Source organism: Limanda limanda, chromosome 10 (genome assembly GCF_963576545.1).
Source record: "Limanda limanda chromosome 10, fLimLim1.1, whole genome shotgun sequence".
In the NCBI taxonomy this organism is placed as follows: Eukaryota; Metazoa; Chordata; class Actinopteri; order Pleuronectiformes; family Pleuronectidae; genus Limanda; species Limanda limanda.
In genome coordinates, this window is record NC_083645.1 from 3,676,977 (window position 1) to 3,749,065 (window position 72,089).

Genomic DNA, 72,089 nt, shown 5'->3' on the forward strand with positions numbered 1-72,089 from the left:
GATATTCCTGTTTTTTTTGGCAGTAATTACAACAAGACACAGCATTCTCAGATGTAACAGCAACATGTGTGATTGGTGGAGCTCACGGTTACCAAGTGACATTTTTTTACAATCGCAAAAATCCTGTCAACGACAATAAGATTGTTCAGCGTCGCTACAATAGGTTACTGTAATCCACATATGTATGGGGAAGAGGATATGTATATATTAAAATGATATTCATACAAGACGCAAGCCACAATATATTCCAACACTCTATGGACAAGGTTAACAAAAAGTGATTTTTGCACCAAACAAGAACATTTAGGAAACACTATTTGTGTTTTATATTGTTTCCTGTTATGATTACCTGGTAACGTTTTTATATTTAGTTTATTCTTATTCTCTGCTTGGAGCATCTGTACATAGTATCATATAATACCTATGTATGGCTTTTGAATTTTTTCTCATGGTGTCAGAATGTTCTGTCTTAGCAGAAAAGCTCAAATGATGTCATGCAGGTATAATGAGGAGGACAAGGATTATTCCCCCCTCATGGTGCATCGGTTCTCTGCCATGTCTCATTCATAATTTCCTGGAGTACACACAATGTGACTCATATGGTGACACTCTTGGCACACAGATTCAACGTCAGTTTAAGTCAGCCCAGCAGGCAGGTTTGCATGTGTCATCACTAGAGCTGTCAAACGATTAAAATATTTAATCGCGATTAATCGCATTTTGTCATAGTTAACTCGCGATTAATCGCAATTAATCGCAAATTTGTATCTATTCTGAATGTTCCTTCATTTATTATTTTTCCATAATTTTACTTTCGTTTTATTGCTCTTATCAACATGGAAAAGTGGATTGGCTTGCTTTATGCAAATGTTTTATATTATTGAAAAACAACATTGTTGTACAGGGCGGTACAAAATAAAATTATAAAGTGCACATTTCAGGTAAACAAGGACTCAGCCTATAGTGCAGTTAAACCATGGCTTAATATTTTCTTTTTTTCAAGTTTGCTGTGAACATAGCAGTCAGTCCTCTTATTTCAGAAACAATGAACCATAACAGTTAGGTTACCAATAAAAGGTAAGCGTACTACTTCTTTGCTTTAAGCTAGCTACTCAAACAGACAAGCAACAAATAACAAACAAACAAAATACACAGGCAGGTGTCGGCCTACTTTGAAATAAATGAAACACAGAAATTTGTAGGGCTATTTGAGTCCTCCCCTTATTTGTGGAAAATGTATGAAATAAGAAGTACCCTATTTTTAAATAAATAAAAACATATAGCTGCAGCCTAATAGTGTAACGGACTGGGTTTATGTTTATGTTTGGTTTTGACGTATGCTCAGTAAAACACTGTTGAAGGAGCGCTCTGATGTCTGACGGTCAGTGAAGGGGTCTGGGTGGGACATGTGACTGTTTGGACCAATAGCATGGGGGGATCGGGGATCAATGAGGAAGTGAAGTGTTGATGTCTGCGAGTGACGGAGTAAGAGCGAGAGGTGCATATGTTCGTGTAGAGGAAAATACCAGTTACTAAACCACAAAGAAGTTCCGTGTCCTGTGGGATGCTACAATAGCTTTAAAATATATATTTTAGGTGGCGAAATATTAAAACAAAAAGCGAGAGCAGGTCAGACTGGAGGCGAACACAGATACTGAAGCTGCAGCTGCAGCTCTGCTTTAACTCGAGTTAAAAAAATTGACGGCGTTAAAATGGGTTTGCGTTAACGCCGTTAATAACGCGTTAAACTGACAGCCCTAGTCATCACACTTCTTTCTGTGACTTTCTCATTTTTCTGAAACATAAATCTTTCACATGACCACCATAACGCTTTTTGCCAAAAAGTTGCAGCAATGTCACAGGATGTTTTTGTGTCACAGCACTATCATGAATAACAGGAATAATTATTAATAATGATGAATTAATAACAAAAACATTGGTAAAAAAGTTAATTTGATGATGTTTCACAAAACAGTTGATGTTTCTTTTATCTGATTTTAGCTTCACTTTTGCTAAATACAAACTGAAAGCATCATGTTTACTAGCTGTCTTGAAAAATTCAGCATGATCAGCGTTCTCCACTGAAACATATGCACCAAACGTCTTGTTTCAGAGGAGCTTAACAGACCGTATAATAGCTTTGTTTCTGTTGGCAAAAGACAGAGAAGCAGAGATTCATAATTTGCCTCTCCTGTTGTATGGGATTAGTGTTGTTTATAATATATGCACTGTGTCTTTTCATCAGCCCTTATTAGTCATCACACTGTGTTCGCTCCTGCTGGTTTTTGATCTGAGATTTGGTTGTTTAAATTATTATCATTGCTCCTTCGCTGCTTTTAACCTCTAGTCATATTCATATATTTTTATGCAAAGATCTTGGTATTAAAAATGACTAACTCAAATATTAATCTATGTGTTTGTTGTATCAAATCTTCAGCACAGCCCATGTTTCTGCTGAGATCACTTCAAACAGCAGAGCTATACCTGAGATGTATAACCATTGGCTTTGAGTGATTCATTCAATTTAAAGTATAATCGTGAGGTTATCTTACTCACTGGCTTTGCTGCGGAATAATATTCAAAACATCTGTAAAAAGAGAAAGAAACACACCCATGTTAGCATGATGTGTGCAGTCAGAAGTGATGAAATCTTTCTGTTGAAACTTAGCGTTTGAGCGTTTTCATCTACAGAAAACCAAACCCACTCAGTTCTACTGAGCAGTGTATATTCCTCATTCATTCCCCAGCCATTCACTTTTTGAATATTTCAAAAATAATGTTACTGAATATCAGAAACAAATATTTGTTGAGAGTTACTCTTGAGTCTTTTTAATTGATCTACTGTTCAGCTACACTAGTGAACTTGAAGGGCCTGATTTTGGCAGTTTAAGCTGATGATTATCACGGGAGATAATACATGCTCATGAAAGTGACAGTGAAAGAACAGGTTTTTGGGAATGGAGAAGGTGCCATTTAAGGTCAAACATTTGCATAATGTTACTTCCCTCAAGGCATTCTCAATTGTCTGAGCTTACAAATCGCCCTCATACTCACCTCTGTGTTAATACATCCTGAACTAGGCCTGTCCTGTGTCCGCTCTAATGTCTCACTTCGGTTCCCCTCCATTTCTCCCCCATCTTCATCCTGTCGTTCACCTCTCTAACCTCTCCTGCTCCGCTGCCCTTCTCCGTATTAAGATCAATGTGTCTCTACTGAGAGGGAACGTCTGCCTGGTCACTAGCTACTCTACCTTTACACACACACACACACACACACATCCATGCATAGTGTAGCAAAGCTGTTACGTACATATGGACACACATACACCAGTATTCAATTACATGTGCACATTTCAACATTCTGTGTGTGTGTGTGTGTTATTTAATCTCACACACACAAGCACACACTCACAAACTGAATCATAGAAGCAGACCGAAAGGTTACATTGATCTTAGTCATGGGTGAGATTGCAAAAGCCTTCATCCCTCATCTCTATCTCTCTCCGGCTCATTCTCTCTCTCTCCACCTGTATGTCCGTATCTCCCTCACCCCTGCTCCCCACCCTTCATTTTGTCCCCTTTCTTTCCTCTCCACCACCCTCCGTTACTCTCCTCCATCTTAAATCACCTCCTCCTCTCGCCGTCTCTATCCTTGCACTCCTTCTCTTTTATTTTCTTTCTCCCTCTCTCTCTTTCTCCTTCATCCTCCTCCTCCTCTCTGAGTGCTAGTAATATTCGCTATAAATCATGACCGGCCTGACACACACACACGCACACACACCACACAAACACACACACACTGCAAGACAGCCCGTTCAAACACTCTGCGACAAGCCAGCTGTGCATTGCAGCTCTTTTCATGCATTCTAGTGTGAGTGTGTGTGTGTGTGTGTTTGTGTGTGTGCCATATAGGTCCGAATGATTTAGCTCAGTAGCCAGATAGCAGCATTAGTCAGAACAAACAAGCCCCTCCCCCTAAAACAGTTAGATAATCATCACATCTTCTGAGGCAACACAGAAGTATAATAACTTGCCAGTATTCAACCGGACCACTGAGTTGGAAGCAGACAGATCTTTGTGATGAGATTTTCAGCTGCGGAGCGTGAGCGGAGTTCAGATTCCTCCCTCATTGTTGAAGGGAAAAATCCTTTTTATTTGTTTCTCCTCTTCTTTTGTTCAAATTGCCATTCAAAGTCAGGTTATGGTAATTCAATTATTTGATTTCATTGATTTGCAGGGAAGCAGTGATGTTTGTTTGGATTATTTCCCAAATTTCACATTTCCCCAATTTTATGTCTTATATCTCCTATCAGCATGTCTGGGATTCTGCCTTATAAGTGAATTCCCTAAACAAGATGAATTACAGGAACTGAATGCTTCTTCTTGCTCTGCAACAGAAGGAAAACATAGTAAAAAGCTTTGACTCAAGTGGAGGTGCTTCCACTACTACCTTGTTTAGTCTGGACATTCTGACTTTTCTGTTTAGCCTGTACCAAAAATAGTGTGAAAAATGTCTGGACTAACATAACAAAAAGATGTAAAAACACTTTTCTTATATAGTTTGAACTATCAGCAGGAAGTTGAGACAGCATTAAATATAAGAAGAAAAAGAAACAGAAGAGGCTGGCAGGAACGCTTGTAGTCTTCATCTTTGAGGATATAACGTTTGAGAAATTAGGACAGTTTTCTGGTTCTAGTATGGTGCTGTGCCTGAAGATGGGACTGCTTGTAGTATTTCCGTGATGATATAACTGCTGCAGCAAAATACAAAAAATAAACAGGTTCATTCTCTATTCAAACAGAAAGACAACACACCATTCAATGTCACAGTAGACAAAGCCCACATAGGTGACGACGATAGGACGTACGTATATGATGCAAAAGTCCTAAATTACAATGTCGAACCAAAACAAACCAGATCAAATGAAAACAAGACATGAACCTTGATCCCGAATTTCTCTAAAAACATCCTGAAACTACTCCGTTTGACAGTTTTCTGAGAGGAAGGTTCTGATATATTACATCTGACTTCTTATAGATTGCCATCATTACCCTCAGTTTCAGTAACTGCACTAGTGCACTGTTGAGATCTGGAAACACAGTGACAGGGCAACAATTCTAAAAGGGTAAGAAACCACCAGTCAGACATTCAGACAAACCGTAAACAAGCCCGATTTTCTAAAACCATTTCACCTGAAAAGATAGAGCTCTTGTGCCTCAGTAACAACCTCTCACTGCACAGGACAACTGTGTTATTATTACAAGAGTGTGATGGCTACAGAAAAGACCATTACCTTACATGGTGGGGATTTTGTCTCTTCCAGTTAACCCTTTTGGAATGTCCCAGCACCTGCATCCATTGTGTTACATAAAAGTTTTCACATTACATTGTCTTGACATGTGTCGTAACCTGAGGCAACAGTTTAATTCGCGGTCTGAAAGTGTTTACGTTTCCATATTTTCCTGATACTGATCCATGAAGATCAGTTCATCCTTTTTCTGTTTATACACCGTATGAGGTGCAACAGCTGGGGTGCATTTCCCATGAGACCTGAGGTGCATGAAATTGGAGATTCCCTTTTAACGCGTAACCCTTGCTGCACTGTAGTCACAAATAGCGATTACATGACACCTTTGGATTTCTCTTCATTTTCTCATTGTCATCATTAACTGAGTGCAAAGGGGCCACAAGCTAGCACAGGATTAGTAATATCAGCAGTGTCTACCTAACATTTTCTAACACCAGCTGACCTTATCACAAGAGAGCTTGTCTGCACCCTTTCACTTTTATATATTCCTCAATAAGTAAGGCAGAGATCCTTATGAAATCATATATGTACAGGTGAAACTTGGTGCAGCTCCGGAATGGGGCTATCTTTATTCAGATGAGCAGCTATGGAGGCACCACAGATTTTGCACCAATGTTGAAAAACCTGTTTTCTCACCTAAATCCCATAGAGTAGCACTGATCTGTTCAATTATTTGTAACCATTAATAAATTGTTCTATTCTATACTATATTAATAATAGTAATAATTATTCTATGTGGTACTGATGAGTATTTAATGCTCTGTTTTATAAGTATCCCTTGTCTTTGAATTGACCTTAATTAGATGTCTTGTCTGTACTTAGTATGTGTCTCTATAGAAATACCCCCTCATGTATGTTTGAGGAGCAGTGGCCTATTGAACAGCAATAATTCAGAAAAATGACCTGTTTGAGTGCAGGATAATTAGATTATGTCAGCGGCAGACAGTGATTAACCGGCAGTGTTAAAGGTGCTTGGTCATCATACATTAGAGAGAGGAGGGTACACAGCCACTGTAGCCAATCGGAATCCAGCTGTATCTATGGTCATTGCCCCAGAAATGACCTCCACGGCTATATGAAGGATTTTTTTCATGATTTTGCATCATAGCATGACCTTAATGTCTGTTTCAATCACATCACATAGCTTTCACAGTTACAGTAGCCAGAGCGCATCCAGCTGTGCATCAATACATGCGATGGTGCCTGCAGTCAGGGGATGAAATCACACATCACACACACTTGTCTTGCTGTAATTGCGAGGGCCTTGTGTCGACTACTTTCCTCGAGGCTAACTGTAACCCTCGCCTCCACTGAACGCTGCATTCCATATAAAGTCATAAGTCAGGAAACCCCAGCCACTCCGATGTTTTTACAGCCTCCTGTGTTCCAGTTTGGGGATAGCAGCCCGAGGGGAGAACACGGATGCCTGTGAGATTCACGCTGCTTTATCAACAGCTACAGTTATGATTAAATGTTTGACTTCACAGGAGCAGACAATGACACAGATTGCTTTCCTTTTGAATTATAACCTTGAAACATAGTTGCACTGTCAGTAATTTCTGTGAGTCCTTTTGTTTCCTAGTAAAAAAGAGTTGTATAGCTGTCACAGTCAAACCTTGCGTGCTCTGCAACATCTGAGGCTCAGCACATTGGCTGGAAGTGAAAAAGCCACTTTGTATTGCAGATTTAAAGGCACAGCTCCCATATTTGTCTGCTTCCAGGTATTAAACATTGATATAGGAATAGTAGCTCTACCTGTCAGGAACTGGTCACAGCATCACAACACACAACCTTTCACCAGCTTTTTTTTACATTCAGGTACAATTACAACATGTTTGACAAAATGCACACATTGAAAATATTTGCCCAATGACTGTATTAATCTACAAAATACTTGTACAAACACAATCAAGCTCACGTTCCACTGACTCGCAGCTTTTTCTGTGTCTACACAAACTGTGTGGTGTGATGACAACTGTGCCAGCCTCTATTTGCTGACAGAAACTGAGATGTGGTCGAAAGCTGACACTGAAATAAATTGATTGAACTAGAATGACACTCAGTGAGCGCATACCTCTGCCAAGGCTGATTGGCCACTCACCAAATTACATGCAGATGTATTGAGATCAGATCTATTCAAATTAATATATGGATCAGCACCAATTCGCATATCATAGGCATAAGTGTTCTGCACACGCATGAATCTTTGCCTTAATACTTCAGAAATCTACATAAATCGTGGGAAAGCACTGAATCTCGCAAATGTTAAAGAAAGTTTTTAAAATAATATTTTAGCCCTATTTGCTCTTTTTTGTATAAATAAGCTTGTTTCCGTATAAATAAGTATATTCGGGGCCAAAGAGAAAACGTCTGGTGCTGTAGCCCAAGCCTGGTTTCGCCCATGGCTCATACCCTACTCTCCTAAGTTGTAGGAAAGTGTTTTAGTGTAAGCGTCATCTTGCTAACAGACAAACAGCAATGAAAGCTTAACCTTGTTGATGAGGGTAAAGAGTTGGCACAACATCTTCCTCTCTACTGTTGATCCTTGTGTTTATTAAGAACATACCCTAATGCATGTTTATGTGTCCTACCACCACCTATTCACTCACAAGTCATGTAAGAAGTGTATTTAGTAGTTCAGTGGTGTTGGCCCATTTGATGTAATGTGTTCAGATGCTGGGTCATCACTGGAATCGATTGTAACTGTGGATACGATATAAAGCCTCTGGAGTTGAGAGTTTCAAATTGTCATCATCAGTCATTTAAATTGAGAACTTGACCTTCAGAAACAGCAGCTTTTAAAAAAAATAAAACACTGGCTCTTCATCAGCAGATGGATTCATTTGATTTTCATTTATTCCTGGGTGCCATCAGGGTTCTCTGCCATGCTGGACAATAAAATCAAATAAAAATCTTTGAACATTTACAATTACTTCACAATTGATCTGATCCTGATTATTACATATCATCACAGGCACCATAGATGTGGAACGTTGTAGCGAAATAGTTTTCTAAGTTATTCATTTAAAAATGTTGGTGTGATTCAACTCTGGTGCAGTTTATCCATTCCCCTGACCTCTGAACCTTTATCTACCCATGTTATGCAAACATCTCACCTCTCTGTATTGGTGATAATAAATGTTATAAGTGAACATGAATCACACGTTATATAAGAACTAGTGCAGTGCCCATTCTGTACATGCCAGTGAGACAAACTGAGTATTCTGGGATTATTAGACGGATGAGATGCTCTTGACAAACTTTGTTTCTTCTCAACAGTTTAATATACTGTCACATTTTATTGTTTGTGTGCTGGACGTTGCAGGGCGTGTTAAAAACAATCTATGTTGCAGAGTGCAGTTAACAAATCTTTACGTTTATCCTACCTGGTGTATCTACAATGAAGATCCTTTGCTTTATTTCTTTTCATGTGTGTGGCTTTTATTGAAGTTTCAATAATTGACTTCACTGGTGTCATCAGATGTGTTAAGCAATCCATTCAATCTTCAGACCCAAGATCACCTTCAGCAAAATGTAAAGCATTGCAGCAACAAAATGAACGTTGTGCTTTTCTTTTCGAGACTAATTGCTAAAGAGGAAGTGATTATTTGAATGTTGTTGCTAACATTCAGCACTTGTGTCTCCTGTGTATCAGTACGAAATAGGGAATGTAAAATGTTATGGTCATCAAAATTATCAGACGGTCACTTTGACCCATAGTTTTTCCCATTTACTGACCAGTGCTGTAGTTGTGTGGAGGTAGACGAAGACAAGTTCAACAAGGTCAGTAGACTGAAGGCCCACTGTTCCACCCCCACTGACTGCAAGGTGCTGTTTGCCTACTAACTTTATTTCCTTTTATATTAAAAGTATTGTGTGTCCAAATTGTACCAAATTCGACACTGCACTTCACTGGGCCACTAACAAAACACATCCCCAGTGTGAGGTCGATAAGATGCACAAAATTTGCATTCCACATACAGACTGTCAGGCAGGATTAGTAGATAGATAAACTCTTTAAGGTGTTGTGTATGTTGTGTAGTATTGTACGCACCATGGTTCCTCCTCAAATTGTAAAAATCTATACATTCCCAAAAATAAATTGGAAAAAATGAGAGCATGTCACCTCTTGAATGTGCCCAGTGGTAGCTACAGCCCTGGTGTCAACACAGATGGAAATAAAATGTTGTAACCATCTGCAACACAGGAGAAAAACTTTAAAACTCTCTCTCCTCTGCTCTTCTTCCACTGTGTTGAGCACCCTGACCCTCAACACAAATTACAGCCCAGTCACAAAGTGCAGCTGAGCTTCATGAAGGAGAACATACAGCTACACAACAGCAGGCTCCAGTGCACACAAGTAAAGTGGAGGGTGAAAATACAGGGATTTATAGAAAATCATTCAAGAGTGTTGTACACACACACACACACACAGACACACACCTTGTTAACCTCCATATATCACCTCGGACTGACAAAATCCCTCACTTACTGCGCCTCCTGTTTACACTTCCTGTCTTTGGCTGCGAGGAATTGTGGGTGTTGTATTGAAATATTGACTTGAAAAGTTCCCACAGGTCCAGCCTGCACCGACTCGTTGTCAAAAGTATTAAATGTCACAGACTTCAGCAGCCCACACATACCTAAACAAAGATACAACACACACACACACACACACACAAACACACAGACACACACACACCCAGTCATGTCGTGTCAAACAGATTTGCTGTCCGACACCCAGGAAGGAACAGAACTGCATCCAGGTACACTCATTCATCTATGGCTGCCACACTATTGCCTGTGTACACATAGACACTGACACACACTCATTAATGCAGGAAACACACACACAAAGAAATGGACTGGGTGCAATTGAGTGATTCTGAAATGAAGCAAACATCCCTGTTTATTACTCTGTGTGTGTTTGTGTGCGTCAGCATGCATGCTCCTGAATAAACATGAACTTTGCCGTGAGCATTTTTCCAAGAGGCCTTAACTCTTCTCTCCTTGGAGAGAGAAAGGGCCTTAACCAGCCCTATCTGATAACTGGCTATTGATTTATTCTCTCTCTCTCGCTCACTCATTCACTCACTCACAAATACTTCAGCACTGACTAGCCCTCCCCACACAATCTCACACTCCGAGTGCTGGCATGTCAACAGACTGCAGCAGCTCCACTGGGCAGCAGACGACACATCCCCCACCGATGTAAGGCAGCTAATTAGGGAGGAAATTAAATGGTGAGATGCGGTGATAGAATTCAAACAGAGTTCAGCTGAGCGGTACAGGAACAAAAATAAAAACGGTGATTGTGTCTCTGTGTGTGAGAAGATGCTCGACTCCCCCTACTCTCCTTCTCTCTCTCTGTTTTGTAAAGGGGAAATGAGATGGAAAGATGTTTTGATGAACAAAAAATAAGAGTTCCTTTGAAATGCTTGTGGCTGAAATGAGCTGAGAAACTCTCAGTTCCACTCAACCTGAATATAAACTATGGATTCCGGATCTGTGCGTAAACATGGTCACTTATCTGCAAAGTGTGGATGTCATTTGGGTCCATTCAGTAGTTTTGCAATGTGCAAATGAAAACGAGGCACATCAGCCTGCAGGCAGCTCAAGTCAGCAGGAAGGTAATGTAAAGGACAAAAACGAGGAAATGAAGTGCATATTTTTTGTTTCTGTAAATTTTCGGATAAGATCTGCCTTGTGCTTGCACACTGTGACATACCCTCCTTATTAATAAACTTTGAAGGAACCAAGGCGGCAGCTGGGACTCCACAGGTCAACAGGTCAGCAGCTTCGGGGTTCTGCCGCAGCTCAATTACTCTTACAGTTTCAGAAAGAAAGCTGCAACCAGCCTCACCACAGGTCAAGCAAACAGCCCATTCCAACAGGCAGGTGTAGAACTGGCAATGCCCTAGTTAATTTTAAAGGGTAAAGTGTGTGCGTGTGTGTAAAGGATGAGACAGTCTTATTTTGTAAACTATTCAAAGCCCATGTGAAGCCCACAGTGGTTTTGAGTGGTCAAAAAACACATGATTTAAGCACTTTTATATTAATGAGATGTATATTCTAAATATTTGTGCCTCCAAATATACCCCATTGTGATCTTAACACAATTTGGTTTGTTCCATTGATCCATTTTCAAGGTTTATTAGTAAAAAAAACAGGTATCTTGTCACTGCAATACTACTTGTCTCACAGGACTCCACAGAAATGAATAGGAAGAAAGAACTTGAATTAGAAACAGGGAGAAAGTCTAATCATAGGAACACTGCAAGGAAACGAGAGTGAATCAATGTGAAGCGGGAAAAAAAAGTTAAACAGAGCAGCCAAACAATCAATCAGCCAGTGAATGATCGCAGTTTGCTGCCTCCCAGAGGGCCGCTGTGTTATCTTGAGTGGGGAGAAACCGGGAGTGTTGAGCGGGAGAAGAAAACTCTCTCCACATTGTGCTGAGCCATGCAGAAAGGCGGCAGTCTATCGAAGCGGCAAACAGTCAACACTGAGCTCCGCTCCAGTCCCCGGCCCTCCTTTCACTCTTTCTATACAGCCTCTAACGATCAAATGACTATTGATCTGCTCTTCTACTCATGTGGCTGAAGGTGTGTGTGTACAGGAGAGATTAGTTTATCATTTTACAATGTTTTTATGTTGTGTGCTGTTATGATTTTATTGTGATGTTATAGTTATTATGAGCTTTAAAATGTGTTTTACTGTTAACATCTTCAAACCAGCTCTGACTACAAACTGTGGACGGTTGGGCAAACCAAGCCTTAGCTCTTCTTCTCTACCCATTTTTTTTCCATTCTGCTACTCATCATCATCACAAACTCATAGTTAATCTTCTACCAAAATACATGTCAGTCACGGTAAGAGCTGTGTAGAAGCTGTACAAGGGTTTAGTTTTGATATGGAAATCACAGTGACAACTCTTTTCTTTCTCTCGTTTAGCCTCAGGATTGAGTTACAATGACATTATTGGGATTTGAAGACGACAAAATCCACTCTTCTTCGTTCCTTCATGTACCTCCTTTTTTTTTCCTTCCGCTCTCTTCTGTCTTTTCTGTCTTTTTACATCTCTATTTCTTGAATATGAATATGAGTTGCTGCTGTACTATCCTTTTTTTCCCCTCCATAGTTTAATTTCTTCTTTGTTTTCTTCTCAGTAACGTATTAATTAGTCTGTTTTTGTCACCACTCATGAGTATCACATGCCTTCCTAAAATGAATATACAAAGCAGTATGTTAACGTTCCATCAAATTATACAAACAAATTCTACATACATGGTATGGGATCTTTTTTTTGTTGACATTATTAAAACCAAAGTTACTGATTGTCTCAATCAAGTTATTTCAATACACTAATTTATTGACAGTTATTCTCAGGGGCAATTGCAAAATACCCTCCAAAAATTAGCTATACAGCATGACACTGTTTCTATTTAAAAGTGCTACTCTTAACTGGGCAAGTAGCAGGTGCTGCTAAAGAGGGCCTAAAACCCAGGGGGTCTAATATTTAGAAGTAGTTTTGGCTAGTGTTGCATATAAGAAAATTCAACATTAATGCACAAATAATAGATAAATTATATTCTTCCTAATTTAGTCTTACATAGGGGACTCATTGATAAATAAACATTACAACAAGTCCATGTTCTCTTCCCTGGTACATGCTTGTCTTGTTCCATGTTGACCTGCTTCCCTAACACATGACATGGTAACCCATGTGACGTCCGTGTCTCATGTTTGCTGTTACACTCATGTCTGAGTTAGGCTGGTAGCATCAAGGACCTTGCCGAAGGGTCTTGTCCTGCCCTGACCTGACCTCATGTACCAAAACAGTGGTCTTATCCACTGAGCCACAGTGAAGTAAGGCTTAAGTGAAGAAAACAATGGGGCCAGTGGTAATCGGAGCATTTCGGCTTGAAACTCCCAAATATGGAATGGTGCTCCAGCAGATTCCTGGAAGAATATCTGACATATCTGTCCTAGGAACAGTTAAGATGCTGTGCAGAGCCTTCAGGCTTCTGGTAGAGGACCCAACTTCAACACAAGACCGCCCACATGGGGTAGGCGGGGTTAACTAATTTTGGTTTGTCCCGGAAAACATGCTCCTGTTCAGATGGGAGGGTTGTTAGATGAGATTCAGTCTTTTTTGGTTTGTCTGTAAATACAGGCCCAGTCAGCAGCCACTCAACAACCCAGGACTTAGTGTAGATCTGCATTGATTCTGGTGTGATTTAAAGTGAGCCAGCTCCATTAGAGGAAATGAATTCAGAATGACCCCACAGGCCCCAGGGCGGGATCTCTTCATTTTCATTCCCTTTTCTTTCTGTCTCTCTTTTTCATTGCGTCTTTACCTTGCTCGACCTTCTCTCTCTCTCTCTCTCTCTCTCTCTCTCTCTCTCTCTCTCTCTCTCTCTCTCTCTCTCTCTCTCTCTCTGTCTCTGTCTCTGTCTCTGTCTCTGTCTCTCTCTCTCTGTCATGGCGGAGTGAGCGTGGAGCTGAGAGCTGTGTGTGAGTGTGAAAGGTATTGTGGGTTTAAGACTTAACTTTACTGAGCTTTATCATTTAGGTGTATGTTTATCTGTTTTGTCTTTAGTTCTCTAGTTGTGTTTTTTTGTTTAGATTAGTTTTGCTGAGTGAGTGTGTGAGTGTGTGTGCGTGTGTGCTAACAGGCAGCATGCCTGTGGCAGCGGCAGTGGCAGCAGACTTTGAGAGTCTGACTCGCCGACATGCCATTAAGCTGATCCCCGCGGTGGAAAGCAGTGTGGCAGAAGCCGCGCGGGTGATAATATCCAATGCACCCCCCTTCATTAAAAACGATACTCTGGCCAAAGAATTGTCCCGGTACGGCCAAACTGAGGCACGTAGTGAGTCACCGGAGACAAGTTTACATGGTCCTCAAAGATAACACCAAGGAGATGAACATGTCTTTTTCGTTTAAAATTGAGGGGTTTAATTATGTGATTTTTGTGACATCTGAAAATATGAAGTGTTTTGAGTGCGGGCAGGAGGGGCACCTGGCCCGCTCCTGCCCGGGGAAGGGTGGAGCGCAGCGAGCTGCCGCGGCAGCTGCGGCGGAGGCCGCGGCAGCTCCGGCCCCGGCCCCGGCCCCGGCTGAGGCAGCGGAAACAGCGTCGGCAGCAGCCCCGGCCCCGGCCCCGGCTGTGGCAGCTCCGACTCGGGCCGTCACTACCGCTGCGGCAGCGGCCACTGCTGCCACTGGCGGGGAGCTTCCGCGAGCTGACAGAGCCTCCCGCTCCTCTGGTGGAGGGGGGGGGGGGGGGGGGGGGGGGGGGTGCTGGAGACGGAGGCAGCCTCCGAAGCCCCGGAGAGTCGAGGGGGGAACCCCCGCTGTGAACAGTGTTTCTGAGCAGGCAAGAAAAAAAACCGACAGCCAGCCAGAACCAATTGATATAGATGAAACTGAGATGGATGATGGCATGAGTGATGAAGAAATGTTTAAAATTACACAAAAACGGAAAAATTCAGGGTCAGGGCACAGCAGTGCAAAAGCATGCAAAGCAAGCCGTGGGCTGAGGTCCAGCCAGGGGAGTGTGACCCCCCCCTCTCAGGTAGACACCTGACTTCACTTAAGGATCATTTCCCTGACTTAAAACTATTTTTAAAGTCCGCTAAACCGCTCACCAGGAAAACAGGCAGCGATGGTTTTATAACAGACCAGGAGATTTACAGACTCCGGAAACTCATGTTGAGGGTTAACTGCGAAATAGTCACTGATGATGACGAGTGTTAGAAAGTCTTTTTACTCTTCTCTTTTACTGACCTGTTTTCTGACTGTTTTTCTTTATCTTTTATCCATGTGTGATTTTAAAATCAGCACTTTGAATGTAAATGGAGCCAGAGCTGATTTTAGAAGAGCGGCTGTTTTTAAACTTATGGACATTAACAGGATAGATGTTATGTTTTTACAAGAAACCCACAGTACCGAGGACATTGAGTGTGAATGGAAGAGGGCTTTTAATGGAGAAGCGATTTTAAGTCATAAGTCCAGCTGCAGTGGGGGGGTGGGGATTCTTTTTGCCAGGAGTTTTTTACCACTTTCTTTTATTGCAGAAGAGATTATTCCAGGTGTATTGTTAAAAGTAAAAGCTGAATATGAGAATATAAAGCTGGTGTTTTTAAATGTCTATGCACCCACCAATAGAGTGGACAGGATGGCACTTTTAAACATTTTAGATGAGACTGTCAAAAACTGTAGTGGTGATGATTTTATGTTTTTAGGAGGTGATTTTAACTGCACAGAAAATCCCACCTTGGACAGAAATCACTTAGAGCCACATCCCGCATCAGGTCTCAGGCTGAATCAGATAACCGAGGCACATGAACTATCTGATGTGTGGAGGGTTTTTAACAGTAATCACAGGCAATACACCTGGAGCCATGCAAGAGACAATGTTTTATCCCTGGCTAGATTGGATCGACTCTATTGTTTTAAACACCATTTAAATATTTTTAAAAGGTGTTTTATTCAGCCTGTGGGTTTTACTGATCATTGTTTAGTCTCTTGCTCCGTTTTTATTAGAAATGTTCGTTTAAAGAGCGCCTATTGGCATTTTAACACAGCTCTTTTAAATGACCAGGCTTTTAGAAATGCTTTTAAGTTGTTTTGGTTTTCCCACAGAGAGAGCAGGCCTGCCTTCAGTAGCATTCAGCAGTGGTGGGACATTGGAAAAGCTAAAATAAAACAACTTTGCCAGCAGTTCACTCGCAATGTCAGTAGAGATTTAACCCGGACAATGAGAGATCTGGAGAGACAAGTAGAAGAATTACAATCTTTAGTAGCTTCTACAGGAAATCGAGGGCATTTAGACTCCCTCAAGACCAAAAAGTCGGCTATAGCCAACCTGCTGGGCATTTCAGCACAGGGAGCTCTGGTCAGGTCCCGGTTTATGAACATCTCGCAGATGGATGCCCCCTCCCAGTTCTTCTTTGGTCTGGAGCAGAAAAATGGGCAAAGGAAGACCATTCACTGTTTACGAACGGGTAGCGGCTCTGAAGTCTCAGACGTGTCTGAGATCAGGAAGTGTGCTACAGGTTTCTATAGAGACCTCTTTAAGAGTGAGTGGTCAAGTAATCCAGATGTGCACAGCAGTTTTCTGAATGGTCTCCCTCAGGTAAGCAGGAGCAACAACACGGAGCTAGCCGCACAAATTACAAAGGAAGAGCTGCACAGAGCCACTATGAGCCTGCAGAGCGGCAAAGCTCCGGGGATAGACGGCCTTCCTGCTGATTTCTTTAAGTCATTCTGGGAAATCGTAGGACAAGATCTGCTAGAGGTAGTAAATGACAGTTTACAGAACGGAAGGCTACCTCTGAGCTGCAGGAGGGCCGTCATCACCCTGCTGCCGAAGAAGGGAGACCTACAAGAGCTTAAGAACTGGAGGCCGGTCTCTCTGTTGTGCACGGATTACAAAATCCTGTCCAAAGCTCTGGCCCTCAGACTAAGGGAGGTAATGGCGTCCGTCATCCACCCTGACCAGACTTACTGTGTGCCCGGCAGGCTCATAAGTGACAATGTCACTTTGATTCGAGATGTTTTGGACCTCTCCAGTTCATTGGCAATAGAGACTGGTCTTATTTCCATAGACCAGGAAAAGGCTTTTGACCGGGTTGAACACCAGTACTTATGGCAGACCTTGGCTGCTTTTGGGTTCAACCCAGGCTTTATAGCCATGATCCGGGTCTTCTATACAGACATTGCGAGTGTTCTTAAAATAAACAGGGGGCTGAGTGCTCCTTTTGACATTAACAGAGGGGTGAGGCAGGGCTGCTCTCTCTCTGGGATGTTGTACTCTCTGGCCATCGAGCCTCTGCTCCATAGGTTAAGGAAGGTTTTAAAAGGCGTGTGTTTCCCCCGGTGCAGTGTATCTTTTAAATTATCTGTGTATGCAGATGATCTTATTGTTCTTGTGAATACACAAAAAGACATTGATTTTTTATCTGATACTGTAAATGATTTTAATTTGATTTCTTCTGATGGTTGGAGAGAAGCTGGGGGATCGGCTCAGGTTGCCTGGAGGTCTGGCCTGGCAGAAAGGAGGACTCCAATACCTCGGAGTCTTCCTGGGAGATGAGACCCACATGAGGAAGAATTGGGACAATGTCCTACAAAAGGTTAATGGTAGATTAAAAAAATGGAAGTGGCTTTTGCCAAAAATGTCGTACAGAGGCCGGACATTAATTATAAATAACCTAGTTTCATCTACCCTGTGGCACCGGCTGGCCTGTGTTGATCCTCCACCTTCTCGCCTGGCAGAGGTACAACGGGTTTTAATAGATTTCTTTTGGGGCAGGATGCACTGGATCCCACAGAGTGTCCTTTTCCTTCCTACGGAGGAGGGGGGGCAGGGCCTGGTCCACCTGGCCAGCAGGGGTGCTACCTTCCGCCTTCAGTTTGTCCAAAGATTACTGACCGGGCCAAGGGACGCTCTGTGGAGACCTCTATCCCGGTGCATCCTGCAACATTTTAACAGCCTAGGTCTGGATTTTAGCCTGTTTTTAATGAGCAATAACAACACAGTCTCACCATCTCTTCCTGGTTTTTATAAGAGTGTGTTTAAAGTCTGGAACCTTTTAAAAAAAGAGCGAAGGTTACAGGGGGACTCCCTGCACTGGCTGCTGCAAGAGCCTGTCCTGTATGGGACCATTCTAGATCCCCCCTGCTGGGCACAAGGCACCCTCTCCAGACTGCTGCAGGCTGCCGGGATCTCTACGCTGGGCCAGGTGGTGGAGCTAACTGGTCCTGAACTAGAAGATCCCACAGGGCTGACCAACAAACTGGGGACCAGATCAGAGCGAACTATGAAGAGGGTGCTGGACCACTGGAAGACAAGACTCACAGATCAAGACATCTTGCTTTTAAACTCCTTTAAAGATGGGTCCTTTTCTCCCAATGTTGAGGACCCTTTCCCCGCCTCTTTTCTGGCACTGGATTTAAAGGAATGTTCTGGACCTCTGATACAGCCGGCTCGCCCGGTCTCCCTGGAGGGAGCTTCCGGAAAAAACCTATACAAACTATTGGTAAAAACACTTAACATTAAAAAACTGGACGGACGGAGAGACACTCCTTGGAGGAGCTACTTTACTGGAGCCCAGGAAACCGGACCTCAGTGGAGGTCGTTGTATAAACCTCCACTGAGCAAGAGACACGGAGACCTCCAGTGGAGGTTGCTCCACGGCATCCTGGCGGTGAACACTTTCTTATCAATAATCAAGAACACAGTGGAAGACAAATGCCCATTTTGTGATGAAAAGGAAACTCTCTTTCACTGTTTTTATGAGTGTCACCGTCTCTCTGGTTTGTTTCTGTTTTTACAAGTTGTTTTTACCAGTTTTAAAGAGGTTTTCAACAAGCAGGGTTTTATTTATGGTTTTAAATACACTCGCAAACAAAAGCACAAAAGCCAGCTTTTAAACTTTGTTTTAGAGCAGGCTAAGATGGCTGTGTATATAACCAGGAAGAGGAAGGTAGAGCAAGACGTCCACATTGAGTCGGTCCCTGTCTGTGTCAACATGATTAAATCCAGAATATTGGTTGATTTCGTTTTTTATAAAGCAGCAGGTGACCTGGACTCTTTTAACGATCTGTGGTGTTTTCAAGATGTTTTATGTTCTGTGACAAATCAAGAACTTGTTTATGCTGATTATCTTGTGTGATTTCTTTTATTTATTTATTTATGGCCAAATGTGTATTTTAAAATAACTTATTAGGTGTTTCAATGTGTATTGTTTAAAAAATAGTACCTAATAAAGTTATTTTTCAAAAATCAAAAAATCTCTCTCTCTCTCTCTCTCTCTCTCTCTCTCTCTCTCTCTCTCTCTCTCTCTCTCTCTCTCTCTCTCTCACCCCTAGGCTCTATGATATCACCTTATGTTACATGTAGAAGTGAGGAAAATCCATTTTGACCAACAGTGACCAGTTCAAGAAACCTTGGGCTTCATTTAGGTGTGTGTGAGGAAGAGAGAATGGACATGCACTGTGCACGCAAACACACCCACACACCTTCCTTCAAGGCAAAACCATGTCCATCGGCCTATTGAACCAACTCTATTGATTGTCTACTCAGTCTTTTCTCTTCTTCCTACACCCTGGCTTCCACTATTCTGCTTTATCTCTGTTTTCCTTCCCTCTCTATCCCTTAAAAAAGTATTTTCTCTCTCGCTCTGTCTCTATCTCTCTCTCTCTGTAATTGATTTCCGTCTCTCTACATCCTCTTGTCACATAATGGTTTCTGCGGGTCAAGCTCCTTTGACCTTGACACAAGCAGTAGATTGGAGATAGAGAAAACTCTAATCCCAGAGGTAGGGAACCTTTTCCCTATCAAGGCCCATTTCAATTCTTACAACATCCTTCGAGAGTAAATCATTGAACACACCAACCTCTCTGATGTATTGTAGGTTGTCAGGCACATCACCCTGTCCTCTTCAGCTCCGGATACCTCTCAATATGACTGAAGTTTGCAAAGTCACCTGCATGTCCAGATGGCATTGCAGGCTTTGGTTCTTGTAGTGTTCTCCAATTGCACCTGCCACAGACGTCTCCTTCCAGAGAGCTGAAAGTTCTCTAGAAGCTTGACAGTCAGATCTGAAGGCCCAATCACATTGCAACAGGTTTTCCCTTCTTCTCCTTTGTCTGGCTTATTGGCGGGTGGCAACTAAAGTCAATGTGCACTACCGCCATACACTGTTCTGGTGCACTGCTCCGGGAGGCACTGCAGCACAGTCGACCCGTTGAGTCGACGGAGCAAACCACTATTCCATCACCCTGTCCATAAAATCAATTCCATGTTTGTGGAAAACAACTGAATAAAATTCCTCTCATCTCCAAGAATTGAGTTTACCTCTTTTTTCAGTTTTGTAAAACCACATGTGCATATTTAGCATGATTCAAACATGACACATCACGATGGTAAACCAGATTTCCATAGCTCACTCAGCTGCTCCTTGAGCTGACAGCTGTTTAGCCCTCTGACATAGATGAAATCCATGGTAAACTTGTGATTTCTACCTATGCAAAGTATTTTTAGTCGTATAATACATTACAGTGATAAAATATAGTCCTGCACCTTCTGCACAAAACATCCACTGCAGACGTGGTTAGATACAACTTGCTCGACAACCACTGACACTCAGCACCAAACCACTCTGGATCAAAGTGTTATCACCCATGCAGCCCTGAAACAGATACAAGCAGATTCAACATCTCGGATATCCAATACTGGACACTGATAGGGGAAAAGTAAAACAACCTTGATCAGAGTAAAGCAGCATGTAAGAGCTAGAATGACCTGAAACCAAATGAGTGTGTCTGCTGCAGAAAGCTTTTAATCTCCAGAAAGGCACCAGAGTTATTGAATCACTGGCATGTGGCTGATTTTATCATAAATGTCTTTTACCTAGCTTACCTTGGCTGATAGATGATCTGGCCTCTAAAAATGTTGGCTGTCAGATACCAAAACATTAAAAGTGCAATTGGTAATGCAGTCCCCCCCCCCTGCAGAATCCTGTCAGAGCACAATCAGTTCACACACCTCGGGTAAACAGAGACCTGACACTGCAGGGCAACAGAATCTGTGCAACTGCTTCAAACATCCCCGACATTCAAGCCTTTTCACAGAAGAGCTAAAGCTTTTTTATTTCTTATCTGCCGCTGCATTCTGTGTCACATACACTATATTCCAGCCTGAAGATGCCAGGAACAAAGACAGTGGTGTAATACTGCTCTGACATGCCGGAGGTGAGTGAGTGCTTAACTTTATGCTGCAGTGGGGATCATTGCCAACAGTACAGTAGACCACAGTCAAACTTCCAACCAATACAACATTTTTAAAACTGAATTCTCAAAAGTATGTCGACAACAACCAATTATATTATAGAAATGTTTACTGCTACAGCAGAACATACTAAGAGTTCGGTGATAGGCGCCACATTGGGAGGATGTGTATGATGGAGGATTCTGAAGAGTGAGGCCCATCACAGGATTAGAGCAGTGCAGCTCTAATCATCAGCTACAGTCAATTACATTATTCTTAAATATTTAACAAAAGACTGAAAAGAAAACAGATGAGTGTAAACCATGCTGATTTCAAAACTTTGCAGATATTCTTTGACTGAGAGGAATGCATCGGTCAGTTTATTTGTTCAGTGCGTGTTGTCAGGAAACAATGAAAAATATATGTAAATATATTTGCTTACCAAAAAGCTCAGTGGATGGAAACTTTAAATTAGGGCTGGGAAAATGGTTGAATAAACACAAAGTCAGAGTGAATGTGAATAGCGCGGGTCAAAGTTCACTCCATGTAAGACCAGATGGTTTGCTTCGCCACAGGAAGCAAATGTTTTATTCGCCCCCCACTTCATGCTGATTGGAGGTGAAAAGTCACCACTGATACATTTGTATTTTTGAAAAATGCTTTGTCAAGTGCTTTTCTAATTCTTTGCTCAAACAGAGTCACATAATGTGACATTTATCTGGATAATTGTCAATATTGATGTATGTGAAAATGTCAATATCTTGATAATAATTTCCACCATAATGCAGAACCTTACTGACCAAACCCCAAAACACAATCAACTGATACAAACCATAGGAGCACAGTGACATAACCAGTTTTGGGAAGCTTAAACCACCTTAAAATTACAAATCAATGATCCATAGTGATCATCATGTCTGCCATTTGACAAAACGGATTAAAAAGAACCATGACATACATGGAGGATAGTCTTTTCCCTCCAAAATGAATAAATAAATGATGAGTGAATGACTCAACTGGGTTCAGGGGGAAGGAACAAGCTGTGAACACCACATTAACAAATTAACGCCTCATCGTCATGGCAGATGCGTTGCTGTTTACACATCCAGCAGACATGCTGACATATTAACGTTCATTTGGAGGAAGGTGTCTTGACACTGTGGCTCTTTTTCTTTCTTCATCAGCCAGTCACTCGCTAACTTTGAGTGTCGGCTGTTTAATCCTGAGCAGGCAGTTTCAGGATGAAATTAAGATTTAGGCCTGCAAACTAATTACATTGCAAACGAATTAATAACATTTAAATTACATGCAGACTGCCTCCAGCCCAGAGTCTCTCTCTCTCTCTCTGTCTGTGTCTCTCTCCATGCTTGCTTGACTCTACTGCCTCTGCCGTCTGCTGTGTAACAAAGGGAGAACTTAGCACAGAGCTCCGCCCACTCCTTCTCCCCGCCGGTGCCGTACACATCGTCGGCTGTGTGTCAAGGATACTTAGAGCGATTTGCGTTTCTCCTGTCGTTTCTCTCTCGTGTAGTAAATCTTCCGCAGACATGCCACACTGCTCGCTGAATTTCTAAAGTATAGTGGGATGACGCGCACAGTTACACACACACACATGCAGAGTTTTCAGTGGTTCACCCACGACTGAATATAACCTGCTCAGAAAGCCGCTCTGGCTAATCATGCCTTGCTCAAGTATTTTATAGAAGGTCGTGTCATTTGAAATCAATCACAGCCAGTCACAGATCACAGGTTGCATGTTAACATACTGTCGAGCCACTGACATGGATGCATTGGAACCCCCTCCCCCCAGGCATGGCTGCTTCAACACATTAGGCCGCCGGAGGGCTAAAACTTGTTGTTGGACCCCTGCTGATGTGCACTCTCTCTGTGTTCCTTAGTACAATGTGTGTGTGTCGCATAGCTTCAGACATGCACTGTTAACCTCCTGTTGTTCTCCATGTGTGGCGGTGCAAACGGATGAGTCAAAGGCTCTGGACATTCTACGGAGTTTCTCCTGCCAGCCCACTAGTAGAAACTCTGGATAATGTCAGAATGAGCCCCCTTGAGAAGACATCAGGAGATTATCCAGAGGATTCACCACAAGCGAGTGGGTGCATTAGTGATGTTTCTGAAAACTGAACAAAAAAACAAGTACAAATATATCAAGATGAAAAAGAGGAGCAACACATGTAGGACAAGCAGATGTGGAATCAGAAAAAAATTTGATTCAAAAGCTTTTAGTCACACAGGCCAATGCCAGGGTCGATGTGCTTTAAACAAAAAATATTTGAACTCTGCAATGGCGCTCACCTGAATGCTGCAGAAACTTGTGTGTTTTGAATCTTCTGACATTCTCCTGAGTTCATGTCTAAAAACAATCTGTCACCTGTGCACAGGGCCACCTCTATACAACAGCTTCATTATGTGCACATATCCAAAGAGAGCAATCATCCCAGAATGCGATTCACACTCTCTTTAAGGTCTGACCTGATTAACCTTGACTTCTTGGAAAACCTGACCTGACCTGACAAATGAAAACACATATTATTTAACTCATTCATTACTGACCGTTACTTCTCCAGACTGATGCTAAAGGCATGGCACTTTATCGTCCAATACAACATGTAAGGGATCAGGAACAGTCACATAGGCCAACGGATATTTATGAATCTATTACTTAAAGTTAGGGGGGGTAAGTTGTTTCTGGAACCCTTTTTTTATCTTCAAAGTTCAAATCCCCTTCAGAAAGCTTTTTCTCTTTCCATCACTAACCAACCTGCCTGCCCGCACTCTCACTGCACATTATGGAGAGACATACAGTGCTGAAGCAGAGATAATAGACAGAAGTTAGCAAGCGAGTCATGGAATAGCAATCATCTGGTGGGGTTGGGATGTGGGATGTTTTAAAGTGTAGCCTGCTCTTGCTAGCTTTTCGAGGATTACCAACCCCAGCTCTAATGTGAAGATAACAAACATACATGTGACATGGCACATATTCTAAAATTGTGTTAAATCAAGCGTATAGCACTGATTTGTTTCTGGTGGTTTAGGGTTAAGCACCATTGGCTTGAGGGAACTTGTATTTAGGCCCCTCAAGCGATTGAATCTAGAACTGCTCATAGGCTGAACTTAAGACAAGTGACAAATCCAACCCTACAGAATGGCTAAAAAGCAAAGACAGAACACAAGTCAGACACACAAATTCTTCCTGAAAACACAACTGAGGCATATGGGAGCTGTATCAATTGGAAACTGCAGTTTTCTCTCTATTGCACATTTTAAGGTCATCTGTTAAATGGGACAAGAGAAGGGTGAGGTGGGGGGGGGCACTGCAGGGCTCAATGAAACAATTAAGCTTGGATGGAGGAACTGTGTACTGTCCCCTAAATGAAACCCAAACCTCTGTAACGGAAATGACAGCTTGGGATGACGCAAGCATAATTGAAAGTGAGTTAAGGGGAGCAACCAAATAGACTGATAAAATACAAATCATTGAATGGCGCACACACACACACACACACACACACACACACATAATGGAGTTCACACAAACACGCACACAGAAAAGGCCGTTTATAAATCAAGTCAAAGCAGCAGCACGTATGCTTCAAAGTCATCTCTGAATCGCTTATCCACACATTGAACCACACTATACGAATACCAATTTATAGTCCACCATCATATCTCTCAGAGAGAGTGACAAATAGAGAGGGACACGGTGTGGGCCGGGCGAGAGAGGTAGACAGAGAGTGGAAGAGAGAGCGAGACACCCACACAAAATACCTATTTATACCTTTCATTCTTGTGTAAGATGAAGGAGAAGACACTGCAATGATATGGGTATTTACACATACAGTATATAAATATATGAATGCACTGAGTCAATCATTCACTCTCACACACACACACACACACACACACACACACACACACACACACACACACACACACACACACACACACACTCTCACTCATACACGCAAGAGTGTCCCAGAGCTGCAAGATAAGAGAAGAGAGTGTTCTGGAGAGAAAGCTTCCTCATTGGTGTGCAAGGCTGCACATGTTCCAACCCTCCCTTATGTGTGTGTGTCTGTCTGTGTGTGTATATGTGACTGAGAGTGTGCACCACTGTGTGAGTGTGTGTGTGTGTGTGTGTGGAGCACTCTTTCCTTCACCGCCACTAAAAAGACACAGAGGACCTATTGTGCCCAAGGAAGGAAAATCACTCCATTTTCAGAGAAAGGAAAGGAATGAACAGCTCCCTCTCTCCCTCCTTCCGTTCATCTCTCCTGACCTCTCTCGCTCCTTCCCTCTCTTCTTCCCCGCCTCTCACGCTCTTTCTTCCTCTCCTCCCATTCACATACAGCAGCTGAAATGGTGAAGCTTGTTAAAAAAGGGGAGCCCAGATGACAGCGTTCGCAGCTTTGCTTACCGCAGCATCTCCCCTGCTCGCCGGCTGCCTTCGAAACCACCGATGAAAGCAACTCGATTCTCTGCATCATAAAAAAAAAAGTTACAGCACTAAGGGGACCATAAGTAAAAGCACAAAGGGAGAAAAAGAAATGGGAGGCAGGAAAGTAGAGAAAAAAATCCCAGGGTTTGGAGTTAATGAGGTGTTTCATGCAGCAGTAACAGCAGAGCAACATTAAAGGAGGATGTTTTTCAGGTGCAAAGAGCATCACATCTTTGTTGCAAACAATGTTATCCAAACACTGAGCTTTCTACCTGGTCATAGCAGTTGGTTGAAATAATCTATTATGGAACAATTGTGAAGTTGACAGGGACTCCCTGACGTGAGATGCCTCGTTCTTACGAGATGGATGTGAATGTGCCTCTCTCTACATTATCAGCATTATTTTTTTGGGCCATCACTCAAGGTGCTAACTTTACAACACAACTAGATACCGTAAACAGGTTTAACCAATCTTACTTGGAAGAGAGGCCTACACTAAATGTAAATGCCTCTACCCAAACTGACTGTTGTTAAAATCCGTTAAAATGAGTACCCTGACTTCCTGGTTGAACCTTACTGTAGTTGAGAGTATGGATTTTCAGCTGGTCTTGGGTGAGAACAAACTGCTTTTTAAGAATTTTCCCACTTAACCAGACATAAAAGGGGAAGAAAGTATATACCTTGGTACACATATCGCATCATCTATGTTGAGTATGTTGTTAAGTATGTTCCTTTCTTGCAAACTGTACAGACCCATTGTACAAACAGTGCACGCAGCAGACAGTGAGGAGTTAGGACACATGGAGTATTTCCCTGTGTAATGAGGCATCACTGCAAACAATGTGGATTCAAGCTTCAGTTTAAGCTGTAAATAAAATGGTATAGGTAATCAAAGCTAAACTTCTGTTTTATAAACAACAGATCCGATTATCAAACTGTGTTTCTTATTTAAAACATCTCAGCGATCGATTTGATTTGTACAATCAGAACTTTTACATAAAGCAGTTATTAGTTCACTTAATATTTATTACTAAATATCTATTTAACTCACTTCAATGTCCAGTGTGTAAGATTTAGGTGTAAGGGATTTATTGACAGAGTTATTATAAAATAATCTTAGTGATGCTTTCAAGAGTGTGTTACATCTAAATTATACCAATTGTTATATTTTCCCTAGAATGGGCCCTTTACATTGAAATACTTTATATTTACATCAGGGAGGTCTTCTCTATGGAGGCCGCCATGTTTCTTGCAGTAACCCAGACTGGACAAACTCAACACCCTTTGAGTTTTATGAAAACTGAAGGTTATCAAAGGTTCTCTGTCATGTTTGGAAGGGGAGGATGCTGTGAGGGGGATTCAGCTGGAACATGTAACTTCACCACTTTGACATTAAATGCTACACACTGCTACTTTAGTCTAAAGACACTTCCTGTCTCATAAACAACAATGTTTTGACTACGGAACAGAAAAGTCAATCTGCTAACAATCCTGGGATGTTTGCTGTGGTACAATTTCTAGCTATTTCAAACATGGTGTGTTTGGAAGTTCTGGAAAAATGTAAATTATATATATATATATTATGTGGAGAACAACTGAAGCCAGAAGACACAAACAACCTGAATGCAAAACTCAGGGACTTTCCCAAACCCCTCCACACAAAGCTTTGCTACCTCAACCTCAAATAAGTGAAAAAAACTTGTTCATCCAGCTGAGGCCTGTTACCGGCAACATTTCAGCACCTTGGACAGCTACACATTAGCCAGGAGAGCTCCAGCGGGGGGAGGAGGATAAGGACAGGGGGTGGCGACTGGGAGGCCATTCACAGAGCATACAAAGAACCAATGTCAGCTCAAGTTGAAGGACAGAAAGGAGAATTAGCATTACAGCGGGGCAGCGCAGTTCATCCATGTCACACGGCAGCGGGGGGACCTGGAAATGCACAGGGGATCACCAGCATGCACCCGTGGACTCAGGCGTGTGGCATGTTTGAACTGCAGATTCTAGAGAAACGCAGCGTTTCAGGGTCTTGAGCGGTATCACTCTGTTTTGCTGCAGACCACATTTTTCATGGACTACTCATTCACAGCAGCAATGCAGCACAGTCAATTCCTGCCCTGACAACAATCCATCTCCAAGTCACTCGAGAAGCAGCAGCTGCAACATTCCTCAGTGTACATAAAGGAAGTCATTGCTGTATGCGTTTGAAGAGATGCATTCCAGCGTACTCGCTTTACTGCAGACTACCTTCGATTTTACAGAATACAGCACAGGCGTATTCTCCTTTACTCGTTATCCACAAGGGGTTATCCACTACTGTTAATTGCTACACTGACAATTCTTCTCTTCTGTAAAAATGACGCTTCCCAAGAAGCAACACAACATCATCAATCTACGTACGTCTCATGAGAACAAACAAGATCTTTTTTTTAAACCAATACAATCACTGTTCAGCCCACAGTGATGTTCTGACACATGCTTGTCCCTGCTGAAAAAAAAATATCGACCGTCCACATCAAAAGTAAAGTGTTGTCTGTGCATCGTCAGGATGGATGAAGGGGAGATGTTCAGCGGGAGGAGGAGGAGATTGGAGAAAAGCTTGAAACAATGTGTTGGGTAGAAGAAAGGAGGCCAGAGCAGATATCAGTAAATACAGAAAGCGCAAAGGAAAAAAGCAAAAACAAACAAAAAGCACCTCATCAATCATTAGAGGAGCCGTCATATTTCAGTGGAGAGAGAGAGAGAGAGAGAGAGAGAGAGAGAGAGAGAGAGAGAGAGAGAGAGAGAGAGAGAGAGAGAGAGAGAGAGAGAGAGAGAGAGAGAGAGAGAGGAAGGAGCTGCGGGTTAACTCTATTTTTTCATTTCTCTGGCTCACACACACACACACACACACACACACACACACACACACACACACACACACTTTAGAGCAGTCCACAGCCCACCACAGCATCCAAAAATAATCATGCACAGTCTTGACAAATTTTACCTCACGCTCTGGATCTTGACAAAGTGCTTCAGTGAAAATTTAATGGCGCCATTTTTTCCACGCTGTATTTCTCCCCTATAGCATACAATGTTCTCAAGAAGTTGTACATCTCCAAAGACACGTCATACTGAAAGCAAAATAACATGATCTCCCTGTCAACAATATCATTTCACACTCAGTCTCAAGTTCATTGTTTTCTTTTTTTTCAATTTGACATTTTACATAAAGATTTGATTCTTTAAAATACAGCACTTTCAGAAAAAAGAAACATTTCCATTTTGCAGAGAGTTGGTAAAATAGTTGAGTGCAAAGGCACTTTCTGGAGTAAGTGTAGTAAGATTTTGCCGCTTATTGGTTTTTAAAAAGATTTTTCTTTTAAGGTCTAACACTCACGTTTTATCTGTGTGTGCTAACTATGTACAGGAATGTCGATCTGTAGCATTTCCTCTTCTACAAAGAATAATTATTTCATACTTTTTTCAGTTTTTTCATTTTTTAAACAGGGAAAAAATAAAATACAGTTTTATGAAAAGCACAAAGCCGTATTTGTACACAATCCTGCCTAATATATACCTGCTGTCGTCAAAGTCTTTAAGAACTTTATTTTTCAGAAAGAAGAAATAATTTATACCTTCCAGGAGAAAAAATAGAACTGCATAATAATATAATTCTTATACTCCTTTTATACATTTTGAAAAGAAAATAGAGAAGAAAAGGAAGAGAGAAAAAAGATCATCAAGGCGTCAGTTCACTTCCAGTCAATCTTGTGGGATTGAACACGGATAGATAAGATAGATATATAGAGAGGGCTATTATTAGAGTAATTGCATGATTATTATGAATTGGGGGGGTCTTGTTGCTGTCTTACAGTTGGCTCATCGCAGTCTGTTTCTCCAGAACCTCCAGGTAGTCTGGTTCTGTTTTTAGCTTCCCAGGGAGCAGAAGTGGGTGCTCATTGTTTCTGGATGGGTGATCGGCCCCATAGTATTTCCTGGGGGTCCCGTACAGCACAGTTTTGTTCAACCTGTCCTGGTTGGTGACATGCCGCCGGGCTGTAGCAACCTCGTAGGGGGGCACGATGCAAGGTCTCTTAGGTAAAGTGCAAAAGTTGTAATTGAAAGGAGGTACCCCTGCAGCTGTGGGCAGCTCTTTGTTGGGCCTCTCCCCTAAGTTTTGATACAGCATCTCAGGGGGCTCTGGGGACAAACCACATGACGTCGGTGATTTATCCATAAAATCCACTGTGCTGATGGTGTAGGTCCCTGGGCTGCGGCTGAGGACGTCATCCTTCTTTGCCTCCAGGGGCCCGAAGCTAAGCTCCTTCAGATTACGGTAATAAGCCACCTGCTCACCATCCTTCTGCATGTAAATGGGGTTTTGGCACATGGAGCCCACAGGTGGGGGGATGTAATTATACATGTGTGTTTCAGAGGTTTTGTCTTGGGTTGGTTCTGGAGTGTAGGAACCATACTGCACTTGGAAAGAGTTGAGATCTAAGTTGTTGGCACCTGTGGGCACGTGCTCTACCCCTTTGCGCCGTTTTAGAACAAAAACAAAGAGGCCTGCGCCAAAGCATACTGAAAGGATGAAAACGACAAGGAGCCCAAGAATCAGGACTGAAAGTGGGACCTCAGAGTGTAAGTCAGGGGTGTGGAGTCTGGATTCAGTGGGGCTGACGGAACTAAAAGAAGAGGAAGAAGCAGCAGAAGAGGGACTGGTGGCTTCAGTGCCAGGGCTTATTAACGTAGGGTTTTTTGTAGGGGGGGCATATTGTGGTGGGGGCACCTCACTAGGCTCAGGGCATATGGCCTCATTGCGAAGCGAGCGCAGCAGGCGACCCGCGTGTTTCGAGGGAGAATCACATGTGATTTCGTTGACCACCACGCTGGTACTGGACAGCTCCATCCAGTTTTTGAGCGCCACAATCTTGCAGGTACAGTCCCAGGGGTTCTCCTGGAGGTCAATCTGTATGAAGGCTGAGAGCTGGTCCAGAACTCCTTTAACTGGAAGGTAGGAGAAATGATTATTCCGTAGGTTGAGCCTTGTTAACATGGTTCCTCCGAAAACATGGTCAGGGAGCGACCGTAATAGATTGTTGTTGAGAAACAGCAGCTGCAGGTTATGCAGAGCATTGAATGTTTGTGGTAAAATGTCTTTGATGATGTTGTATTCCAAATACAGATACTGGAGCGACTGCAGACCGGCAAAAAGAGATTGAGTAAGTGATTCGATGTAATTCCCATTGAGATAGAGACGTCTGAGGTTTGTCAGATTCTCAAATGCCCCCTCCTGAATCACTGCGATCCTGTTGTTCCCTAAATGGAGCAGCTCCAGTGAGCTGTACTCAGTCAGATCGTTTCTGTAAATGACTTGCAAGTAGTTACCAGTCAGGTGGAGTTTCTTTGGGTAGGAAGGCTTGGGGTTGAGCTCAGTGATGTTATGCAGCTTCCTCTCCTGGCAGTTAATGTTCAGTCCGCTGTCAGGGTTTTGTGATGTGCACACGCACACGCTGGGACACAGCATGGGCACAGGGGAGCGGGTCTGGTAAACCATTATGGGCCCAAAGACGTGTTTGTCCTTTGAGATGCGAGCGGTGGGCCTGTAGCGCATTTTTGGTGGCCGGGATGCTTTCGGGGCTCGGGTGGGGGTGACCATGCCGGGTTGGTGTGTCGGGGGGAGGGCTCCTTGAAAGTGAGAGTCAGACGGGGGGTGCACACGCTCGCCAGCATTCCTGCGCGGGCACAGATCCTGCTTTATGAGCTGGGTGATGTCTTTACCGTGCAGCCTGAACGGCGTCTCACAGACTATGTCCCCCACAAAGACGGAGATAGTGTCTAACCAGGATTTGAGAGGAATTAGATCACAGGTGCAATTCCAGGGGTTCTCCTCCAGCTGGATCTCCATGATGCCGCCTATGTGCTCCAGGACCCCGGCAAATGGCAGCATCTTAAGCCGGTTGCCACGTAAATCCAAGTGGGTAAGGAGCACAAAGCGGAAAATATTAGGGGGCAAAGACAACAACAGGTTATCATTAAGGATCAACACTTTGAGTTTATTCAGCTTACTGAAAGCCCCAGGCTCTATGGCGCTGATATAATTATAGTCTGCCTGTAAATACTCCAAACTCTCCAGTCCTGCAAAGGTGTCCTCTTTAATCACCTCCAGGTTGTTGTTGTTCAAATGGAGCCGCTTCAGAAAGCGAAGCCCGTTAAAAGCCCCGGTTCGGATCTCCTGCAATCCATTATTCCCCAGATGCAGTGAGGTGACATTGCCATAACTGACAAACTCATTGGCACCGAGCCGTGACAGGAAGTTTCCATTAAGAAAGAAATGGGAGATTTTGTTTGCTGGCGCCTGGAACTGACTGACGGTGGTAAATCCTTTATTCTCGCAGTTGATGTTCAGTATGTTCTCCCGCTCCTCGCAGGCGCAGCGGGTCTTGCAGATGTCTTTGGAGGCTGAAGTTTTGCGGCTCTCCGATTCGGAACGTGACAGGCTAGTGACCGTGAGGACGCTCAGCAGGAGGACGCTGCTCAGCATTTTTACAGCCGAAAATGGTCGCTGAAATATAGATCCAGCATTTAACTTTGCAGTGTTGGGCTCGGGTGGAGAGGAAAAAATCGGGGGAGTTCTCACAGTAGAGAGAGAGGGGATAAAAAGAGGTAGAGGCGCGCTCTCTCACACACACACACAAAAACACTTACAGACACAAGCACAAGGGCGCAGGGAACAGGCGCACCGCTGTTATCTGCTGTTAAAAAGGGGCCGTGACGCACCAGTCGTGCGCAAATCTCTCCATTGCCCTTCACTCTGAAATACAAAATCCGTCCCAAAAAAGATCAATCCTTGAAAGGAAGAAAAGGGACACCACCGCAAATCACCGGGCTCCTGTGTGGCAGTGGCTGGACTTGGCACATTGTCAGAACCAGAGGAGACTCGGAGGGAGAAAAAGCCGCTTACTGCAACCCCCCTTTTTTCCTTATAGAGAGCGTCAATTTATTCAGTGGCTTCATGCAGATCACCGGCAGCTGCAGCCAAACACCCAGAGACAGACCCAGGCTGCAAAACGCTCCCTCTGTCCCCACCCACACTTAAAAAGCGCTTCATGTTGTTGTCCAAGCAAAAAGAACAAAAAAAAAAAACCCCACTAACTCTTTTTTGTTAAAGATCCAGAAATAATGCGCCAAGACGCACCATGACGCACAGCCATCGATCCTCAGCGTCTTCTCCAACAGAAGGAAGAGCAGCAAAAGTGCGGTGGATGGTGGAAAAGAGGAGGAAAACGGAGCGCGGTGAGACAGAGATGAGACTTATATTCCTGGAGCCGAAGCATAACTACACAGACATGCAGCTTGTACTGTGCTGTCTCCCCTCCTCCTCCGCTCCGCACGGCGAGAGCAGCACTGAGCGTCTGCTGCTGCCGCTGCTCCACTGCGTTAGTCTCTGCGCAGGCGTGCATGCGCGTGTTTGTGTGCGTGTGCGAGGAGCCGAGGGGCCGTTACGTCACCGACACGGTCAACATGAACACACACAAACTCTCTCTCTCTCTCTCTCTCTCTCTCTCTCTCTCTCTCTCTCTCTCTCTCTCTCTCTCTCTCTCTCTCTCTCTCTCTCTCTCTCTCTCTCTCTCTCTCTCTCTCTCTCTCTCTCTCTCTCTCTCTCGCACAGACACACACACTGGGTCGTTCAAAAAAGAAACCACCATCCTTTAAATCAGTTTCATCAGTTCCTCGGATCAAATTCCAATTAGACTTCAAATGATTATTAAGCCACTCAAAATACTTCAAGAGACTTTCACTGGAGCAAATTTTTTTCAAATCAACCAAATTATTGCTATTGTTCTATTTGTTACAATCAACTTTCCGTTTGGTTTCAGAATTTGATACTCGATCTTTTCAAGGATATAAACCATTTATAAACTCATGTACACTGGGAGCGGTAACATTTTGTGACTCATCATGTATAATAGGTTCATTTAAACCATTTCAATTTATTTTAAAGAAGCCTCCCCTTTTGTTTTCATATGTTTTGCATTTTACGAACTCCACATATCTGCTACAACAGCAAATAATCATGTGATTAATTAATATACCTGCAAAGTGTGATGTGATGCTCCAGTGTAGTCAGTTTATCCTTTTTTAAATGTATTTATGAATTTGTTTTCTAACCGAAGACTCCACTAGGAGGCAGGAAAGGCCTCTATTCAGGATCCCAGCATCTCACTCATTATTCCTTCCATTTACCGGTGTCTGTCTTTTCACTCTCATTTATCATGTCAGTGAATGACACTTAAGGCGCAAGAAAGGTATTTAGTTTACTGACATTCCAGAGAAAAAGGAACAGTGATGAATATAATATAATAGGTATTGTATGCATGAGTCTAAAGGCTACATACAGTTCGTATGATATAAATGAAACATTACATAAATTAATAATTTAAAATTAAATGTTAAATGCTGTATTTATATAAACGTCTAGAAATGTATGCTAATTACTTGAAATGTTACACTTCTCAGGCTTAACTGACAACAATTATATTCATATATGATAAAACGTTATATATGATAATTACTCTGAATTATTAGAGTAATCTTCCTTTTATATTTTAATGTAAGTTATTACAGTCCAAAACAAGATGTGACTTGAGTTAAAGTCATTTAAAAAAAACTTTCAATATCAAATTCACAGAGGGAATTTTTTTTATATTATTTTTCTGCTGACATTTAATGTCAGCAGAAAATTGTCAGTTTCATCCCACTCATCAGTGCTCCATAGAGCCATTCAAATACTCAAATATAGAGGTTACGGAGACTAAGCTCTAATGGATACTTGTGTAAACTCACTGTTGATTCATGCAGTTATCCAATCAGCCAATCGTGTGGCTGTACTGCAGTGTGTAAAATCTTGCAGCTGGTACAGTTTAATCAAACATCAGAGTGGAGAAAGACATGTATATGAGTGACTGTGTCGTTGAACGCAGTGACAGATGTGCTGGTTTCTGTATTTTTGAAACTGCTGATCACCAGGGATTTTCACACGCTTGAGGTTTTACTTAGAATAGGGTTGAAAATCAATAACCTTCACACTGAGAGGTGGAATAGCTGGCTTGAAGGAGATGTCAGAGGAGAATATTAAGACTAGTGTTGCCATAGCCTGTCAATTCCAACCACTCTTTACAACTGCAATGAGCAGAACAACCGTCAGAATGATCAACAACATTAGGTGGATGGTTCTTCATCAGCTTAGACCACATCAGGTTCCTCTCCTGTCAAAAAACAGAAATGTGAGGCTGCATTGACACAGACTCACCAACACTGGACAGCTGAAGACAGCAAAAATCCAGATTTATCAGACCTGGCTAAATTTGTCAGAGTCTAAAGAACAGACAGTAGTCCTTAGAAAACCTAAGGGCTGCAGCCATGGTGCACAATGGCCAAAGCAAGTCCCTTAAGGAGCTCAGAGCAACACCATGGCATTCTTGATTTGTGATTTGTGAAGAGGTACCTTAAGTCAACTCTTTGGCAGCTGAAGTCGCTGCAGAGAAGACTGAACAGAGTGACACGGGACCTTTGGAAGAGTCCTGGAGGCAGCGGTCACTGCAGTCGCCTTACTGCAGCCTGACTGAGGACTGACAACAGGCTGTGACAGCAGGATTGGTGTGAAGACTCAAGGGTGAGGATGTTTTTCTGCTTGTCAGGGTCTGACAGGCCTTGTCTGCCTCTGAGGATATTCCCTGAGATTGAAAATAGACATAATTGTATACTGTAAAAGCAATATCGTGATTGACTTTTTTCAGATATATCTCAGCGGTTTTAGATACGTAGTAGGATTTTTGGAAGTTTATTAAGACTGTTAAGTCCTAATCTAAATGTAATGGTTAAAGATAAATTTAGCCCTTTTCTGTATTTATCTTCTTATAGAGGATGAGGGCAGCCTCATATTTCAGTGTTTGATGATTGATGGGGTGAAGGAGTGTTGAAGGGAAAAGCCTGCAGGTTTCCACATGAGGCCAGATAGGTATATATTGTCAGAGCGCTGCTCCACAGCACATTTGTCAAGTCAATCACAGGCCACTGACGATGGTTGTCCCTGAAGCGTAAGTGTGTTTGTGCGTTAAAGAAGAAGAAAAATTAAAAAGGACTATTTACTATTCTATCCCAGTACTTTTTAAGTCGATATTAATCTATTATTTTACATCCATCCATATATTACCTATACCACTCCTTATTTGAAGTACACTGAGTGCATGGGGCTGCTTCCAATCCCAACCAGTTTTGAGCGAACTAGGGAAGTACTTTCATTGATGTCTAGTAGCTTGCTATGGTTTGGTCATAAACCCTGCCTCCTCTATGTTCATGAGAAGGACATGGACCACATTAAAGGGTCAAATTGTACATCCAATAAAATCTGTAATTTTAAGTAGTTCTTATCGCATGGATTCATGTCAAAGCCTAGTTATTTGGTGTTATGAATGGCTGTATTATATATTTATTTATAAGAATGATTCACAATTGGTTAATTGCATGTTATGGCCAGACTTCCCTATAGTGGCTCAATCCCCTAATTGCTACTGCTCAATATCTGGCACCAAATACGCAAGATGGCAGCTGCCTACCCAAGATATTTTGGCTTCATTTATTAATAGTGGGAGGAAAGCAGATGTGTCATCCACCTTCGTAGCAGTTTACTCCCCTAATTTTGCTCTCAGCGTTGTAGATTCTTTAATTCAATTAAGAGTTACACCTGTATTGCTGGGGAAGGAAAGTCCCCCTGCTAGCCAGCTAGCTTACTGTCAGTTAGCACACTCAGTGTTCGCTAGCAAGCTTGTTAGACTGCTGGCTAACAGGAAGTTTTAGTCAAAAGTTATACTCGTATCATTGACCTCTTGTATTTCTCTGCTAACCATCCCTCTTTTTTTTAAAGCATATGCCTTGACAGAGGAGGTTAAATAAAAAAGTGGACAGGCCAGCACAGCTAATGGGCCACAATAGCTTTTTCCGTTTTCCTCCACTTTCCCTCAAAGGTCAGGGCTGTCAGGATGACTTGCTGCTGTTCAAGGCACAAAGTTCACTGAAAAGAAAAATAAACTAATGCTTTGCAAGGGAATATAACTGATGCTGATGGGAGCAAATGTATTTTGCCACTGTCAGGGCTAATCTTGTAGTAATACATATTACACAAGGATGTGTTGATAAACTTCAACTCCTTGTTGTGTTACGGCCTTTAGAGTGTTCAACTTTCTAAAAGATAAAACAAAATAGATTGACTGTTATTGTTGTTTGTTTCTTCTCTTATGTTATTTATGCTCTTCAACCCAATCATTCTTTTTTATCTGTTTTGTGTCTGGAAGAGTGTTTGTAGGGACACACAGAAATGTGTGGGGTCCAACTGAGATCATAAAGAAGTGCATGAGATGAGTTATGAGAGTGTTTTGCTTGATCTGGTGCAGAAACACAGAGGGAGATTGAGGGATTGCTGCTGTAATGGTTTTGACATATATCTGTGAATGTAGCCGCCATGCTGGAGCTCAGTGTGGGAATGTCACAGTGGATCAGGTTTCATAAATGGCTCAGAAGAGTGATGTTTGAAAAGGAGAAATTCCAACAAGTCATAGTTCATAAGTCAGAAGTGGGTCTTGGGTATTTACAATAAAGTTGTGAGTCAAGTCCAAAAGTCTAAAATGTCAAGTTTTGAGTAACAATGAGCTGCCATTTCAACAACTAATAAATTATATTATATAATATACAATAAATCCAAACAAAGCAAATAATAAAGATCCGTAGTTTTATTGAAAGAACAATTGTGTTGGCTGCTTTTCCTCTTAGTTAGATAGTGATACATGTTCTAAATAAAGATGAAGAAAGGGAACATTTATTAATTCGAAATGTTTACATTAAATAACAATCACAGTTTAGAGACTGGCCTCGAAGTGTAACTTCACCCCCTATGGTTTTACTGAAGTCCCTCCCTGAAAATGAAATGCCAGTTCAGTCACACAACTCACGTTCAAATGTTTATTGTAGCAGTAGAACATATTAGTGTTTGGCATCTCAGCTCCGACTCAGGGCTGAAGCAACTGGTAGCAATACTGACGCAGCAGCAGGCCAAGCAAAGGGAGTGATGGGATAAATAGGCTTGTCGGGCTTAAATAGACCACCTTGTAAGGTGGGTTTGTATTATAGATGATGTGGAGAGTGAAGTATGCGCTGCTAGAGTTGGCTGCCTGAACTAGCTCGCAGGCGTCGCTTCATTCCTGGGAAGCGGGGCTAAGACACACCTTTGAAACTAAAATACTTAAAGTTAAAATGTATTTATTTTAACAATCTGGTAATAAATATTAAATAAAATTGTGTACGTTCAAAGAACAATGGTATAATTTAATTTACTGGTCACAAATTTTTCCCTTTATAGAAAACGTGCTGACAGCTCAGGTATTGTCGCTGATATTCGGATAAAGGGGTTGAGATGATATGCTTTTTGTTTACAGCTTGTCTGAGCATCTGACATCTGTTGTGTATTGACTTCTCTGACTTGAGTTGTGGTGATGTTGCTGTGTTCCCTGATTTCAGCAGCTAAGTTAGTTTAGTGTTGTCATATCAGGTGACGTGCACATGCATGTACGTAGATCTGCATTTATCATTTTGTAAATAATAGTAATGTAGTAAATGGTCTGTTTACATTTAGCGCTTTTCAAGTCTTGAGGACCACTCCTCTTTTACAGTTTTTGCCATATACCCATTCACATGGTTTTATGGCAAAAACAGTGCATCTGTGGTATGTGCCGCCCTGTCACAATGGAACGGCCGTCAGGGGGAATTTGGGCGGCTTCAGTATCTTGCCCAAGGACACTATGGGGAAGACTAGGATCGAAACACCAATCTTCTGGTTAGAGGACAACCCGCCCTACCATGATTAATTAGTAATTTCCTGTCACCTTGACTGTGAAGTGTGGATTTTGCATCTTCTCATCAAATCTGTTCAGTCAGAGAATGTACAGTAGACTGCCCAGATCTGATCACTGGGATTATCCATTTTTTAAGATTAGTGCATGATGGTTTGGGCTCCACCTTTACAGAACCTGATTTATTATGTAAGTCTTTAGTGCGATAGTGGGAGTAAGACGTGAATTTTTTTTTATTCACGTTTGAAATTCACTTTGAAAGGTGCTAAAGCTCCCACTCACTTGCTGGCTCGCCTTTTGGTAAATCCAGTAATAACCTGTCTAAGCTGGAGTCTCTGCTGGGCTCCCACATGGCATGGGCTCTATCTAATATTTTGTAATGAGAATGACTGCTGAGGCGACAGAATCAAATTTTCCTTTTAGGTCCCAGGCTGAAGTTTATTTTGGCTCCCAGGCTAAAAAACCCAGTTTCAGAGCCCCTGAGCTGAGTGATACTTCAGCTTGATAGAGCGCTCAGAGATAAAGAAGCTTATTACTCACTTTTACAACACTGAACTTGAAAATACATGTCAGATTGTCACATTTCCTTTCAAGCTGCACTTCAGGTGATATTAAGCTGAATACATCATTACCACAAAAATGTTGTAAGTTCACATTAAGTCTCTGTTCTCAAACACTTTTTGTTTTTGTTTTTACACATTTGCACATCAGAATGCTCGGCTCAAAGACATTTGAAGGCAGATGTGCTTAAAGCTAATGATACACTGATACATTCCGAGTGTGCTGACAGACATGGAAGATGAATAGAATGAGAGGCAACAGAATGAAAGAGCATAGACAGAAAAGACGAAGACGGAGAGAAAAATGCGAGATTGAAGTACGAGGAATAAAGACCACAAATAGAAAAAAATGGTTGAATTAAAAATAAGAAAAGCAAGAAAAAGCTGCATTTAAATTAGAATTATAACTTACAATAGAGTCAGATGTCAAATTCCCTGAGATGGAGACAGCTACTTTCTCAGATGTATAACACAGGATCCCAAATAAAGATGACAGAATAACATAATTTGACTAAGATTGAAATATGATTAGCATCTTCCTTATATTTTTATGTATAAGGACACATATTTATCCAGTCTCTGTGTTCTTTCAATTTAAACATTTTTCTTTTCTTGTTCTTTACTCTTAATGATTATCATATAAACGTATACATTTGACATTTACAGCATCTTATTTTGACAGCTGGACATAGTAAACTGTATATACATCTATACTGCTTATAAAGCTAGAGCCAATCCCAGCAGACATTGGGCGAGAGTTGGGGCCCACACTGGACAGGTCACCAGCATATTTATAGAGTTCCCAATCACATTCACACCTAAAGTCAATTTAGAGTCTCCAATTCACCTAATCCCAATCTGTATGTCTTTGGACTGCGGAAAGAAGCAGGGATACCCAGAGAAAACTTGCACGGGGGGAACATACAAACTCCACACAGCCACCCTTGGTCACATGCATATCCTTGACCAAAAGTTACACATTTCAATAACTTATTTTGTATATGTGCTGCTGTATTTAGGTACAAGTAACATTTCAAAGCTTTTGTTCAGGTAAATATACAAGTTTTGTATTTGAAGACAGACTGAAGTCGCCAACTAACAAAGTCCAGCCAGTGTAAATCCAAGAGACATGATACCAAACATCAAAATTATACACAGAGATAAGGGTAAAGAAGTGAAGTTCAAGTGAAAAATACAATTCCTATTCTATTCTGTTGCAATGCGCCTGCTGCTGGTTTGACTTTGGAGATGCGAATGACCCAAAACCAAATGTCCACTCACATTTGCAAATCTCTTCCATAACAGACGTGTAGAAAATAATTATGTGTTAAAAAGACATTCATGCCTCAGTTGTAACTGATGAATTGGATCCCAGCTAAATTCACCATTAATATTGATCTACACATTTACACATCTTTTTTTTCCTTAAGCTCAATACACTTGTAAATCTGAGTACAGACATGCAAACACGGATTGGGATACAGTTGACTCACATCGGAAATAGTTTTGGTACATTTAAAGTCACATATAAGAAATTGGTTAATAATTAATTAATAATTAGCAATTTAGATTTATTTAGATTGTAAGAGTTGACCTTGCCATTTAGGGTTTTGCTATTCAAGGCAGTTATAAGCATTTTTATCACTGCAGTTTCAACCTTCATTTTTGAAGGAAAGGTTCATTACACATTATACTATGTGTATTTTGTTCTACTGGCTAGGTAAAATGAAAGGTTTAGCTCAGGTGTATACCTGTAGAGAAAATGAATGGGCAACTGTAACAGGGCCACTGAAATAACATATTTCAGATTTATTAACGTTTGTCTCAGCAGCACTATCACTGTCTGTAAGAAGAAGTGGAGTGTGTGAGAAAAAAGTGAGTGATCAATGCACATGAAGAACTTCAGTGGGAAATATATAGGAAGACATTCAGTCCCTCGTCTGCTGGATCAAACTAATGGCTTCCCTGTATATACAGGGGAAGCTCTAATCCCCCACATGGAGCAGACTGAAAATCTATCTAAATCCTTGAGTCACAGTGAATGGGTTGCTGCACTTTATGGCTTCTGACTGTCAATGCATCAGTGTGCATGAACACGAAGACAAGTGTCGATGCATCATCGTGTCTTCATCAACCCATCTTCAGCTAACACAAGGTCAAATAGTTGATTTTCTTCTTCAGTCATGTCAAGCTGAAGGGCTACAACATGCGTCGGATTTGTGATTATGTGTGGCTGGCGAGGGATGGATAGAAATAAATAACCATGGTTCTCGTCGGGTTTCATATCTTATCTTGTGATGTGAAGGATGAGATACGCGAAGGGCTGGAAGTGTGGATAGTTAGTGAACACCTTGTCACAGAAAATGTTTCCTGGCACCAGGACATTTTTTTGTTTCTGGAGGATTTAAGTTGTGAGATGGCCTCGACATGAGGACATTTTTTATCAAAATGATTTTTTATAGGGATGAATGATTCATAAACGGATGATCCTTTATATTTTTCAGATTAAGAGCTTTATCCCCAGCTGGGGAACAATAGGAACCACACTTCTTTACTAAAGTCCATCTCTAAAGCGAACAATAGTGCATGCATTTATTTTTAAAACAACAATAACCATCAAAACAAGGGTGTGTTTGGATGTAGAGCTTCTCTAAGACCTTGTACATGGAGTGAATTGACTTGGCATGATTTGTATGATTTGTATTTGTCCTCTGATCTGTAATCATCCCCCCACCCACAACTCAGGAACAATAAGTACACAAACATTCATGGCTATTTATGTGCCTAAGCCTGGATGTCCAATGTGCATCATAACATTGTGCAGTAAAAGTGCAGGATCAGTTTGTCCAAAAAAAAAAGAAGAAATAAGAGCGTAGGTGTCATGTTTCCATCCCTGCTGATCGGCACTGATAAAAAACAGTCATTTGTATCCATTCCCATTGTAGAGTCTGACAACCCTCAACCTATTTGTGTGTGTGTGTGTGTGTGTGTGTGTGTGTGTGTGTGTGTGTGTGTGTGTGTGTGTGTGTGTGTGTGTGTGTGTGTGTGTGTGTGTGTGTGTGTGTGTGTGTGTGTGTGTGTGTGTGTGTGTGTGTGTGTGTGTGTGTGTGTGTAATCTTTCTACACTTGCTATTCCTGCACAAGGTTGCAACTTTATTACATTTCAAGCTATCTGCTCCCACATTCCCGCACATTTTACCCTCTGTCTTGCGGGAAACATTCTATAATTTCTCTCATATTATCCCAGCTGCAAATTAGGGGGGATATAAAATCAAAAGAGTCTCTGTTCAGAGGCCCTTAGAAATGATTTTCGAAGAGAGAGAAGCTTTCGAAGACGAGGAAGAGTTTTCAGAATATGAAGATCATATTTTAAAAAATTCAGAGTCTGACAGTGAGTTTAAAGAAGAGGATGAGATTGACCATCAGCCAGCTCCAATACCAGGCCTTCTGCAGCCAGCCAGAGGAGCTGGCCGTCAGCAGCCAGCAAGTGGAGAAATATGGATGTCAAAAATGATGATATTAAATGGCCTTTTTGCCCAAGGAATGGTATGGCTACCATTGTAATAAGGATTCAACCAGGGCCAACACGCTCCCACCTCAGCTGTTGACTACAGAAGAGAGGAGGATTCAGGAAGAGGTTGCCCCATCCACCTGACCCTCAGAACCACCATCTGCAGAGCCTGAAGTAAGTGTGTGATGCTATTGCGTATGAGAGAGAGATATTTTTTTTTGATTTTTAAAACTTTTATTCTCAAAATGTATACAAAACAACTGTCAATGTTTCAATGACAATAAGTGGATCTGCTCAGTACATTTCAGAACAGTACAAAAACCTACCTAGAAAATAATATTAAATAATAAAACATTGTTAATCAGAGAACATATTAAGTCATTAAAACATCACTGTTTGATGAAGCCATCCATGTTCTTAATTTCTTTAAAAAAACTAAAATCTACTGAGACTCTTGCTTTCAGCAACGAGATAAAAACAGGAAGAGCTTCTTGTCCTGTCCCCTGCTTTGTTTTTCCTGCTGCTGTAGATGGACATTTTTGCATCTCCTACTATCCAATTTAATAATTTCCACTTGCACTGGTTGGATTGTCTATAACCAACTCCTAGGATGAAGGCACTCTTACTCCATGTCTCACCAAACTGTTTCAAAACATTTTGAAGTGTATTAAAAAGGTGACAGAGTCTTTTACAATCATGGAAAACTGTTTCTGCCTCTCAACAAAAAATATATTACATTTGACTGTTTAGTTGATGATAGAGATAAAACTGTAAGCCATGTAAAATCCGTGTAAAATCCTACACTGCAGGTTACCAGTCCTTTTCCTAAACGGTGGTTTGTATAAAACACTCCACACCGGTTTGACATAGCTGTCCACATTCAGTCTTTTCCTCCACACCGAGTTAGTCCTCACATCCAGTTTGCTTCTGTTCAGGGTTAAAACACCACATTCAATCATGGCTCTCCCTTTGGCTGTGTTCAGGTCCACCTGTTTCCAGTCTGTTTTATTTAAAAAAGGTCCTGTGAGCCCATCCAATTTTGGATTAAAACCTAACACCGGAAAAGGGTCGCTGTCGTCAGGGGTTTCTGTTCCAGCAGTGTATTCCTGTAGCATCTTTACCTCCTCGTCTGTGAGTCTCTTAATCCATAAATTTAAAATTCACTCTGCCTGTCGCATGGACCTCTGTCCGTTGAGGGAAGCCACCGCCGGGATGTTGGTTAGACCAGTTCCTTCTGCATTGACAGGGGGCCATCCAACCCAGTGTTCATGTCATGAGGGACTTTGGGCACCTCTCCACAGAAGGATTCATAAATGAAATTGTTCTCAGTGTATTCACTTTTGTACAGATCCTTTTAAAAACTCACGGCTCTCTTCCGGATCTCCTTGCTGTGGCTGAGTTCTTCTCCTTCTGGAGATCGCAGAGTGTGGATGATTCTGCCTTGTCCGCTCTTCTTCCCCAGTCCAAAGTAGTATTTCGATGGTGCATCCATGAGCGCTGCTGTCTGGAACCGTGACCTGACCAGAGCCCCCTGAGCCTTAGTGCCCAGTAGGTCTGTAAGAGCAGATTTTTTAGACTTTCCAGTGGAATCTATTAAATTAAGCAACTCAACAATTTCTATAGTGGCCGTTCCACTCAGTTGCAATATGATGGCCACTTGATTGTGTCTGAGGAGTATTTCTTTACAGCTGACTCGTGTCCAAAGAACAGAACCGTCCCGTAGTGATAACCCACTGTTACACGAATCCAGGAGACGGGTTACACTTGAAGTGAGGTATTTTATTTTCCTTTCCAGCACAGATCAGACACACCATGTAAACAATCCATTATCGTAGATTGGCATGCCTTAACTCCAAACTGGTCACAACGTCACTTTTTCTCTTGTCACTGATATCAACCATCACTTTCCCGTCATCTTCACGTTAATGTCACTCACATTTCACGCTCATTCACATATATATGTCACGATATGTCACAGTCAAAACTTGTTTGAGTCTACTTCTACAGACTCCTCACTCACCACTCTTCTTGTGCGTCACTAACCAGCCACGCTGGCTCCACCTCGCACCTGATATGAAGAACCGCCTTACGGCCTCATCAAACTGTTGCAAACAATGCCCAAAACAAAATATACTTGAAATATAGAAACCTATATACAAAATATAATTTAACTGTACAAAACTTAAACTTAAAACATGGATAATATAAGAAATTATAAAACCAACATAAATATTTAACTATACAAACACTGCATAATGGATAAATCTTACAATTTCCATCTAAAGATCCTTCATAGATCTGGTTATGTCTCTTGTAACATTGAGAGTATACTGTTTACAAAGCTGCTTTATCTCCACCTTCCCATAGTCCCACCACAGTTTTAAAGAACTAAAATCTTTCTTTCTTTCTTTAAAACCGCTCCAAAAAAACATAACAACACCCTTAAAATGTGCATCACATAAAAGAGATGTTTAATGCCAGTATGCAATTTTGGACTTTAATTTAGAGATACAAACATTGCACACAACCAGCACGTGATCTGTAAAACCAACAGGGAGTATACTACACTTTCTGAAGATGCAAAAATTATGTTTTAAACAATAAAACCGGTCCAATCTGCCCCCCCCCCCCCCCCCCCCCAACTGGTGGCTCAAGACCACCTGCCCCTCCCACTCTCTTTTCCAGTCATTCAAATTTTTTGAGGCATTATGAGTTTCTTGTAGAAACATCACTTCAGTTCTTTTAAGTTTCATTTTTCTGTTGTCTAATTCTTTGAACAATCTTTTTGAGTTGGGGAAATGTGCGTATTTCCACGCAAACTCTGACCCATGCGTACGAAAGTTTTGGAGACGGGAAAGTGGCAACGCAGACGTGAGGTGGTGAACTGAAGCCAGATTTTTGATCCAATTCATCATTTACATTAAAACCAACAGCTTAGTTTTGCTCGCGCGACATATCTGTTCCACACATATTAATTAAAAAATATATAGAACAATTTACGGCAAATTACGTTTAGATTCCATTTAACAGTTACGGAGCAGAGTCATTAATAGGTTTTAATAATATCTGTGAATAACACTGTGCGTGTGTCATCCAATCGCTGCAGTGAACGTGACTGTGTCATCAGGCGCACAGAATGCAAAGGTAATGATCTGTGAACAATATAAGTATTTTAGAACCAGCGGAGAGGATCAAATATATTAATAATATGAAAAAATCTATTGCTATATTGTTAATTTCAATATAGCAATAGATATAAATTTAGGTGTGAGGAAAATTAGCGACATTAGGCATAATGGGGCATAACCTTAATTTAACAAATTTTCTAGTCTCTGTTATGTCGATTATTATATTGATCCAGCTTTTGCTTGAAATTGAATAACAACATATGTTTCTGTACAATCATTGCTGTTCCATCATCACAGTATTTCAAATACAGCTTAATACCTCAAAATAACTTTGCTGCACAGTCCCAAGGGGCTAGTATGTATTTTCCACTCTGACCACTAGATGGCGGCAGAGTGCTTCCAATACCTACCTTGTTATGTGTAGTATTTGCACCATCAGGCCCCTCGGCGGCTTGTGAAAGCATAAACAAGCTTGTTTATTATTTTCACATATTCTGCATAATATGAGTTATTCTTAAGGTCCTGAGACCGATCACTACTTGGCCACACTCATCCGTCCGCAATGGAAGCGCCTTTCTCTAAATTCTTCCTTTACTTCTAGAAAATGTCTGCTTTGCAGCATCTTGACTACAGTTTTAAATGTTTTATCAATCTCTTCAAAATCTTAATTTAAGTCTATTTCATCCATTCACACATAAAACTGTAACAATTCGCACTTTGCACTGCTGAAATAAACTTTCCCAGTATAGCCCTTTTCTATGTAGTGCTACACACAGGAAAATGATTACTGCTTTCTGATACATTTTTACATTACATTAAGCTGAAGCTTTTGTCCAAAGCGACTGACAATAAGTGCATTCAAACATGAGGGTGCAAACCCAGAACAACAAGAATCAAGAAAGTACAATTTTCTTTGAGAAAGCCAAACTATAAAGTGCTCTAAGTAGGTACCATATAAGTGCTACAAAATTGTAGCTAATATTGAGTCTGGTACTGAGGGTTTGCCTTTGTGTACATCTAACCTAATCTAATCCCTCTACCATCATTTACACCGGCCTTACCTTATTCTTGAAGCAGGTCTTCAAAAATCTATATGTACTATGGGCATTAAAGTCCCAAAACCTGCTACCATCCAGCCCTCCAATATGTGTTAGCTTATCCAATTTTAGATTACTACAAGGGCTGTAGTAATTGATGGTTCTTCTTCTTCTTCTGTTTGGTTTATTGGTGGATGGCAACCAACGTCAATGTGAATTACCACCATCCACTCTGTGTTTCAATATCCTTCTTCTTCTTCCCTATTTGGTACTGTATATCGTAATACCCTTGATATTCTAGTCTAGTGGTGAGTGGCCTATTTCTGTTTAAAACATCAAGGTACATTACCGCAATCTACTTTGTTGTCATTCTTCTCCCCTCATGCTTAAAAACATAGCATGAGGGGAGAAGTTGGATGAGGGAACATCAATGTCTTTCCTCTACTGAAGTTATTTAACATTTAAAAGGGTTATTCACTTGCCTCTTCTTCTTTGTTTGGTTTATTGGCAAATTTTTCTTTGTTCTTTTTATCTCACAGTCCCTTGGATCAAAGGATTCTCGGTCCAGTTCTATTATCTCGAAGGTCTTTGCTTCACAGTTATATTTTATCTCAGGAATGTTTATAATTTAAAAGCTCTGAAATACAACTGTCACAAACCCAAGAGAGATAAAAATGATGGAAACACCAAATGATCTCCGCTTGTCGGGACAATTCTGCGACGCCGTTCTCCAAGTTGAGGATCGTCAGTTTCCAATCCATAGAATCATCCTTTCTGATTTCAGTACTTACTTCCAGTAAGCTGGTTACCTGACCTTATTAGGGAGAATATTAATCGTATTGATTGATGTTCATACTTCTACACTACAACTTCTACTACTACAACTAACCACAATAATAATAATGATTTCCCTTTTCAATTTGTCCCTTCTCCTTGAGAAGGGCTAATTTTTATTGTTGTCCGTGTGAGAGGGTTGAATATCTATTTTATATCCTTTACTTTGTCTCCTTTCCTCAGAGCTCTTTTTGTAAACCAGATAACCACAGACAAGGTTTTCCACATAACCCATGTGTCATCTGACATTATGCAGATCATCATTGAGTTTGCATACACCGGCTCTGTTACTATGACGAAGGACAATGTGCATGAGTTGATGGTCGCAGCTGATATGCTCAACATAGTAGGCATCATACAAGCATGCTCCAGCTTTATCAGTGAGCACCTCTGCCTACAGAACTGCATCGGCATCTGGCATTTCACAGATACCTGCCCCAGCGACGAGCTGCGATGTAAGGCCTTCCACTACATCATGGTGCACTTTGATAGGGTGATTAACTTTGAAGAGTACCTGCAGCTCTCTGTTCAGGACCTCGTAAAAATCCTTGGCAAAGATGAACTCAACGTGAAGAGTGAGAGGACTGTGTTTGACGTCATCCTGCGCTGGATCGCCCACATACCCAAAGAACGAGAAAAACACCTGGCTAAGCTTTTGTCTCAGGTAATTTATTTTTCTGCCACAGGTCTAGATTTTATGGACATTTTCAGCATGTATCGTAATTGTTTTAACAGCTGCAGCTTGGTTCATTTAGGAAAAAGACTTGCTTTAAGTTCTGATTCAGTTTGAGTTCATTTGGACCTATTACCAACACGTTTTGTTCCCTTGTCCCTGTGTAGGTGCGACTGGGCAAAACAAGCATTGGGTACATTGAGAACAACGTGAGGACTAACCAGCTGGTGAAGCTCAACCCTGAGTGCCAAAAAATAGTCAACCGTTCCTTCAATATAATGTCGTCATTAACCAAACACATAAACAAACCCTTAAGGTCGTGTTTGAGTGACACTCCTGCCCGTCCTCGTCTGCCTAATTCCGTCATCTGGGTCTCTGGAGGCGAGAAAGAATGCTATGCATCTCGCGATATTGAGGTGTACGATCACCTTGTTGATCGCTGGCGTTACATCAGAGACAAGCTGAAAGATCCTCGGTGCGATCATGGCACCGCCTTCCTCAATGGTTATGTCTACTTTGTCGGTGGCTATAACTTGATGGAGAGCTTAAACAGCATGGTCAGGTTGGACCTGAAGACACACACCTGGCAGGAGAAGATGCACATGTACTTCCGACGTCGGCACTTGAGCTTAACCGTGCTGAATGGGTTCATCTATGCCCTCGGAGGCTATAATGGTCATAATAGCCTCAACACTGCAGAGCGCTACTGCCCCGAAGCCAACAAGTGGACGCTTATTGCACCCATGAACCAGGGTAGGAGGAGTGCAAGCTGCGCAACACTGGATGACAAGGTTTGTTATATATGGTTATAATAATAAGTAGTATCTTTTGCAGTTCTAATGATAATAATCCTCAATTATTTGTGTAAAACAGTTAAAACAATGAAAAGACCAGGCTACTCACTGCAGCTCCATCTCTTTTCAGATATACATTTGCGGTGGTTTAACTACGCATTATAGCACGAGGACAGCTGAATGCTATGATCCAGAGACCAACCAGTGGACACTGATCAACAGTATGAGCATCAGTCGAAGTCAACACAGAGTTGTTGCATATAATGACCAAATCTATGCAGTAAGTACACATACTACGCCAACAGAGAGCTTGTATTTATAATCACAGTTATATCCTAACCACAGCCAGATCTACATATTTTATCAGTTTAAATAATTGATGATATTGCTTTGGCATTAAGTGATGCAAATGTTACCCCAAAAAGTGGTGTATAGGAAGAAACGCTATTGTTGAGCTACAGTTTTTGCAAAAGGCACATTTATCCATTAGGAGTCCACAGCTAGCTAAACGTTAACATGCTAATATGGTGTAATATTCACTGTGTTCACCATCTTAGTTTGCTTAAGCAATTCATAGGGACATATGTCTGTACCAAATCTTATGGCGGTTAATTCAATACAAAGCTTCATGCCTAAATTTTATGATGTAAATATTAAGATATTTTACTTATAACCACTAGTGTCAACCTCATTGTGGCACAAGACAAGATGTCAGAGGATTATCTGAATGTCTGCACCAAATTCCACTAGATAACTATTGGAATATTTTGTTCCTGATAGAAAAGAGACAAGAATCTGGAATTTCTAATCCGACGGTCAAACTAATCCAACCGCCTTATACTTTATTATGTGCGTTCTGTCTAATGTATGTTTGTTTTTCAATTGAAAGCCTTATCCCAAATCCTCTCCTTCTCCAGATCGGTGGTCTTAATAATGTAAACCCTCTTAAAAGCGTTGAGACCTATATGCCCATGACCAACACCTGGAGCATGCTGTGCCCCATGTGGATCCAACGAAGGAACTTTTGCCTCGAGGTGATAGAAGACCAGTTCTATGTCGTTGGGGGCTCCAATTCCAGGACCAAAAAAAATTATCACGCAGAAGTCTATGATCCTCACACGGACAGGTGGTGTTCCATCTCTGACTCAAATATGTCCTACAATGGCATGAGCTCTTGTGTTGTGTCCGGAATCCCCAACATGGTTGACTTTGCTTTCCTTCGAGACGCTCTACCACGTTTCTAAAAGTCAGGGAATGTCAAACTCATACATCTTTTGATACCTTATATATAGTGCATGGTGTATATTACACCTGATGAAAGTCATGTCTCACAGGCCCCTCCAGGAAGATGCTTTAGATAGAGATGTTGCATGTTTTTTCCAAATAGTCTCCATGACATCCCAAAAACAGGGACAGGATGAAGTCTCACTTCTCAAGAAGTTAAAAACAGAAAATAACTCATATGTTACAATACTTAAATGTTACTCTGTGTGTGTTTATTGTCCCATCACTTTCATACCAAAAAATACCAAATAAAATCACAACATGGATTCCATGATGTCTGCTCAAAAGTGAAGCTAAAGCGTCAGTGACTAACTCACTCCTTGGAGATTAAAACTAACTGAAGTTATGAGGTTTAGTCACATGGTGTCAAATTTTGATGATTCCCCATCAATATACCAGATTGAATACAATCTGGTACAATTTAAAATGAAACTACCTAACCCAATTACACAAAGCAAATTTAAAGTGGGTATGACTCAGATCTTAGGTTTGTCAGATACTAGAAGACATGTGAAGACTTCTGGGATACAGACCTGAGTTACTGTCACACCTACACAGATGCTTTGCATTCTTGTGTACTGGTTTCCTTTGTTTGCCAATAAAAGATAACACAATCTTTTACACAAGCTCTTGCTTTACAGGAAAAAATACCTAGTACACAGTTGCTTGTATGAAAAAGAGCAAATATACTTTACCTACTGAACAAGAATGTGTTCTTGATGAGTTTTAAAGTGAGAAACAGATATTAAAATGAAGATTAAATGCCAGCGAATAAATAAATCCTATCCATCAAATATTGACTGAATGGCTCACATTAAGAGTAAGTTCTGCATTTTAAGAAAGCTTCTGTATTGATCAGCAACCCAGACTCCTTCAGGCCATTTGGAGTGGTCTATTTAGCTGTAGTATTATTGTTGGTGAGAAACTGGCAGAAGCCTCCAATGGACATTTTTAACATAGTGTGATTTGGCAGAGACCACCAATGAATGCCAATGCTCAAAACAGTTTATTATTATTACCCCAGGAGCTTTTGGGAGTCAATCGGCTGGTCTGCATCAACTTTAGGAAGGAGAGTACTTGGGCTTGCATTTGCATTGCCAATAAAAGTAGTGAAGAGACTGTCGAAAAAACATAACAATGGAAGATGGATGGGATTAAATGTGGTTATACTATAGTCCCCTTGGTGTCAACAAATCAAAATATTCATGTTCTTGTTGTCCCAAAGCCAGTTCTCCCAACTGACGACAATCTTTGAATAGGCTTAATGTGTGACTCACCGGTGAAAACAGCTGCTTCCCAACCGAAGGTTGTCAGTTCAAAGCCCACTCCACTCAGTATTCTTCATAGGGGTCCAGTGGCCCAGAGTTTTAAGATGCTGAAGGTAGTTCTACTTAGACAAGGGACATTTGTTTTGCATATCATCTCCCTCCCCCCATTTCCAGGAGGGACTGTACTGTCACTATCAAATAAAGACAAAATGCTCCCCAGCTACCGATTATCCACACCACTTCTCTAACTCTGGTGAGTATTTACACCAGCAGGATGGTGTATGTGATAGTGACTCTAAATTAACTCAAGTGTTTGTGTTCTTGGTAATAAAGGTGCAACACTGTGGCTAACTGATGTGATGTGTTTGGACAATTGAACAATGGAGCTCAGAAATAAGATATATCTTATATAGTCCTACATGTTAGGCATCGCTGTTTTTTTACAGGATTTGCTGGCACAAAAGAAATATAGGGTTAAGAAAAAACATTAACATGAAGACGCTCTGACAGATGAGTACTCAACAGTCATTATAACAGAAGTACACAAGCTTTGGGTGATCATTGGCACATTATAACATGAGTGTTCTGTAGTCGGGGGTCGAACCACACCCATCTTCAGCTTTTATTTTAATGTGAATCAAATGTTTTGCAGAAGGCTCATCCCAACCCATCACTATTTTCCACAAACGTGGGAAAAGGTTTGCTACATCAGTCATATGTTTCACAAGGGTTTTCTATTTGACAATCACATATATATATATATATATATATATAGAATTTAAAAGAATAGCAATTGTTGAGAAACACAAATTTACGAAGGTATCAAATGTATATATTCATACACATGGACCAAGGAACTCTATCATCATCCAAATTATACTAAAGCAATACAAATCTGTATTTGACATACTACATTTTTGATCAATATTTTATATTTCTACCCAAAAAACTATTATCATCAAAATTGTACAAAAGCAATACAAATCTGTATTTGACATACATTTTTGATCAACATTTTACATTTCTACCCAAAAAAGTAAAGACAGAGAGTAAAGCCCCATATTAGCAAAACACACCCATTTCAATGTTAACAGTAACTCAAGGACTGATCCTTCAGGGTAAACAAGGTCTGTAACCTCTGTTAGGCCACTCATCAAATTCAGTGTCAAACCTCTCCTGAGCTGCTTTACTGTAATAACTCATGTCCCATGTAAAATGGGCTTGACAGCAGTGTGTGTGTGTATATATATGTTTGTGAATGTGTGTGTTAGACAGTAAGAGAGATTCAATTCTAAAGCTTCAAAGATATCAGGAGAAACGTCAGCTGTTCTGGAACTCTGAGAGCGGTTGTTTTTTTTAAAGTATATCTTTAGTGGTGGTAGCTGTGCAATTCACGGGAGGCAGTAGCTTGGTTAATGTATAGCAAGTGTTGCTGATACAGTGTGTGTATGTGTGTGTGTGTCTCTGGATTTTTTCACAGCCACAGTGATGAATTGTGACCACCACATGTGTGCATGTGAATGTGTGCAAGTGTGTGTGTCAGCTATATAACCTGTGGGGTCTTCTGTAGCAAATTGATGTATAGGGGCTGGGGTAGCAAATAGGAAAAATACTGAGGTTCAGTGTATGTGTGTGTTTGTGTGTGTATTGTTTGAGAGGGCAGTATTCTATGGTAAGGACCAACCAACATAAGTAATGGATAGAAACCCTCAGTTACATCAATCCGCTCTGCACACACACAGACCCCCACACCCACTATATTTGCATCTCTCACTCCCTACTCTCTTGCTGCAGACTTCTCTGTCTCTGAGCTCTTACACACACTGTACAGCTCTTGCACAAGCACTGTGGTCTCTTGGCAGTGGAGGTGAGTCTGATACAATGATGGAGCAACTCTCCTTTGGTCTCTCTTTGTCTCTGTCTCGGTCTTGGTGACTAAACAGGCCATGAGAACAGGAGCCTGGGGAACACAAAGTCCCATAAGTACAGAGGGAAACAGGCTTAAATAAGGGCTAAAACAAAGATGTTTTCTTACAGGGGATATATCTCCCATGTATCCATTCTTTACCACTTTTTTAAGGGTTGTGGAAGAGCTGAAGCCATCCCAGCAGACATTGGACGAGAGGGAGGAAAGTGAAGAAGTGGAAATTGATGCCAGTATATCACATGGCCAACAGAAGTCACTGATCCAAGAGCTCATTTAGCATTAAGCTGTTGTACAGTTTTCTATCAATGACTGTCAACCATTGAGAATAATTTTCTTTATTTGAGGATGAAATAAATTGTAATAAGGTGTCAGTTGAAACAAGCAGATATAATCCTGGAAAACTTGAGCATTTTCAGAATTTAACAGAAGCAATATGTTGTCACGCATTGTGGGAAAGGAGCTGGAAATCAAAAATACTGCTGAGACATGCTTTTAAATATGTTATAATACAATGTACAAACCATGTTGACACAAGGTGTTCATGTCATGACATGGACTTTGATTCTTTTTTATTTTGGATTTGGCATTTTGTTTCTGTTTGTGGACTCTTTTGTTTATTGTCTTTATTCTGTGTCTTCCTGTGTTAAGGGTTGTATTGGATTTTTTTTCTCCCTGAGTTCTGTGTTTCCTGTTTAATTTAATAGTTTTTGTTCCTCGTGTGTTTCCACCTTGACACTACTTAGCCTTAGTAGGGGTTATGGGGGAAGATTAGATGATATTCGGTTTTCAATTGATCCATTCAGAGGAATTCCACAATGCAAAGTCTCCAAAGTCCTTATGGATTTTAACTGGGCCAAACCGGACAGCAAAGGCCTCTCTACTTCCGCTCCTTAATGTCCTCTTTCTTTCTTTTGCTTATGCATTTAAAAGCTACAAATACAAAACAAAATCTAGTCTTAATGCAGAGTAATTGGGAAGATAGAATCAAGTGGCCTGGTTGTCCTGGAAACCGTAGGAGTTCTGCTTTGCATGGTATCTCTTGCATATGGAAACACAACTCCCCACAGTAATGCACAAACTGATGACCTGAGGGACTTCTCTCCTCACCGTCTCGCCACAGGACCTGCATCTCTAAATAGCAATAGGAAAAACTCCTGGAGTGTTTGAAGCATGGCTGGAGGTCAAGGAATGTTGAGAGACAGGCCTTGCCGGTAGGTGACATTGGGAAGATGATGAAGGGGATGAGAGGGAAGGAAAATTGTAGCAAGAAATTGCAGGAAAAGAGAGGGGTTAATCGTCCTGACTTGAGATCTGTCCATCATCTTGGTCTGTTTGGCAGCTGATAAAGCTATGCAGTATCTCCAGCAACAGACCTGCTGATGGAGATGTGGCTTTCGTCAGATGAGTACCAGCACGTCAGTGGCATTGATATGCTCAAGCCAAATAATGTGTTAGGAATGTTCATCTGCCATCTTTCAATTGTTCAATCGTCTCTCCTCAGGCTTTTGCCCTAACATCTGTTCTCCCCTCACTCCTCATCCATCTTCATCTTCACTGTGTATGGCAGCAGTGTTGCCAGATGTATGATAATTATCATATTTGTTTTATCAATAATGCATGATGAACGATAATTTGATCATTTTGTGGTACTTAGTATTATCAGTTGTAATCTGGATATTAAAATATGGGTCAGTTCTGTATTTACGCATCTCTTCCCACATGATATCTTTTTCAGACAATCATACTTGTGATAATGAATGTGACCATCACATCGTGACATAGTGAATCGCATTTCGTGACCTTTACACAAGTCTTCCCTGTCTCATCTTTCAAAATAAGAGCCCTGTCCCTTAAAAGGATCGCTTAGGAATCTTGACACAGCTTCAAAGCGTCAATATTGAGCGTTCCTTCCCTACTCGGGTTGGTGTGGTAATTTTCCTCAAAATACAATACTTTTTAGCTTCTGGTACAATACTACGACATTTCCCATCTGGCAACACTTGAATTCTCTGTCTTAATGTCTGTCTTAATCCCTGTCGTTATGTTTTTCGTATGCCTTGTCTCCTGCGCTCGCCTCCTCTGCATCCTCTCTGTAAGTTCCTTAGTTGTTTTTTCAGGTTAGACTTTTTTGTGAGATTCCTCTGTGTGTTGTTTTTTTCTCTGGACATTTTCCTATTAAAAGGACACCTTTTGTTTAAATCCTGAATCCTGGGTCCATCTTGCTACCCAAACCTGATAATGATAATCCCAGGATTTAAGGGAAAGGTAACATTGCGCACTCACATATGCACTGGCACACACAGACACACCAACTTTAAATTAAAATTGTAAAAAAATATTTTTGATGTGGTCCAAACATCTATTAAAAGGCTCATAATTAACACTGTAAACAGACTACTAGATCAGTATAACTTAATTGTTTAAACAGCATTTGAATAGGAACTGTTCTGTCCAACGTTTTTTGATCCATAGAAATGGTTGATCACTATAAGCAGTACATATATACATGTGCTGGAAGATGTATCTTTGACTTGTGAAGAAAGAAAACCAGGCTGGCTGGTCCCCCTGCTTTCACATCTGATGCTAAGCTTATCACTTTTCTTTATCGATCTTCTCATTAAACAATCCGAAGCAAAGATAATAGGCTCTTCTTAAAACTCTGAACTATTTCATTCATCTGTTGGAAGCATTGCAATGTCAGAGCTACTGTGTGTCATGCTGTTTGCTTCAGCCCTCTGTTCTATTATCATATCCAACTAGGCTTATTTTAGGTTTTTGACTCTCGATAATATCAAAGTACCTCTAGCTGTCAAATAAAGTGCAGGATCAGGATAAAAAGTACAATATTTAATGCAAAAGTTCCCTTCAATTCCATCCATCCATGCCCCTTCTCCTCTCAAGGTCACAGGGGGTAGGAAGAGCCAATCCCACCCAAAGTCGGGGGAGAGGCCTGATACACCTTGGACAAGTCCTTATACTAAAAGTACAAGTACCTCAGAACTGTACCTTGATACAGCACTGTACAATAAATGTCGGCCTAACAAGCATCACTCCCTCCTGTCTAATAGTTAAGAGAGGAGCTGTAGAGCACAACAGAACCTGTGCTTCAAGTGTTGTCACACAGTCTCCTGAGTCCAACTGTCCAACTAACATTAACCTCCCTTACTGCTGTGCATGTGCTGTATGCACGTGTGTGTGTCTTTCTGCAGGCGGTGCAGCAGAACACTGTAAACTTCTTACAGGAAATATATCAGAGTGAGCTAAGTGAGGTAGCACTCATCTCACTGTACACATACAGAAACTGACTTTAATGTGTGAAGTGTGTGAACAGTCTGTGGCAGCTCTCACCAATCACACAACACACTAACAAATGAGGAGATGAGCTCTAGCCTCCTTCCCTCTCAAACACTTTACTGCGTCATCAAGTAGTTTAAAGTATGAATATGAGGTCAAAGCTGAACTTTTACAACGTCCAAATGTCAACAAGTTAATGTGTTGAGCTGAGTCAGTCCCAGGACTGAATAATACGTGCGACCCACATCACTAGGAACTAAAGTGGCGGTGTATTGATTTCGACTGTTGCATGATGGGATTGCGTGAGTCAACTCCTGGAGCTCTATTGATTTATTATCAGCACTTAACTTATTCATTAGGCCTGATCAGCTGGTACATCTGCAGGACAGGGAGCAGTTCATAGCCAAGAAGACCGAGCTGCTGCAGGACATGGCTGATGGGCAAAAGATTACACTTACAAGAGAGATCAGAAACATGAAGGTAAATGCTGGACATTGAGGGAGGGACGGTTAATGTCCTGAAGAAGAAAGTACATGAATCTGGCTAATTGCAGCATCAAAGAGTTACTATACAAGTTTTGAAGTACATATCAAAGTAATTCCATTTAAATTAGTTTTAGTATAAGTGGAAGGGAGTCCAGATCTTTCACTGACTGAACATCCAAGCACTTTACTGTTTTGTTTCACCCTCATTGCCCTCATTTCAGAACTACACGTTTTGGCATGACAGAAACACCTCTCCAAATGAATGCTAAAGGTGCTTCATCTCAGCTGGATGTGAATTGTCTGTTAATAAGCTCTGTTAATTTTTCGGTGATACCACTGTGTTCGGACTTGTTCTGTTAACTTCAAGTGGCCAATTTTTGTTTTTATAATATTGCTTTAATAAAGTTGTTTATTTCCCTTTCCCATTTGATAGGAAAAGGTTAAGTTCAAGTTAATTCTGTAGAAGCCTAGATTTGATTAGTGACTGGTGTCATGGGGTTACCCCAGGCTCTGTAATATATAATGTGGCAAACACTTCACATACATAAACGAGGGACATACAGTTATACTTGTCATGTGCTATGGTTGCAGCACCTCAGTCTCTGTAGCATTAGCACTGCTGTAGCATTAGTCAGCATGGTAGCATGTTAAGCTAGCGCTCATATAAACCATTTAATCTTTCTAAACTATACTGATACACAGAGACCACAACCAATTAGACACAGTTTTGTTTCACAATCATTTATTCAATGTTTTAATCTCCCTCCCTCACCTTCATGCAGGGTTCCTTGTCCCACTGGTATATGAGGGAATATGGAGTGTACCACATGAAAGCCAGTCCAGAGGAGTGTTTTAACTGCTATCACGTAAATGCTCTTTGAAGTGCCCATATAATATAGGAAAAAGATATTTCTGTGACTGGCTATGTCGGGTGAAATGCTGATGGGTATCTTAATATTTTCAGTTTCATATCTTGTAGAGATTTGTTAATTGATGTTTATCTTTAGGGTTTGTCTTTTGGGAGGGGTTTCTGGTATAAAGCCAGCAGGTAGATTCTCCTCAAGTTAGCATACTAGAGTTTAATGAGTATTTTTCAAGTATTTTAAAGTATTTTTTTCCATTTTTTTCAACGCCGCACGCTGGCACATCTATGATGCACCAGTCTGGTGAGAACAATAACATTTAAGCACCAGGTGAAGACTTCAACTCATTGCTCATTCCAACATTGGGCTCAACTTTAAATTGTAAACGTCTGTCACTACGTCAGGTAACCTTTAGCGGCCATGTTTAAAAGCAACATGAAGAAACACAGGGTCAGCCAAATGCCACCTCAAGCACATATCAAGGATTTAAGGACTAAAGGCTTGTTTATGCTCAACGTTAAGAGAGGTGTATGGAAACGGTCAATGACTTCTGACCAACTTCATTTAGTTTTTAGACATCAGGGCTGTATCCAAAATCACTCGTGAATCATGAAAAATAATGTCCAACCGATGCTAACAGTGCAATATCTACCATCATGCTTTGCGCTCGGGGTGGATAGACGAAAGGAAAGAGGGAAGCAGGAACTGCCCGAACTGTTGTAAAAATGTAAATATGAGCATAGCAGTGCATCACAGCACAAACTGAGACAAACATGTTTTTTACTTATAGTATTAATACTAAGTGTAAAATAAACATTGTTCTTTTCATAAACTTGAGACTCTGTGTTGCCCTGTAGTGGGTGCATTGTTTCCCAGCCATGGCAAGTATGCAGGCAGTGATGGCTTGAAACAAACGTATCCTTTTTTTATGTCAAAGCAACATAAATGATATTCATGTCTCACCTAGGGTTTGCACGGTGGTGCAGCCTAACAGCCAGAAGGTTACTGGTTTGAATCCCAACTTGGCGGAATCGCCACAATTGCACCTTCACCCCAGTTACTCCAGCTTCCTCCCACAGTCAAAAATACATGCTTATTGGGGTTAGGTTAATTGGAGGCTAAATTGAAGAGAGATTTTGAGAGTGTGTTTCTCTGAATGTCAGCCCTGCAATACACTGGTGGAATGCATTTATTTGCAGTCATCTTCACTACTGTAATAATGCATTTACAGAACACTGCAGCTCAGGTTTTTTACAAAGGGGAAGAAAGTGGATCATAACCAGTCCAATTCCAAAATCTTTACACTGGCTTCCCCCTCTCTCTCCCTCCGTCTACCACTTTTCTGAGTTTAATAAAAACAGGGCCCCTATGGTAACAGTCTGTATGTGGGCACATGAATATGTCCAAATACATTTTATGTTTATGTGACCTCCAGGTGTTTCTCTGTAAGAAGTTTAAAGATGACCTTTATGCACACCTTTTACTCTGCTGTATTCCCCAGGGTCCCACCTACAGCTCTTGAGAAGCCTGTCAGGCGCTAATAAAAAGGGCCCTTGTGCTTACTGACATTTCATTCATGTCTGATGTGAACTTTGTCTTTAGAAATAAAAAGTTGGCTCCTGGCTGCCAGGGTCATTTTGCAGATATGTGGTCAGAAGTGTAAAGCTTACATTAAAAAGTTTAAAAAGTGTACAAATCATCACTTAAAGAGACTTTTTATGTGTTGTGTGATGTAATCCTCAGTGGCCAGTTTCATCCCTACAGGCTCAAAAGTGAGATCGGTTTGGCTGATAGCTGCTTTTTGTTTGTGTGTTGTTTGCAGTTGGGTTAATGGTGGATTTCTTCCTCACAGTTTTTCTTCTTTCAGTGATGTTTTTTTTTTGTCTCTTTCTTTGAAGAAAAGCCTCTCTTCCTCTTTATCCAGTTTTTGTTCCTCCACCTTTTTTTCCTTGCAGAACACATAGATATAATTACTCCTCTTCTTAAAAATGCTTCTACATTTCATTCCTCCAAAATTTGTTTTTAAAAGCAAACAATGACTCAGCACATTATGATAAACTGCCAGCAGTAAAGTGAAGTATAAACTACCTATGGTTAAAGGACGACTACACAGACTGGTTTGCCAAACGTCCTATTTCCTTACTGTACCAGGAGGCAATAACTTGCATAGGGAACATAATGAGTGGAGCTAAGAGTCTAAGCTAGTTCCCTCTCTGGGCTTCACACACTACAAAGTGCTGCTAGCTTATTGTCAAATACACTGACATACTCCAGGTGTATTTAAAGTCTTTACAGGATGCGTGAAGTTCTTTTGAGGCACAAATCTAAATGCCACTGGTGTTTTGTTTTCTAGACTAAAGGGTGATTTGTTTCTACTTCTGCAATGTTGCCGATCCAATATCCAATAAATCAATTGTAATGTCCTAATTTAAATTAGATTAGCAGTTTTTTTGATTTTAGCGAAGTGTAATCTTTGGCATTTAAACTTTTTATAATGACTTTTTTTTTTAATGCTGATAGACGTGTGCTCAATATTCAGTGCAATCCTTTGGTTTTACATTAAAGCTAAAGGAGTTTCCTTTAAATTACAAGGTCATTGCAATGTTAATGTAAAATGTATTTATTCACCTGCAAAACCTCCAACATCATCGTGATAAGTTTGTTAGCTGTAATATGACCACAAAATATTTGCAGGTCAACAAAGTGGATGTTTATAATTTTCATTACAACAGTTACGGACCAATACATGGAAGTCAATGCCTAGTCTTAGTAAAGATAGCTGTGCAAACGTGGGCATGGGGGCAGTGTGTGCGCACGCATGTATGTGTGTTAAGTGAAACATACATTACATTGGAATAGTATCTTATTCTAGACTTGATTTGTAATGAATGACTTGTATATGTTAGAGTGAGTCAGCGACTCATTCAGTTTAATCAATATTACAAGCTCTAATGATTCCGACATCTGTCACTTAATCAGACTGAAGCATCTTCTTCTTGTTCTCTTTCTCCTGATGCATTCACTTTTACAAAAGCTCTTGGTCTGAGAAGAAAAAAACACACAGAATGTAAAGAGGTGGTAAAAAAGTCCTGCTTCTAGAGTTGTTGATATTAAACGTTAATCTTACTTGTGTAAAAAAAAAATTATGTAAACCCTCTGCTTCCTTTTACATTTCAATACATTTCATTGAACTGGGCCCATTTCTGTTTTTGCAGTTTTCAAACTCAGCACTAAAAACTAAAGCACTGCAGATTTTACATTACATTCATGAACGAGCTGACAAAGCAGTACAAGTCAAAGTAACCTTGAGCTGGATCATAACATGCATATACATGGAAAAACGAAGTGATGAGTGATTCAGTGCTTTTACATGCAGAGCATTTTGATGCAGTTTGAAGTTGAAGAGGAGCTAAAATGAAAAGTATGAATGCATTGCATTGGTTGAATTATGTTTTAACAAATATGACTATGAACTGTAGAGCTATAGAAAAATATAGGTGCAGGTTTGCTTTGAAATCAGCCTCGGGAGTCAGAGGCTTTCACTGTTTTAAATTATTTCCTTGCCACTGTGCTTATTGGGATTGCAGCAAATGAGAGAAGGACTCAATGAATTATCACAATGAAATTATATATTTCTGACAGACAGAGAGCTTGATAAATGTCTGAGTGTTTATGATGGATTAAGATCACAGTGATGGAATTAGATATGGTATGCAGTAAACACAGATTGATGGAGAAAATGGGGGAGTGGGGGGGGTGATGCAGTAATGAAAAAAGTGATATCAGGAGATTTTGATAAACATGTGTATTCACTAGTGGTCACACTAGATGATGTTGGATGTTAGGGTAGTTTTAAGGGTAGGCAGGGTTCATCTGGGAAGGTTAGGTTTTGATGGTGACTCACTAAGAATCGGTCAAGCACACACCGAGGCTAGGGTGGGCTACATCCCAGTCACAAATCTATGCAGCCCCAGTCAAGACCGCCTCGGGCATTTTAGTCGGCTTTTATTTTTTGATACTATATATATAAATAATAAAGACTACTTATAAGTTATAGACCATACAGCCATTCGCTCCTAACCTGTTCTCATGTTGTGTGCTCATGCCTCAATTGCACAATATGATGCACGTGCGTTGAGGTGGGGGGTTAGTGCTTGTGCATATTAGTCTAGCTTGTGAGCCATGTTTTCTGATCAAAAAATTAGTGGGGGTAGAATGACATGAAAGTCCCGACTCGGGGGGGAATGCCATTTCCCTTCTTCTTGTGGCTGCACTTTGGGTATTTTTCATTTACATCTGAGGTTGTGATAGATAATTATCCAATTACATTTTAACCAAGGCATCACAGTGTGTCCTGTAGTCAGCGGTGAATGTTATTCTTGTGTGCAAAAGATATATACCTGTGATGAAAAGTGTGTGCACATAAGTGGCTGCCATTTGGATAATGTTGATTTGATTTCAGATTTTGTGATCGCCTTCTTTCCTGAAACATTACAAATGCACAGTCTCTTGTTGTGAATATGGCATTAACGCACTTGTCGTAAAACTTGATGGTTACCACCGTGGTATCTCTCAGCTCAGAGCACCGGGACACAGAGCTTTGATAACAGATCTTTATTGTAATGCACAAACCACATTATAAAGATGCAGCACCACTGGTTCTTTCCACTAATGTGACTTTCCTGTGATCTCCGTGGATCAACATTTCTTGTCCCTGTGATTTTCTTGTGCGTCTCCATCAGTTTCTCCTCAACCTCAGTCCAGCCGCTGCTATATTACAGTTTTTCTCCATTGCTTTGGCTCATTTCACGAAACAGAAATGACATTCTCAGAGCTCTAAGTGCAATTGGCAAAATAGCCTATATGGTTCAGCACAACTACATAGATCAGATCTTTCCAGAATACTATGTTTATCAAACAGAAAAAAGATTAATTCAAGGTTTCACATAAAATACTTTATTGCACTCATACTGCCATGGAAATTGTTACAGTAATTGCCATACATCGTGGTTACAGTACCAGCAAATGTATACAGCAAAATATACTGTCAAACAATAAGCACATCAAAACTAAAATTAGGTATAGCCTACACTAACAACACAGTAAGAAAGTAAAGCAAAGCTGGAGTTTCACTAGTTTTCATTCTCACTCTCCTGCTCATCCTCGCGCTCTTGTCTGTCTGACCACAGATTTTCATCAACATCACATCTGATGTTCTCCCTTGCTATGCAACGGGGGAAGAATCGGCGTGCATGCTGCAACCATCCCTGACACTGCTCTGCTGTGACATCACCACAAGCAGCATCCATTGCCTGGAGAAGGGACCTCTGGTTTTGAGCCCGATGCTCATGGTTCTCTCAGAGTCCCTTTCAAATAGTACGCTGTACAGTTTCTTCATACTCATCTGATGTTTAGACAGGACCCTGTCAGTTGTCGAGATGCTGACAGCGTTTAGGTTCTGGAAGATGCCAGCATTGTCCTCTAGCATTGTGGTCCGGATTTCTCTCAGTGTGATAGCCTTTTTCGCCAATACAATATTGCAGATTTCTTGTTCTTGTTGGTTGAAAATTGCTCTTCTGCCACCCGCACCATGTTGTCTTCCAATCCTAGACATTAGAATTCACAAATAGACACTATTACCATTTGTATTTAGTTGTTTTACTTTGACTTTAGTTCAATAAATTTGAATACTACAGTTAACTCTACCATCAATAATTCCATAGTTGACTGACCACATGCCTGTTTTTCCTTGTGGAATGTTTGGATGATAGAGGACACTGTAGAGCGTGGCACATTAGTCTGAACTCGACGACCTGCCTCTGCCATTGTTAGGCCATGCTTGACCACATGGTCCACAAGTGTAGCCCGAATTTCATCTGGCACAGCTTGTTGTCTTCATCCTCCCCGGCCTCTTCCCCCTTCTCCACCACCACGCACCCTTGCTCCTCTTCCTCTTCTTCTTCCTCCTCTTCCTCGAGCAGGCAGTTGACCTTGGTCGTTTCCCTGGCCAGGTGCTTCCATGGTCATAAATTGTACTGAACTTGGTCAAGCTCTAGATATTTGATGTAAGCATTTTTACTCCTGGATAGCACCTGTCAGCTAACTAAACTTACTGTGTGATTGGTGATCGGATGTGTGAAACTCCCCCTTGATTAGTAAAGTTCTAGTTGCACCTGAAAATTAAGCCGATGATCCAAGACATCCATATTACAGTATATACCATGTTTTTCATGGTATTATGTGCCTGAAAGATTTTGACAGTGGAGTGAACTATTGTGCAGGTAATGATGTACACATCGAAATTATGCCAACATGTTCTGCAGAGAACAACCACTTGACTGAGAAGCAACAGTCAGTTTAGACCAGCAAGATATATTCAATTGGTAATTGGGCTAACTGAAGGCAATTGTACCTAACCGTTTGCAAAGGTGTCCTAAATCATTTGAAATTTGTGCAAGCTGTAGGCAATTGTACTTGTCATGTGCAAGGATGTGCTAATACAATTGCAATTTGATTTAAGGAATGAGATATTCCAATCTGTTGTGAACAAGTGCCCAGTGGTTTGGAGGTTTGCACGTGTTGTTTTGAGAATGTCATTTCTGTTTCGTGAAATGAGCTAAAGCAATGGAGAACAACTGTAATAGTAGAGTGTTTAGATGATTCAATACAGTTATGTTCATCAGCTCACCTGGCACTGCGCTGCTATGGCCGCTCTGCTATGCCTCTCTCTCCTACAGCAGAGAGAACCATACCAGCCTCCCCAATAACATTATGAATTGTGGCTCTGTCTTGTGCTGAAAGATTTTGTTTTCATTTCCTTGTGGTCACTAAAAGTTTGTTGAATATTGTTTGGCCAAAGTAAATTAAAAACAACATCTGTAATTTAATGTTTTGTTTGCTATATATGCTTTTTTTTCAGGAGACAAAACATCCTGGCGCCAGCCATGGCCCGACTTCTTGAGGGGTGACATTTACTGATGTTTTCAGACATGATGGAAGTTCAGATGAGGTTAAGTAACTTAATTAGTTAAATTTATCATAATATAATATATGAGTCGTGCAGTGAGTTTGAGATGTGGACCGTAAAATGAGCATCAATGTACAATTGCCTAGCAACAGTATTCTCAAGACTTGCATGCACTGTGGGATACAATCAATACATTACATAGGGTATAACTACATAAAATTACATTTAATTCAGCTGACACTTTTATCCAAAGCATCTAACACTAAGGTCATTCAACCTAGTGGCAGAAAAATTTAACTATGGGCAGAACATTTGGAAGACATCGGACTGGAAGGTCTCTGGTTCAACTCTACGGAGTGACAACAAAACATACCTGGATGGACAACACCTGGATTTGTTCAAAAGTCCAAGAGGACTCACCCTACCCCACTGTAAGTGCCCCTGAGCAAGGCACCTTACTCCCCCAACATCTGCCCCCCTGGCGCCGTGCATGACTGCCCACGGCTCTGTGCATCCTGCTGTCTTCACCAGATGGGTCAAAAGCAGAGGAAAAAATGTCCCCCATTTGCATGTAGTGTGTCAATGCATGTGTGTGGGATTAATACATGTATCTTGTATCTTACAAACCCAAAGCAACAAGAAGTACAATTTGCTTAAAAAGCTTAACTACAAGTGCTCCATGTACCGAGAGTTGAGGTGGTTTATTAGACATCATCTTCTTAACCAAGGTATAGTCAGAAGAGATGTGTCTTTAGTTTGCGGTGGACGATTTGTGGACTTTAGTGAATGACTTTCACCATTTAGGAGCCAGGACAGCAAACAGTTGTGATTTTGTTGAGTAGTTAGCTCGCAGTGAGGGAGCAGCGAGCCGATTGGCAGATGCAGAGTGGAGTGGATGAGCTGGAATGTAAGGATTGTGGCACCATTCAGTGTCTGATACCACCAATTCCCAATCAATATCATGAACATTGCTATATTTAAGGACCCATTCAAACAATATCATTGTTCACCTTTATAGTAGAAACACTTAAGCCAAGTTCCCGGCCAGGACACTGGGTATTGAACTGTTTGAAACATATATTCTGTCCGAGCTTGGGACACTCAAAACTATCTTGTGTTGATCCATCAACTTTAAACCTTTATATCTACTTGTGTGTCCGTCCCTCGAGTCCAGCCATAAACATTTTAACAATAAGGGTTTAGCCAGACCCGGCATGCATTATTTCTCTTTTTAATTTGCATTGGATCAAACAGTATACACTACCCGCATGAGTCGTACTGCTCTTCTAAACATTCAGGGTCTCTCCTAATTTCTCTTTATCTGTCAAATATGTCATTTATTTGTTTTAACAAGGCTTTTATTGGGAAATATTTGCTGGATCTGAGGATGTACAGCTCTATACCACAATGATTGTGTATTTTTCTAAGGGTTTATTTCTTCTTTTTACAGCAGTGAGCTAAAGAAGTCATGAAGATGGTGGAATAAAGCTACAGACAATAAATTAGTATTGATTTTCTCTGACTCTTCGGGGGGCTTGAAAAGAGGACATTTTCTCGCACGTTGGTGTGTTCCTTTTTTTAAAGGAGTAAAATATAATAAGTGCAGAGGAGGTGAGAGAATGAGAGAAGTGATACAATGGGGAGGGAGATATGGATTGATTTAGAGAAGGGACAGGAGAGGGAGGATTGTCAGTAATGGAATAGGGTGATACCAGCAGAGAAGGTGTCCGTACTCTCCGCATGAGAGAGTAATCGATTTCAGGCTCCTGGGCTCTTTCATTGTACCGAAATAACTTCACAGTGCGGAGAGAAACCAATACAGAATGAAGAGAGGAGAAATGTGACTGTAAATACATAAAATAATAATATCAAAAAGAAAACAAAAGCTGTTTTGAATGACATGTAAAAGAAAATAACAGTAACGGAGAGATCTGGTGCTGGCAGACATTTTATTTATAAAGTGAACGGGCAAGAGCGGAGAGCAAATAATTGAAAGGTTCATGCACAATGTGAGATTGAGAAATGTGTTGAGGTACAGATGAATAGTTTCTAAATGCTGCCTCCTGTCGCATCTCAAAATCAATTAAGCCCTGCTCTCATTAGCGATTAAAAATACTTACTCAACAAATGTCTGCCAGCAAGTCTGGTTTGGCTGGAATTTCTCTTTATGAAAACAAAAAACAGATTGATTCAAGGCAGAAGTAACAACAGTTGCTTCTTAGGACAGAAGTCGTAACTTTACTCCACCGCAGTGTTTCAAGTTAACTAATCTGAATGTGTGTTGGCGGTTTGGCTATTTATTAGCTCCGGGTTTGCTGCCAAGGAAAGGCAGGAAGGACATCAAGAGGAATCTTTTCTTGTAATGGGAAACAGTGGACTTTATGGGATATATGGTCCATTCATCCGCTTTCTGCGCCCACATATCCTCTTAAAGACTGCAGGGGTTGGAGCGTGGCCCAGCACCTGTCAGTGGAGAGATGCACCTCGGACAGGTCCGCCGTTGATCACAGGCCTTAAAGTTGAAGCACATATTTCTCCAGGGCTCCTTGAAAACAACCTCTGGAAACCTGAGGGTTTTTCTGAAAAACCTGTTCAATCAAACCCTCATTTCTCAGCTTCTGAAGCAGATAGAGACGTGGCATGAGAAAAAAAACATTCCCCGTTATTGTAAATCATTACCTTTCGCCTTGGACACGGGATATAGCTGAAAACAACAGAAACATTTGTCATAATCTTCGGGTCAGGTCAATTTTTTATTGTTGATTGATTTTTTTAGTGTGTTGATGAACCCTGGGGCAATGATTTACAATAAAACCAAAAGGCTTAAGATCCCAATTGATTTGATTCAATGTTTCCTTTTTGCTTCAGAGCCAAAGAAATAAAGGTTTTAGTGACCTTGTAACTATGCTGTTACGGCCTCACTAAAACCTTTATTTCTTCATCAGTCTTTACCTCCGGCTTGTAGTGGCACTGGCTCTTATTCACCCCAATCCTTCTCCCCCCCTCCTCTGGACATGTCTCCTGCCATGATGAAGCACTCACACGACAGCAATGGAGGCTGCAAAAGAAATGCTGCTCATTCATTTTAAACTGTGGGACGACTTGTATTTCCCAAGTGCATTGTGACTGTGTCGCTCGCCGTAGAAGTTGAAAAAGCAGCAGCTCAGGTACCACCTAATCAAAGAAGGTAAATGCCAATAGGCTACAGGTTCTTCCTCACATATGTCAATATGAACCTGGAGAGAGGAGACAAAGACCCTGCGTATGTTTATCTGGTCTTGGAGTTTATTTGTCTGTGTACTTCCCTTTAGCGTTCTATGGATATATCATATACAAATCATGTTTTCTGCACTGCCTTTTACCCAAGCTTAGAAACTCACCCTGTTTACCTTTGTCTTTAACTATTACATTGTTATTTCAAAGGCTTACATCCTTGAATGTTGATGTTTGTATATATTTGAATGCACTGTCTAAATCCCTTTGAATAGCCTTTTATGTATAAAATGTGTTATTCAAATAGATATTTGTTTTTCTCCTTGAATGCCTTCTTGGTGCTGCACATGGATATAAAGAGGGTAGGTAACATGACTCGTTACTTTTATACATGTTTATGTGTATATATTGATATTTTGGTTGATCATAACACTTATTTTTCTCAGCCTCCTGACTTTACAACACAGCTTTATAAATAATATAAATAAATGGTGGCATATTACACTTGGCCAAATATGTATTTGGTTATCTTCGATCATCTGAGCGAGATTCCAAATCGCTGTGCCGACATACAGTGCAAAAATGTTCAGACTGTGGTAAGGAGGTGTCACACTTTGAGATCCCTCTATATGTACATTTTGGGGCAGATTATGAAAGTTGCAGTCGTCGTAAAAAACGTCCTCATTAAACGACTCAGATTTGAAGAAAATCACGACTGAAGCAACAACATATACAGAAAACCTATTTAACATGTAACAAACAAATGCTGCTTAATTAATGTAAGCAGATTTTTACCATTGGGTAACTTAAAGCAATGGATGGTAATCCTTGAAAAGCAAGCAAGAGCTAGTAGCACTTTGAAAATGTGAAGGCGATACATCCCACCCCCTGCCATCAGCCCTAACATCACAGCGACGCCGCTAAAACGCATGAACATGCACTGCTTGAAGACGACTTTTATTCTTTTTTGTGACTTTTTCCCTCACCTCTGCATATCGTCTCTACTTCAGTGGTGTATGTCTCCCTGGGTGAAGACTCCGGTCATGAGAGAAGTCTGACAAACAGCATTCAGGCAAAAAGGTCGGTTAGTGACATGAAATGATTGGTCGGGTTCCTTACAGTCCTGCAAGGGCCACAGGGTTAGGGTTAGGGTTACACAAGCTTATTTTATTTTTCTCACACAACTTTATTTGTTGATGGCTATCGGTATATGAACAGGATTTCAACAAATAAAAAGTATCTCAGAAATAATTTATTAATCCTGCCTTTAAACTTTATTTAATTTCTTTGCCACAAAGGTGATCATTGTAGCTTAAATCGATCATGGTAGATTAAATCGTAGTTACCTGAATTTATTTGCGACTTTTTATGAACACTACCTTGTAATGCAAAATCAGCCTTCACATAAAAACCCATTACAAAATGTGTTTTTGAGAAAATTACACTATCTGCTTTCCAAGTTATCCTGTTCAGAAAGGGGAAAGGCTATTTGGTCTTTAGTTTGTTAGAGATGTTTATATTAAGCAATATAACTGAGCTATACAGCATCTACTAATTGTAATCTTGATAATCTGTTGGTAAATCACTGCTCAAGACCTGAGCAGCTCCAACGCTTCTCCACCAGTGTAAAAAACATGAGGTGCATGGAGATTATAAAAACAGCTACAAATAACTCCACTCCACTGACACTGAAGTTCACAAAAGGCAAAATCAAAAGATGGGGTCGAATGGGTTTGTTTAGATTGGTGGTGTATCCTCGCGTCCACCAGAGATCTCACTGAATGATTCAGGTATGGAGTTATTTCCTGAAATCTTGATTTTCAAAAGTTGAATAGTTGTGGATTCATAGTTCTCAGATGACATGGTTTCAATTGAACACAATCACGTATTTGAGTTGTTGCTACAAAGGTTTTGATGAAGACATCCACAGTGACAATTTGAAGTGGATTCTGTAGGGTCAACATTTAGGTAATCACTGTTCATGGAGTCTCTTCTTTCCAGACATCGAGTTTAAAACCCATGGTGATCAGGCAGTAGTTGCACCATGGTAACTACTATAAATTTCTTGGTCGCTCCAAATTCAAATTTTGTGTTGATGCGTTGCCATCCACCTCAGTGGACATCGCAGCAGCTGCCAGTCAATCACTACATGACACATTCCAGCTACACAGAAGTGAAGCATTTTTGAGGTTTGGTTAAAAGAGTAGGAGGAAATGGCAATTTTGGGAAGGTCAGAGAAGAGGCGGCCAAAGATGAGTAGGCCATGTAATTACATAATCAATACATCAATCCTTGAGCGTCAAATGGAGAAAGCCTTTAAAGACATCTATTCTAACCAGTATTTGACTCAGTGGCTGGTGAACTGAAAAGGCGTTTCACTAAACCAAACTGTATAATCAAGAAGGGAATCTACGCACACCACCCAAAAAGCAGTACCTTTTTTTTGGAACATGAGCTCTATCAGATCAAGACAGTTGGACAGGAAAGAGAGGACTACAGAGGCTCTGTAAATTTCCTGAGGATGTCGGTTTTTAAAAAACCTCTTAAGAAGGAAGGCAATTTCTTGAGATTGTAGGGCTTAGCAATACTACCATTAAAATACCTGTCAGCTGTGCCTCATGAGCAATGCCTTATAGCCTGAAGCTTTATTAAAAAACACCTGGGATATGACCTTTTAAATCACCTTGGGGGGTAAGTCCAGACTGAAAGAGCCATTGGATATGAATTAACCTGTGAGGCATTTCAACTCCAGTCATAAAAAATGATGAGATATGAGATTATACAATGAGTTTGGATTTTGCTTTGAGTAGAGTGCGTGTACATCAGATGCTGCAACGATTACTCTATTTACTGTTACTATTAGTTATTCGATTGAATATTTTGAGTCATTTTTTGTGAAAAATATGAACATTCGCTCAACAGTGAATATTAGTATACAATCTTGAATTTTGGGAAACACTGGCCGACAATCTTCACTGTTATCTGTAATTTTATAAACCAAACCCTTGGATAAATAAAAAGGTGATGCGCATTTAAATGTGTTGTGGAGCAGTTAACTCATTACTATCTGATGAAATGCAGTAATGCTGGTTTTACTATCACATTTATTTTATACATTAAAATCTACACATATGTGTTAGATATGGCTCAAAACTCAACCTAGTATTTTGAACTTGGACCTTCCAGGGCCAACGCTTACGTGGAGTCAACAGTTTGGGATGTCTCTATGTCCTGATATTTACATATATGATGTAATCAAAGTGGGCGACTGTTGGAAAGTATTTCTCATGCTCATTTTAGAATAAAGGACAACATGGTCAAAGATATCCCCCATCCTTTCCTGTCCCTCAGCTGTCTCTCACACACAAACACCGTCTGAACCCCTGTCTTAGACAATCCCCTGCACTAGCAGTTTGAACGGCTCCAGACCACGGTGCTCCTCAGACAGGGTTTATGTCCGGCGGTCTTGGCACCAGCTGCCTGAGTCAGCTATTCAAACGGCTCGGCCATCAGGAAACTCAGGAGGCGAGAAGCCTCTATTTCATACGTGTTATAAAAATGTGGGTGCTGCTACTTTTGTACTAGAAAACATAAATTACCTTACCCAGAGATACCGGTAACCCTGCACATAGTTTTTTGCTGCTTTTGAGGTTTTGGTTGCCTCTTTTTGCTCCTATGACATCACTGAAGTGAAAAATATATACTTTTTAGCTTTTTAATAATGACTGCTAAAACCAGAGTCTCAGGTCGGACACCTGAGGCAACTGTGATGGCTCAGTCGTCCTACTCACTGCAGTCACAGATGTAGTTCATATCTCTTC

At 41.0% G+C, this 72,089-nt stretch overlaps 2 protein-coding genes across 2 annotated transcripts; one reads left to right on the forward strand and one right to left on the reverse strand.

Moving 5' to 3' along the window:
• Positions 1 to 29,393: 29,393 nt before the first annotated feature.
• slitrk2 (SLIT and NTRK-like family, member 2) lies at positions 29,394 to 32,072 on the reverse strand. The gene has a single exon (XM_061079973.1). The coding sequence runs from the start codon at positions 32,067 to 32,069 to the stop codon at positions 29,394 to 29,396; it is 2,676 nt and encodes an 891-aa protein (XP_060935956.1). The 5' UTR covers positions 32,070 to 32,072.
• Positions 32,073 to 47,340: 15,268 nt separating this feature from the next.
• On the forward strand, positions 47,341 to 50,211 carry LOC133012223 (kelch-like protein 10). The gene is made up of 5 exons (XM_061080202.1): positions 47,341 to 47,462; positions 47,684 to 48,164; positions 48,341 to 48,964; positions 49,098 to 49,247; positions 49,885 to 50,211. Exons 1-5 carry the CDS (start codon positions 47,341 to 47,343, stop codon positions 50,209 to 50,211), a joined length of 1,704 nt encoding a protein of 567 aa, XP_060936185.1.
• The last annotated feature ends 21,878 nt before the right edge of the window (positions 50,212 to 72,089 follow it).

What these genes read in the sequence shown, in the direction of transcription:
- slitrk2 (XM_061079973.1), bottom strand. Translation starts at nt 32,069, where the DNA reads ATGCTGAGCAGCGTCCTCCTGCTGAGCGTCCTCACGGTCACTAGCCTG.
- LOC133012223 (XM_061080202.1), top strand. Translation starts at nt 47,341, where the DNA reads ATGATGGAAACACCAAATGATCTCCGCTTGTCGGGACAATTCTGCGAC. An exon ending in GATTTCAGTACTTACTTCCA is followed by an intron (nt 47,463 to 47,683) that starts GTAAGCTGGTTA and finishes TCCTTTCCTCAG; the next exon opens with AGCTCTTTTTGTAAACCAGA. An exon ending in GCGCAACACTGGATGACAAG is followed by an intron (nt 48,965 to 49,097) that starts GTTTGTTATATA and finishes ATCTCTTTTCAG; the next exon opens with ATATACATTTGCGGTGGTTT.